The sequence below is a fragment of the Sus scrofa genome, chromosome 8, assembly GCF_000003025.6.
Source record: "Sus scrofa isolate TJ Tabasco breed Duroc chromosome 8, Sscrofa11.1, whole genome shotgun sequence".
In the NCBI taxonomy this organism is placed as follows: Eukaryota; Metazoa; Chordata; class Mammalia; order Artiodactyla; family Suidae; genus Sus; species Sus scrofa.
The window spans coordinates 51,957,913-52,030,001 of NC_010450.4; the positions used below are offsets into that span (position 1 = coordinate 51,957,913).

General features: G+C 39.5%; 1 protein-coding gene across 2 annotated transcripts; it reads right to left on the reverse strand.

Annotated features, from left to right (window-relative positions):
• On the reverse strand, positions 14,376–54,906 carry NAF1 (nuclear assembly factor 1 ribonucleoprotein). 2 transcript variants are annotated; one of them, XM_003129014.6, is made up of 8 exons: positions 54,518–54,906; positions 51,922–52,093; positions 40,190–40,283; positions 36,974–37,056; positions 23,192–23,352; positions 20,347–20,398; positions 16,930–17,032; positions 14,376–15,290 (listed from the first exon to the last, which is right to left on the reverse strand). In XM_003129014.6, the coding sequence occupies exons 1-8, from the start codon at positions 54,889–54,891 to the stop codon at positions 14,827–14,829; spliced, it is 1,503 nt and encodes a 500-aa protein (XP_003129062.3). In that variant the 5' UTR covers positions 54,892–54,906; the 3' UTR covers positions 14,376–14,826. The 2 variants fall into 2 exon arrangements, with proteins under 2 accessions (XP_003129062.3, XP_020956970.1); XM_021101311.1 differs by lacking the exon at positions 16,930–17,032.

Genomic DNA, 72,089 nt, shown 5'->3' on the forward strand with positions numbered 1-72,089 from the left:
ACATAATTCCATTTGCAGCAACATGGATGGAACTAGAGACTCTCATGCTGAGTGAAGTAAGTCAGGAAGAGAAAGACAAATACCTTATGATATCACTTATATCTGCAATCTAATATATGGCACAAATGAACCTTTCCACAGAAATTAAAATCATGGAATGGAAAATAGACTTGTGGTTGCCAAGTGGGAGGGGGAGGGAGTGGGGTGGTAGGGGAGCTTGGGGTTAATAGATATGAACTAAAGCCTTTGGAAAGGATTAGCAATGAGATCCTCCTGTATAGCACTGGCAACCATGTCCAGTCACTTATGATGGAGCATGATATTATGAGAAAAAAGAATGTATACTTGTATGTGTAACTGAGTCACCATGCTGTACAGGAGAAAATTGACAGAACCCTGTAAACCAGGTATAATTAAAAAAATAAAAGTATTTTATGTAAAAAAAGAGAATATGGAAAATTATAACCAACAAGATGCCAAATTACACTTGAAGTGTTTATTTGTCAACATTTGTTCTAAATTGCATATTTCATTTCAACCTAATGCCAACAGAAAAATTTTTAATACTAAGCTTAACCACTTAAAGGATTTCAATTTTTTTTTTTAAGAAACTCACAGTAAGTCACTGCTTTCCCATCATCCAATCCACCCCTGTAGGAAGCTGCTCCTTTGATCTGTGAACCAGGGCTTTACTATTGACAGTTATCCTAGAAGACAGTATTAGCCTGGAAGCTCAAATCACCTTAGGGAGGAAAACTCACAGTGATTTGCCAGTGCTTTTATCATGGTACTTCCAGCTAAGCAGTTTGTGTAAAGTTAAATAAATATACCAAACAGACTCATATTCCCGGTGGGACATTGACAAATACAGTAAGCACTAGCCCTAAGCAGATATGTAAATGTAAACAGTAATTAATTAAAATTAAATTTAAATAATTTAAATAAAGTTAAGTTGAATTAAATAAGTTTAAGTTAATATTAAACTAATTTAAGCAGACATACACATTTAAATGTAAATCAAATTAAATTAATTTAAAGCTTAAATCAATTTTAAATGAAGTCGACATATAAATTTTAATGTAAATTACAATTTAAATAAATTTAAATGTAGTTCCTCAGTCCCACCAGCCACACCTCAGGGGCTCCACATCCACATGAGCCCTCATCACATCAGAAAGTACCAATACAGGCCATTCCCATCACAGCAAAAAGCTCCACTGGGCAGTTTCCCTTTTCTATAGTCATACACACTAATATGAAAAAGAATTACTGAAATACCATGAATAATAAACATTCATTTTTTCTCTCCTTTTCATTCTTGTAATTTCCCCCCTTTTTTTTCTGCCTATTTGTTCCTCATCTCAAAACAGAATCAACCAGTATGATTCCAGTTGCAAAATGGGATAAAATAATTTAAGTAAAACCAATATAGAAAAATAACTTAAAAAGTGTTTCCTGATAAGTTTAGAGAACAGTATAGAAAAGGATATTTTATGTTAAATGATATCTAGTTATATCTATAATTCCAAAATAAAAATCTACTCATCCATGGTGACTTAATAAAAATGAGCAGACAAAATTCACTTTGATTTTTAGCACTATGAGAATTCTCTATACTTCTCTGATGTTTTCAAAGAGAGGTAGAATTCAGAATGATTTTGCCACAACTACCTTTCTTAGCAAGAGTGGCCAATGGCCACTCTTGATCTCTCTGAGAGTGGTAGAGACCCCGCCCCCGCGCCTGGCCTCCCACGCTCCGCCCCCTCCAACCCAGGTACGTCCTGCTCCCACTTCAGGATAGGCCTTGCTCTCCTTCTCTTTCAAGTTTAGACCGTTTTGCAGGAGTGAACTGACTTCAATTCAGACAAGAGGGACCTCACTTTGGTCCCAGATATAGGCATATTCTAAAAATAAGCTTGTACCTGAAAGCCCTGCATTGACTCAACTATTTAAAAAAATGGGCTTCCGTAGTAGTTCTCTACCATTTCCTCTATTAGCCAAAACTGAGAAAAGGATAAAGAAAGACCTCTAGTCAACAAAACCCATGGAGCACAACAGTGTTTCTTAACTTTTTTTGTTGTTGTTGTTACTATTCACAACAACCTGGGAGCCTTTTTAGACATTTTCCCTCCAATCTTCCCATTATGATATTTTAATACTGAACATACTCTATATCTAATTATAATTTTACATATATAAAATACATCATTATTGTGTCTGCATCTTCTCTGCACATAAAGAAAGAATTTTTCTTTCCAAGAATGAAGTTTTATCTCCTTGGGAACCCTATCACTCCCTTTGATAAAGCCTGATCAACAGGAATAGTATCAGAAATAAGTACTATTTTCAAGATCCTTTGTCTATGTTACAGTATGCTGTGCCCTGTATTTCAAAGATTGTAGCTCACATGAGCATCAGGATTCAGAAAATCTTTCCTTCTTGCCACACACATAACATTTGCACAGGTCAGCGAGGAAATAACCTTTCTGAAGAGTCAATTTCTGAAGTCACTGGACATTGACTTTTGAGATTGGAAGTCATTCTGCGGATGAATGAAGTTTTCAGTGTAACTGCTCACAGTGTAACTGTTCATAGGAGGGATGGACTCGGAAAGGATCTGGAAGGAGGGGAGGAAATAGATGAAGATAATTTGATAAAGTAAATTTTTCACCTCCCAGTAGCTGTTTATTCAAACTCATTAACCAACAGCTTACCTGTGTCTCTTCCGAAACCTCCTAAATTAATAGCTTAGCTCTTGGAAAGCATCTCTTATTTCCTCATTCTCAGTTAATAAAATCCCCCCATTTCCTAAAAAAGAGATAATATTCAAATTTGAGTACTGAATTCTATATGAGAAGACCAGTCATACTTTAATATAATGATTGCTAAAATATTACATTAATCTGCATTTTTTCATTTAGACAAATCTTTCTTCATATTTGTTGTGTATCAACAAATTTTTAAAATTTTATTTTGGCTGTGCCATGGTACACAGAAATTCCCAGGCCAGGGATTGAACCTGCACCAAAGCACTGATAACGCTGGATCCTTAACCCACTGAGCCACCAGGGAACTCTGAATCGACAAATCTTTACAATTAAGAAAATAAATATGGTGTTTCATTTATTTTCTTTTATTCCCCTTGACAGTAGTAACACTGAAGAATATGAGATTTTAAAGGGTAATGGGCTATTGTTCTTAAAACATATTCAATTAAAGTAACAGGCAAAAAATATCCTTTGAATTATTCTATCATGCATTCATTCAACAAACATTCCTAGTGGGCATTTTGCGGGGAGAGAAGTTAGAAGAATTCACTCTGAATTCATTAAAATCCCTCTATTTTTGTCTAAGAAGAAAAAAAATCTTAAAATTGTGAAGGTAAGATTTATGTATTTTCCCACAGGTGGGTAAGGGAAGTAACATTTAGGGACCTATAGAAAGAACACAGTGTAAGAGGAGATTTGGAGTGATAGCAGACCTCACAGAGATAAGAAAATCAAGTCACAATCTTCTGGGTGACAACAGCTAGAGTCATTGTCAGGAGGAGGGCTCTCCATGGGTGTGGGAACCTGGCCTCAGTTGACACAGAAAGGTGTTTGTCAAGATCACTCACACTCTTATTTGCTTAGAGGTCATTGCCAGTCTCAGTGAGTGGGAGGCTCTTGACATTAAATGGACCCTGCATGGTAAGTGGGTTTTGTCTCTTCTTTCTCTGCTCTGAAAAGTTGAGGTCAAGTAAGTGATGCAAATGCCTTTCAATGTCTTTCTGCAGATTTTCAGCTGAATTTTTGTTTTGCTATTGGTTCTTTTCCTTCTGTTTCCATCCAGCTAAATTCTACTTTGTTTTTTTTTTTTTTTTTTTTTTTGATCCCACAATTGATGTGTTCTAACCACTTTCTGACTCAAATACTTGTATTTGTGGTAACAGGGATCAGGAATCACAATTCCTAGGGATTCATTTGTATCTAGAAAATGGATTAAAGGCCTACATAAAAACAGATAGAGCTGTCTGAATTGGTTTCTCCCTCTACAATAACTAGAATAACTAGTTAAGCCCAGAAGTTACTCTTTGAAGGCTCCTCAGAAAACTCCTTAACCAAGTGGCTCCTGCAAAAACCTCTCTTTTTTGGTTGATTTCTGGATGTAACTCTGACTCTGTCTATAGGTCCCTAAATGTTTCTCCCTTACTCACTCACTCCAGGAAAAACTTTAAACAAATGCTAGCCTCACAATAAGAGGATTTGTTTTCTTCCTAAACAAACTGAAATGTTTTAGACATTAGAAAAGAATTTTAATGAATTCAGAGTGAATACTCCCAAGTCCTCCTCCCCCCTACACACACTCACCATTTGTTGTTGTTGTTGTTTTTTCAGTGACAGGGGTTGAATAAATTCTTCCAGCTGTGAAGCTTAAAGTTTGATTTGATGGTAAACAGATAAGAGTTCCCATTGTGGCTCAGTGGTAATGAACCCAACTAGTATCCATGAGGATGTGGGTTCGATCCCTGGCCTCACTCAGTGGATTAAGGATCTGGCATTGCTGTGAGCTATAGTGTAGATCACAAACATGGCTCAGATCCTGCGTTGATGTGGCTGTGGTGTAGGCCAGCAGCTGCGGCTCCGATTGGATCCCTAGCCCGGGAACTTCCATATGGCTCAGCTTTGGCCCTAAAAAACTATATCTATATATCTATCTATAGATAAAGATATACAATAAAATAAAAAACAAATAGGTGAATATCCTAGTCAAAGGAAGGAGCAATGTTTTCTGGTGCCAGGAGAGTAAGAAAGGTTATTTCCTCTGCTCTTGTCAAGTCTTCACTCCTTTGGAAGTGTTTAAGTCCTGAGAGCTACTCCCAGAAAATTGGAAAGTAGCTTCCTTCTCTACTTCCCCACCATTATCCCTTCCCCATCTCTGAGCAGAAAGTGTAAGTCATATGCAGTCCTCATTGATTTTTCTGTTTTTTTTTTAATAGAAGCACATATTTAATTTTTTTTATTTTTTAATTAAAGTTATTTACAATGTTGTGCCAATTTCTGCTGTACTGCAAAGTGACCCAGTCATGCATATATATACATTCCCTTTCTCATACTATCTTCCATCGTGTTCTATCCTGAGAGATTGGATACAGTTCCCTGTGCTGTACAGAAGGACCTCATTGCTTATCCATTCTAAATGTAACGGTTTGCATCTACCAACCCCAAACTCCCCATCCATCCCACTCCTTCCTCCTTACTCCTTGGTGACCACAGATCTGTTCTCCATGTCTGTGAGCCTGTTTCTGTTTTGTAGGTAGGTTCATCTTTGCCATATTTTAGAAGCCACATATAAGTGACATCATATGGTATCTGTTTTTTTCTTTCTGACTTGTTTTGTTTTGACTCAGGTTCTGAGGCTGAAGCTACTGGAATGAGGGAGTTGTCCCCACTGACAGCCAGTGTGGGGTGAAGGTCTGGACTCCATGGTGTACACATTAAGGTATGGATGAGTCATGTAAGCGAAAATGCCAGGGGTCTGTGGGTCCACCTCTGAAGTCTGGGATCAAGAGGAGCGCCCTTGGAAACCGGACAGGACCTTATGGCTCTGCTCCCTGAAGGTCAGGACGAAGAGCAAACCAAGAAAGGGGCCAAAGGCCGCAGCCTCTCTGCACAACGCCAGGGACATGCACGTCTCTGGGGACAGAGGCATCTCTTTGCCTAGGTACATGGTATCGCTTGGAATTGTGCAGCAGGTGACCCTACTGAGAAAGCGTGACCATGAGGCAGAATAAATAAGCAAGACTGACATCTTAGGAGCCAAGCGGGAAAAGTTTGAGAGTGGAAAACTATCAATCATGAAAAGAAGTGAAGTATGTAGTAAAGGCTGAGTTCAGATCATCATAGTGTCCATTGCGGGAGGCACGGAAAGACTTTGACAAGAGTGGTTTTCACCCACCAGTTTGGGCAAAACCCTGATTCAAATAAAGAGAAGATGGGAGAAGAGGAATTGGGGACTGGGGTTATGCTTTTTTTTTTTTTTTTGGCCGCCCTGGCATAGAGAGTTCCTGAGTCAGCGATCAGATCCCAGCCACACTTGTGGCAATGCTGGATCCCCAACACACAGTGCTGGCCAGGAGCTGAACCTGTGTCCTGCTGCTTGCCACAGATCTCGTTGTGCCACAGAGGGAACTCCTGGATCATTTCTAAAGTTTTTTTTTCCAAAAAGAAGCAGAGAAATAGGGCAGGAACTGGTGAAGTGGGCCAAAAGAATGATTTCCTACCAATTATAGGATGGGACAAATAAGAAATAATTTTTCCTGGAAGGGAAGATTGGTGATGTAGGAGGGAGATGGGGGCACTGGGAGTGCACAGATGAAGTGATTGGCTTTAAACAAAGCACCATCTAAGTAGATGCCAACTGTTACATTTAGAACAGATGAGCAATGAGATCCTACTGTATAGCAAAGGGAACTTATATGCAGTCTCTTGGGATAGAGCATGATGGAATATGAGAAAAAGAATGTGTATATATACACACACATACATATATATATATATATATATATATATACATGTATAACTAGGTCACTTTGCTGTACTGTAGAAATTGACACAACATTGTAAATTAACTATACTTTAATTTAAAAAAAAAGGAAAAAAAAAAAGTTAAAGCCCCAGGACTTAGGAGCAGAAGCAGGACCTAGGAGGAGAACCAGGCTGGGAGACAGACGTGGTGACAGGTCTGGCTGCTGCAGAAAGCATAGCAGGTTGAATTTCTGGGAAGCAAAGTTAAGTGGGAGTCTGGGATGATGACCGTGTACTGGGGGTCACATCTGTGGAAGTAAGCGGGCAGAAACAGGATCAGTGGAAAGAAAAATTCAAACTACAGTGCATGCCTGGCAAAGCCTTAACTAACTGCAAAGGCAGCTCTGGATTTGTCCCTTGATACCCCTAAACAGGTGCAGGATGTGGGTCCCCCTGGAAGTTGTCCTCCTGGGCTCTTGCTCCTTCAGTGGCACCTGGAGCTGATTTCAGGAGGATACCAGCTGGCAGCTCTCCCAGCAGCTGGAGAATCAGCCACTTCCATAACAGACCTCCACGTCCACCTTTGCATTTCCCAGCACACAGAGGTGAACAAAACCGATACCTGGAAAAGGAAGGACAGTGAGATGGGGGCAGGGGAGTAGAGGGCTTGCAGAGGGGGTGGGGAGGAGGGCGTGAAACCATCACCTCCCCCCTTAGTGACGACAGAAGGGTCTGGAGGCGGGGGAAAGGGTGCCTTTTAGAGGTGGTAGTGAGGAGTTTCAGGTGACAGCACTGGTGGTCTGGTTTTCTCCAGCCACATTCAAGTGTCTGCGCAGCTGCAGGAACAGAATGAGAAAGAGAAGAATTGAGAAATCAGTGAAGATGGGGCTAGACTGTGGAGGGACTTGCAGGCCATTTAAGGACGTTGTCTTTTTTCCCTGAATGGAATGGGAAGCCATCCCAGGGTTGTTTATTTTAACCTTTTTAGACTATGAAAAATAATATACATATATGGAATTGCATAGAACGTGCATGTTCAACCAAATAAATTCTCCCAAAGCCATAACACAGATAACTGTCCAGATTAAACAGGGCATGGCCACCAGCACCACAGAAAGCAACCCTCTTGTCCTCCCTCAATTTACTCCTTTTCTCTCTGTTCCTGGCTTTGACTCTCTTGACAATTACAGTGATTCTTCTCTTGCTATTTTTTTTTTCATTTTTTCATAGTTGTGCCATCAAAGCTTGTTATCTCTAAAAACTAGAGATTAGGTTGCTGTTTTTGTGTGCGTGTGTGTTTTTATTTTTATTTTTTTTAGGGCAGTACCCTCGGCCTCTGAAAGTTCCCAGGTCAAATCAGAACTACAGCTGTCAGCTGATACCACAGCCACAGCAATGTGGGTTCCAAGCCACATCTACAACCTGCACCACAGCTCACCTCAACAACGGATCCTTAACCTACTGAGGGAGGCCAGGAATTGAACCCGCATCCTCATGGATACTAGTCGGATTCCTTTCCACTGCACCATAATGGGAACTCTGGCTAGCTGTTTTTATGGAATCAAACAATATATTCTTTGTGTCTGGCATTTTTGCTCTACACTGTGTTTTTGAGGTTCATTCAGTGCTGCATTTTTCAGTTCAGACAGCTACAGGATCAGACCTAGGTTTGGATTTTTGAAAAATTCTAACACCAGATAAGAGGAGCTGGTTTGTGAACAAAGCTGGTTTTGTCTACATTTCAGGACAATATAGCTTTCTGGGTCCTTACCCAGGCTGTAGGATTATAATTTAAAGTTCTGAGTTTATCTCTTTTTTCTCTAAACTCTCCAGTCAACTTGGAAGAATCAATCACCCAATGCTAAGTCCTTATTATTTGTTCCCATGGTAATGTTTTCTGTCAGCAGCTACTTGCTCAATTAAACTTTGTCTTCTCTAGACACTAGTTGTTGGGCTACTGCATGTCATGGACTACTGTTTTGTTGCTTATCTGTATTTTCAGTAATGTAGGATGTCCTTAACTCTGCAAAAGTTCTCAATTTTCAATCTTCATCAGTTTGCCTAGAAGGAGCTTTGTAAAACACAGATTGAACAACTAAATTTGTTAAGCCGAAGATAGTGCCTCTTTTAGTGTAAGAGTGATTTCCTGTTCATAGTCTAAATTATCTAAACTCCCTACTGAGCAGACACATTGGGAAGATGTTTTCTTCATTAAATACTTTCTCCCCTTCTGGCAAAAACTAGTTGGAAGTTTTGCCTATAGTCATTTGAAATGGAACATTGCTTAGGCCAAAGTTTCTTTAAATGGAATGTATGCACATATACAATGTTGCAGATATAAAAATTCTGTAAGAAATCAAAGAAGCATTTTCAGTGAAGGCAATTTTAGTTTCTTTCCTTTTTGCTTTTTAAGGCATATGGAAGTTACCAGGCTAGGGGTCTAATCAGAGCTGCAGTAGCTGGCCTACACCACAGCCACAACACAGGAGCCTGGTTGCATTTGCGACCTATGATGCAGCTCATGCCAACGCTGGCTATTTAACCCCAACCTCCCCCCCCGCCCCGATCCAGGCCAGGGATCAAACCTGCATCCTCATGGATACCAGTTGGGTTTGTAACCCGCTGAGCCACAAGAGGAACTCCAAAATTTTAGTTTAATTCAGTGTCTTCCAATGCAGTGTGTTCTTTGCCTTCACAACAGTTTTTTAAAGGATTTGTGCATTATCAAATTTGAAAAACCTTTGTGTTCTACCCACTCCAAAAGCGGAATACCTTGAGAGCTTCTCTCCAGCCTCTCCCTTTCTCTCTCTTTAAAAACAAAGAGGAAAGCCAGGAATCCTGTCCTAGAAAAATGCACCTCTCACAGTCTTTTAGTATGTTCTAGAACACTGGGGAACCAAAAAATCCCACATTAAAAAACTAAAGAACAGTAGACTCCTAACCTAATACAGTACATTAAATATTACTTCCAGGCCCCATGGTCTTCTTAGCAAGCCCAGACACCTCTGAGAAATGTGCCCCACCATGAATTTCTTCCAGCTCTTCTATGACAGTATTTCCAAAGTGTGTCCTGCAGAATGGGGCAGGGAGATGTTCACTGAAGAAAAATAAACATGGGGAGTAATATATTCTTTCATCTATATATGAGATTGAACCATATGAAATGGCCATTTCACAGACAACTTCATACAGTTCATAAACAGTATTTGAACACACTAATAAAGTTAACACCTACAGTTATTTCCCTCTGCCCTTAAATATTTTTCCACCCACAATTCACCTGTGGCATATGGAAGTTTCCAGGCTGGGGGTCGAATTGGCACTGTAACTGCCAGTCTACACCACAGGCACAGCAATTCAGGATCCAAGTCCACGACTGCAGCCTACACCACAGCTCACTGCAATGCAGATCCTTAATCCACTAAGCGAGGTTAGGGATCAAACCTGCATCCTCATGGATAATAGTTGGATTTGTTACCACTGAGCTACAATGGGAACTCCCAGCCCACAATTTTGCTAACAGAATTAATTTGAACTTATGTTTCTGCCAGTAAGTTTAGCGTGACCACAGTCAGGCCAACATTTATGAGGGCAATGGTTCTACACATGGCACTAGCCATGGGTACTAAGCACCTTTATTTCCAAGACATCCATCTATCACAATTTAATAGGACTCCATGCTAACAGGTTTTGTTCTTTTGTATTCTTTCTTGTTAGAGCTGAACCTGTGGAAGTTCTGGGCTAGGGATCAAATTGGAGACATATCTGCAACCTACACCATAGCTGCTATGTCAAGTCCTTAACCTGCTGAGCCACACAACTCCTGTTCCTTTGTATTATTTTATTACTATTCAGGTCAAATCTCTTGTTTAATCAATGTTTAGCCCCTCCATCCTCAATACAGATAAAAAACTTTTACCACTTAAGTCTCTTCTCTTCAGGGGCTGGTGCAATACAACCAGCTATGAAATAAGCCAATGTAATATTTATTCCCATTTCATCAACCTTATGAGTAGAAATAAAAGATACTGAGCAACTAAAATATGCACAATAGACTTTTTGTACTAATCTTCAAATTTATATATACATAAGCATTCATATTTTATATATACATTTTTAACTGCACATGCAGAATAAATTTTTGATATTTTTCTTAATTGGCATTTTCATTATTTTACCATCTGATACACAAACATGTACCTTGTTTCCAGGACAGTAACTGTACATGTCTAACCCATCAATGTAACAATTTTGGTACAGGGCACAGAGTCAGAAATGTAATTTCATTGCTACTAGTAGCTCAAACAAGTACTTTGTCCTCATAGATGGTATTAAGGTATTTCTCAACTTTAATTTGAGGCACAAGAGAGTCACCATTTCCCTGGTTTTCTGGAAAGTAATTGCTAAATAAATTTAGGTTCTGAATAGGTCAGGATGACAAGCAGAGAAAGGCTTTTGGAATATTGGCAATTTATCTGCAGAAAAGGACACAAATGTGTATTGCTGTTTTTATTCTGAATGTATTAAATCATACAATGTAAAATGTATTAAATCATAGTGCACCTGCAACATTACAATGACTTCTAATTATTTTACTTTCCAGATTGCATTCTACTGCAAGTATTTATTTTTTAAGTTAGAACTGAGAGCTTATTATCCTTGGAATCAAACATGCAACGTCAGAAGAGAGATGCTGTGACCACATATTATGTGAACACAACAAATTCACTCTACAAAACTTTAGTTTCTAACTCTTCTTCCATGTACTGAGATGAGCACCTAAGGACAGTGTCCTGGCTATTTCTCAAGCAACAGAAAAGAACTCAACTATGGGATAGCATGGAAAATAATTACCAGTAAGCTTTAAGCCAGTTAATTGTATTGTCTTAAAATGTTTAAATTCATAAAACTGAAAGCAAATGCTAATTACTGTTGAAAGAGAATATAAATGAAACATTAGATCTGAGATTTTTCTCTCCCCAAAGTAATGTCTTAAGAAAACTTGTCCTTAAAAAACACACTAAGATTTCTAACACTTGGGGACTTTAAATACTGCTTCTTTTTTATTAAAGTGATTGAAACTCAGATCCTATCTATTCATCAACCATGTTGTAAAAAAACTTCTTTTAATTTTTGGGGCCATACCCATGGCTTATGGAAGTTTCCAGGCTGGGGGTCAAATCGGAGCTACAGCTGCCAGCCTACGCTACCACAGTGAAGTGGGATCCGAGCTGCGTCTGTGACCTACACCACAGCTCATAGCAATACCAGATCCTTAACCCACTGAGCAAATCCAGGGATTGAACCTGCGTCCTCATGAATACTAGTCAGGTTTTATCTCTGAGCCACCATGGGAACTCCAAACGTATTGAAATTTTTTTATGGACTTAGTTTTATCAACTACAGCACAAAAGGAATGGGGTGGGGGTGGGGAGAAACAGATCAAAGATGAAGCTTCTCAAAGTCTCCAGAGTCCCCAGGGGTGGGGAGCCCTGCACCACACTCACTGCTATGGGGTAGGATCTATAGTCGTCCAACTTCACAGAAGAGACGGGTGTGTTTCAGGATTCAACTTTATGACTTCACTGCTGTCTCAGAAATGTGTTTTGTTAAGTTCTGAAACTATACCTCCTCTAGGTCTCCACTTGGTTCTTTCAGTGTTTATTCTAATATGTGGACAAGTCATCCAATTACCATGAACCACATTCACTGTTCTGTTTAAAGGAGAGTTACTCATCTTATAAAACAAATACATTAGCTTGGGCAGTAATTCTTATTTCATTTTACCATATTTACAATGGCAGATGTGCAAAAAGCATCTATATTCAATCACGTGAAAGTCAATACACTTGATTATAGGTTTATATAAAGAATTCTCTGTTTGAGAAAAGAAACACTATGTGGAGAACATTTAAGTATTTACCTTGGAGTTCCCATCACAGCTGTGGAAACGAATCTGACTAGCATCCATGAAGCCACAGGTTTGATCCCTGGCCTCACTCAGTGGGTTAAGGATCCAGTGTTGCCATGAGCTGCAGTGTAGGTAGCAGATGTGGCTTGGATCTGGAGCTGCCATGGCTGCAGCAGCTGTAGCTTCCATTCGACTCCTAGCCTGGAAACCTCCGTATGCCACAGGTGCAGCCCTGAAAAACCAAAAAAAAAAAAGCATTTAACTTTATACTGGCTAGTAGTCGAGAGATCCACAGGATTTTAAAGGCAGCACTGTTAATTAAGATTGAGATTGAGATGGGGATGATGAAAGTTGTACTTTTCTCTCTTCTAATAAGAGACAACTTGGTTCCTCCTCTTAAACTCCAAACATCACACAGCTGAAGATACAGCTGAGAACCAAGTGAGGTACCACATATACAACTGAACCACAATCTTCTCTCTTCTCCCGTCAACCCCCACCTTACCACCACCCCAGCAGAAACCTCTTCAGTCCGAGAGAGAAGGGCCAACAAACTGAGGTAGATAAATCTACCCTGAAATCTCCATAGACTGAGAATAAACCCTTAAATTCATCACCTGGGGGGACCTGTTCAAAGGGGTTTCCTGGGTCTTCTCTCAGAATACACTGAATTTTAAGATAAATCCAAGAATGTGCATTTTTAACAAACTATCCAAAGCTTCAGTGATTTCTGAAAAGCCCTGAATTAAGTACCGGGAGGAAGGCAAATTAGACCTAAGTGTTTAAGTAGCAGCTTCATTGAAAGCAGAGACCGAACTGCATCATTCATCTCCAAGTGTCTTCAGGTATATTAAACAGCTACTCTCTACTTTCACAGAGGTGAGATTTCCTACATGCCATAGGGATTGTAACCACTACTGACTTACTGCTAACTAGACAGCAACATCTCATGCTCCCCACCCTCATGAAAGAGCTTTAGTTTCCTTAGTCCCATAATCTACGAAGCAAGTCCTAAAGAGAAGGTGCAATAATACTACAGGAAAGAATCACAAAGCACAACACACAGAAGGTCCATGTACACCACGGCAGGAACCTTTCCACGAGTGCCCAGGAACCCCAAAGAGGCTCCTCAGCCCGTGGGGAGGTGAGTCCACAGGCCTGAGGTGAATCACAGGTGACCCTAACAGGCACACATATATTTCCATAATATATAATTAAGGAACGAAGGGTGGAGAACACTGAGTACGAAGTGCTGGTCTGAGAATGAGAACTAGGTCTAACCCCTGCAGCTCGCTGAGCAATCTTAGTGACTTGACTTCTCAGGGTCCACAGTCAGGCTGCTCCATGGTTAAGTGAGGGCTCGTTCAGCCTACTTTCCAAGGCCTCTTCTACTTCTGATATTCTGGGCTTTCCTTACATTTATGTTTCATGAATACAGGAAACGTGAAAGAATACCCACTGGTCATTTAATTCAAAGCTCTAAATTCAATCAGTCATTCAATAAATATTTACTAAGCACCTAACCCCTGCCAGGCATCCAAGGGTCTGAGAAATGGATGTGGAAGACACAGTCTCCCAGTATTCACATGTTACCGTGAATGTGTAACATACTTTACTGAGAATAACCCTTGTGTCTAAGTGATTAAATAGTAAAGCCTACTGGATCTTGCCCAAATATTGGAAAAAATCTGCACAGATAATGGAAAGCTCATTTATATAAAACAAATATTAACTCTACATATAGATAATGCTTCTAATATGTAAGGCTTTCTTCTCTGTATGCTTCACTGCTTAAAAAAATAACAATAGTACAGGAATTATCTTGCACAGTGGGTAAAGGTTCTAGCACTGTCAATGCAGCAGCCTGAGTCACTGAGGCAACACAAGTTTGATCCCTGGCTACAAACTTTCACATGCATGGAACAGCCAAAAAAAAAAAAAAAAATACTACATTTAAATTTATTGGTAAATCATATTTATAATCAAAATTAACTTTCAAAGTACAAGTTTATAAAAATAGTTTAAAGGCTTTTAATAAGACTTACCTTATTTTCAGACACACCAAGAAGACAATTATTTTCAGCATAGTTTAATACATGATGGAACTTGCTCCAAGTCTATTATTAGATCTTTACATAATCTTTAATTGGGCAGGGTTTAGTTTTAATTAAATATTACATAATTGGACTTTCACCCCATCAATTTAAAGTTAAATTCTCATGAATACAATTTCACAAAGGTTATAATATACATATATCAACTGAATATATACCTCAACTACTTACAAGTGAAGGAAGCATTTAGTAATTTACAGTGTTTTAAAAATCTAGCTCCATAATCTCTTTAGAAAAAAAATCCTTTCCATATAATATACAAAGTCCACATTTCTCAGGAAATGCATACATCCACCTAATAGTAAGGTCCAAAATGAGAAGAATTACTATCTTCAGAAGAGGAGGGAGGAGGCAGTGGTGGGGGTGGTGGGGGTGGAGGGAGGGCGTATGGTAAGGGAAGTAATTGGTGAGGGGCCACCGCAGGTGTAGCCCAACCCATGTTTGCAGATACAGGCGGTGGCGGCGGGGGTGGGGGAGGGGGAGGAAGGGAGAAATTGTGTATGTCGAACACGGGAGGAGGGAAAGGGTACTGTGGCATCACGAGACTATCCTGTCTCTGAGGTGGAAATCCTGGGGTCTCCTGAGGCGCCATGGGTCCTGAGTGGTAAAACTGTGGCAGTGGGGGCTGGCCAGGGCAAGGCCGAGGGTGTCTACCCCGAGAAAATCCCCGCGTGAATTCTCTGTTGCAATAGCCTGCTGAAGGCTCCGAGGCAGAGCTGTGAACATTCCAATTCTGGTGTACTTCTGCAAAATCTTCACCTTTAGGGAAAAAAGGATAACAAAATTCAAATTAATTTTAATACATCAAAAATACAGTTTAGGTGGCCAAGGGGCACATGAAAAGATGCTCAATATCAATAAATTATGAGAGAAATGCAAGTCAAAACTACAATGAGGTATCAGTTCAACCCAGTCAGAATGGCCATCAATAAAAAAAATCTACAAAAATAACAAATGCTGGAGGGGATGTGAAGAAAAGGACACCTTCTTACACTGTTGGTGGAAATGTAAATTGGTACAACCACTGTGGAGAATGGCATGGAGGTTCCTCAGAAAACTAATATAGAACTACCATAGCACCTAGCAATCCCACTCCTGGACCTATATCCGGATAAAACTGTAATTCAAAAAGATCCATGCACCCCTATGTTCACAGCAGCACTATTCACAATAGCTAAGACATAGAAATAACCTAAATGTCCACTGACAGAAGAATGGATAAAGTTATGGTACATATGTACAATGGGATACTACTCAGCCATGAAAAAGAAAATAATGCCATTTGCAATGACAGGGATGACCTAAAGATTATCATACTAAGTGAAGTCAAAAAAAGACAAACATCATATGATATCACTTATATGTGGAGTCTAAAATGACACAAATAATGAACATATCCACTAAACAGAAACAGATTCGTGGACACAGAAAAGAGACTTGTGGTTGCCAAGGGAAGGGAGTGGGTGAGGGGAAGGACTCGGAGTTTGGGACTGGAAGATGCAAACTATTATATACAGAATAGATAAATAACAAGGTCCTACTGTATAGCACAAGGAACTATATTCACTATTATGTGATAAACCATAATGGAAAAAAAAATCATGAAAAAGATATGACAACGAAAAAGAACATACATGTATAACTGAACCACTCTGTTGTACAGCAAATACTAACACATTACAAATCAACTATGACTCTAAATTAAAATTCTTAATTGTAAAAAATTACTGTTTAAAACTTTAGTAATACCTTTTCTTTAACTTCCAGTGTATCTTAATAATTATACATTTATAAGGCTTAAAATTATCAATTTTAAATGAATCCAAAAGGTCAGAGGATCAGGAAAAGAAGTATGTTTCTTAAGAAAAAAGTACTGATGGGGAGTTCCCATCGTGGTGCAGTGGTTAACAAATCCAACTAGGAACCGTGAGGTTTCGGGTTTGGTCCCTGGCCTAGCTCAGTGGATTAAGGATCCGGCATTGCCGTGAGCTGTGGTGTAGGTTGCAGACGCAGCTCGGATTCCACATTGCTGCGGCTCTGGCGCAGGCCGGCAGCTACAGCTCTGATTAGACCCCTAGCCTGGGAACCTCCATATGCTGCGAGAGTGGCCCAAGAAATGGCAAAAAGAAAAAAAAAAAGAGAAAAGTACTGATGGGCACAAATGATTCTACCAGGCCCAGTTTGCCTTTTAGCCCTGGGAGCTCTTTTTACATCCATAAGCTTGAAAAGCACCCCTGAACAACACATGACTCCGACTTCCCCTGATCAAGGCTACCTCAAAAGCTAGCCAGATGACAGAAAGCAAAGAGAAATCTAGATGTTTCTCTCAGGTTTATTACTGAGGAACTTACATAGATGTAAATGAAGATTGAAAATGACTATTATTACATTTACTCACCTGGTTCATTAAATTCAGATCTGAACTTTTTCCGCCCTTGAATCTGAGATTTTTTCCTCTGTTTGGCTTCTTTTTCCTTTTCATCATCACTGAAATCTAAGGCCTTGCACAGAAAAATATACAGACTAGGTCACATGCATTCACAGATTCAGTGGTACATACTTGGAGGTGAGGAGAAAAATTATATTATTTAACAATGACCCTGAAAGAAAGTTACCCTTTTCAATTCTTAATATTTACTAGTAATATTCAAATAAATTAGATGATAGAAAAAGCAAGTAGTTTTTGAGAAATGCCTAAGAACTCTAACACAGGTTAGCAATCAGGATGAGTGCTTAAGATGTTTTTAAGTTCCCAGACAGTTTCAGATAGCTAACTATAAAATGCTGATCTTTCAGATATGGGTATTCCCTGGCTAAAAACATCTGGCTTTCAGCACAGAGTCAAGATTCTTCATGGTGCCAGCTGCCAAACAATGCTAAAGAAAGTAGTTAGGAATAAACAAATACAAGAATTATCAAATCTAATATAAAAATGAAAGATAATATTTTACCTTTCATTCATTCAAAAATTTAAACATACCAATTATATGCCAGGCAATGTTCTAAATACTTTTATAGGTATTAATTTTTTAAATAATATAGTGGCAAGCAATGATAAGGCAAAGTATGGAGAAAATCACCAGGATGTTATTTAGATAGGACTGGAGGAAAAGACTTTTGATAAGCAGATCCATGCATCATCCAACTTTCAAAAGGAAATCATTTCAAAATACAAGGTAGAAAATTTAGATATTCCTAAGAACTGGGATCCACTGTTAGAAGCCTACAAAAAAAACCAAACCTAGAAGCTATGTAACATTTCTATAATTTCTTGGAATTCGATATTAATTATTATATTAATTTCAGAAAACATCATTTCAGTAAAAATATGAAAGCAATAGTTCTTCTGTGGCACAGCAGTTAAGGATCAGACATTACCACTGCAGCAGCGTGGGCCACCGCTGCTACAGTGAGGATGCTATGGCGAGAATTTGATCCCTGGCCTGGGAACTTCTATGTGCTGGGGTGTGGCCATTTTTAAAAAAATATCAAAACAGGCTGTGAATATATGCGTTCGTATTTAAAAGGAAGAAACAAAATATATGTGAAAATTCTTTTATGGGATTCTCAGTATGGTTTTGCTGAAATATATTCTAGGTTGAATCTTCCATGAACTAGGAGTTCACATACCTCAGAATCCATAATCAAATTCAAAAATATAAGCTAATTTTAGTACCTTCAAATACATGATCTTTTATTACTGATCTTAATGTGCTAGCATTTTTAAGCTCATATTAAATTTGACATCTGCCAGATACTAGAAAGTACTGAGATCAGATGGAAGACCTTCCTTTCTGAAACTGTGCAGTCAAATAAAAGAATAGATTAATAGGCCAATAAACAAGTGCTTATGACTTAGTGCTCTGGGAGCATGGGGCTAAAGGGAAAAGGGCCAGGAAGATTTGATACTGGTGACGCAGTGAGGAATCAGCAATGATCAAGGGAAGGGACACTTTTGGTGTCTGGGAGTAAGACATGCATAGCAACGGTGTATTAAGAGAAATAAAAGTGGTCCAAAAGACAAAGTGAAAACTTCTTATAGAGCAAAATGACATGATGAAACTGGAGAAGTTAGTGAAGACCCTTACTGGACCATTTTCAAGAACTGTGCATTATCCTAAGAGCAGGAGGGATATATCAAAGAATCTTAATTGGCAATATTTTAGAGAGACTACTTTTCTGATATTTTATTATCTCTCAAAATCAGAGAAAAATTTACATTTCTTGTATACAAACTGATTCAAACTTAGTCTCTAAACATTTATTCAACTCAAATTATGTATTCATATGTTACAGATGGATGCAGAGATAAATAAGATGTATTCCCTATTATGCTTCTTTATGCAAGTTCAATATTTCCTATTTTCATGGCATGATTTTTTCTTTAAGTTTAGATCCCACAAATTCCAAATTCTAATACACAATTAAGACCAGGCAATACTATATTACAAAATCTGATCATAAAATAAACTTTACAATCTCAGAGATATTCATATTATGGAAAGAGACATTTAATCAATACTTGGAAAAAACAACCACCTTCAAATGAAGTATGCTGGGATTTAATTTTACTATTAATTTAAGCCAATTTTATAAACTATTAATGATTCTATAATTAGCGACCTCAATGCTTAGATCTGAAACAATAGGGATATATTATTATATTATTTGGTTGCACAAGGATTTCAAGACCCTTGTGAGTCCCTGAGTGCTTTAAGTGAATCTTGACGGTCTTAGTGGAAATTACAAGTACACATGACACAAACCAGAAAACATAATCCTGTGGCAATGCGGATGCTAAGCCAGGAAGGTTGGATGCCTAGGTGACCTCTAAGTGGGCATCCCCTGACTCAGGCCTCAGCAAAATCAGAGATAAGCACAGAACATGAACCTTCAGCACTGCTTGAGAACATCAAAAATAAGCAAAGTCAAATCTGTAAATACCAAGAATTTACAACACTGAGAAACCTCATCAGAACTACTGAGCACATTTAAGAACTCTGACTTACAAGAATTACATAAGTTTATACAGTATTTAAGAATGTACACCCTCACTGTTGTAAAGTTTATATTTTAAAAACTTAAAGACCTTATGCATCAAGCTACTTTATAAGACATACTGAAGCGGATTCATGAAGAATAAGAGCACTCTTTTAGGAAGGTAATTACACTGTAAAAAAGAAGAGGTAGGTAGACTCTAATCACTTTGCACCACCCAAAAAAAGGCTGCTTATTCAAAGCACCATCAATAGTCTTGTGTTCCACATGGTGGATTTACTAAAGAAAAACTTGTTTTAAATTTTTCTTTTTATAGCTGCACCTATGGCACATGGAAGTTCTTTGGCTAGGGATCAAATCAGAACTGCAGTTGAGGCCTAAACCACTGTCACTGCAATGCCCGATCCAAGCTGTAGCTGTGATCTATGCTGCAGTTTATGGCAACACCAACCAGATCCTTAACCCACTGAGTGAGACCAGGGATTGAACCTACATCCTCAGAGACAGATCCTTAACCTGTTGAGCCACAACAGGAACATCAAAAAAAATTTTTTTTAATAATGACAACTTTGCCTTCACCATGTATCAACAAAATTGATAAAAACAGGACATTATGAAAAAAATAAGGGGATAATTACTAAAATGTGAGCAAAAAACATTTATTTTTCCTGAAATGATCAACACCTCTTATTGAAAGATGACCTGGGAGAGGGAGGGTCACAGGCTCCAGAAGAGAGTGACTAGGGAGAAGCAGAGGGGCCTCCTCCAGGTCAAAAAGGACAGTTTACAGGACTCAGTCCGACCCTCTTATACTTACTTCTGGTGGTGGTTCTTGATCATTTTTCCACGAGGCATCTGACCCCCTATCCCTAGGGGAAAAAACAAAGGTCAAAGGATCAAAGTCTCCGTTAGTGCTTATAACGTAATAATGTGGAAGATGATAAAGTAGAAGAGCTAAGCGCAATGCTTAATTTGCAATAAATATGAAAACGGGGCAAAGAATAATGACCTATTTATGTGGTCTACCCCTTGTTTAGAAACTGTGGGAAGGGCACACATAACACTAGGACGGAGAATGGGAATGAGACGCCAAGGCCGAGAGGTGCAGGGCAAAGTCGTCCTGGGAGCCTCAGGTGCTCTGCTTCTGACGCCCTTACGCACCTGCACTCAGCTCATAAAGTGCCCACAATAAATGCTTGTTCAGCACCAGCTCTCGGTCATTTGCTGCTGTTCCAGGTGCCAAGTACACAACAATGAATACAGGCAACCCCTCAGCTAATAAGCATTACAGTAAGCATGACACTCACTTTTAATTTTATCTTTCAAATCTTGCCCGATTTTGGAGTTCAACAACATCTTGTTATTCAATTACATTAAAATATTGCAAAGTATTAGCAGTAGATGTCGTCCTCACTGCTTGAAATCGAATCTCAAAATTATGAGATTCTCAGGAATTCATTAAAATTATCAACCCATTAATTTTTTAAAACCAATTTACAGATATCAGTGGGCTGGCACAACATGAAAATCATTAAGTCTGCTCAAAAATTTTAATTTGGAACTTCGACATTACAAACAAGGCATCATTATTAATGACTTTTCTGCAACTTAAAAAAAAAAAAAAAAGAATTTTAAGCATCCTTTTACACCCTCTCATTTAATACAGCTCCAGGACCCCTCTTTATACCATCTCATGCCCTGCAGTGCCCTTAGCCTGGAGCCTTTAAAAGTCATAAACAAGAAAAGTTCTCCAACTAACACATCACCACAGAAAATCAAAATTAACTAAAGATCAAGCAACATTTAAAATAGCATCTTTAACAAGAGAGTAAGTTCATGGGATGCTAAGATTAAAAAGGCTAGGAAAAGAAAAGGCTAAGATTGGCCTTTCCAGAGGCCAGTAAAACTGAAGAGAAGCTTCTCCACCTCAAAGGTAAAGGAGTCCCCGTGATGGAAACAAAAAATAGACCCAAACAGTCTTCTTTAGGTGGGCTTCTGCACCCACAAGCCAACTTTTTATTTTCTTGTTTTTTTCTTGTCGGACAAAATTCTTGTTCTTGAAAATCAAGAACAAAGACTACTTCTATTATTTAAAATCTTCTAAAAACATCTTCAGAAAATCTGTTTGATTTATTCAGTTTAAGCTAAAATACTTTATCTGTTAAAAGCTAAACATATGGTACATCCAGAGCGACATCCTAATATTCAAAACAGAATGAAATGTAATTACTTAATGCATGATTTTGTAACATACTAAAATCATTATGACTTGTCTATTTGATTCACATTTCTTGTCAACAGTTACACAAAAACGTTAACCTTCCACAGGCTGACGAGCACCTCAAGTTCCTTCAGATAAGTATGAGGATTCTTAAACATAAGTTTGATCAACTACCAGGAGCAGAATGTTCATCTCATTTCAGAGTTATTCCCCATAACTGAAGCTCAAACTGAATTCAGTCTGAAAGTGATGGAGGGCTTCCTTGCGCCTTGTGCCCTGCATCTGGGGCTGCTTTGTTAGACAAGCCACTAGGGCTACCTCCCCCCAACTGGGATTCCTCTGAATCTCCTGCAGACCCAAAGCTTCAGGCTTCACCTGTATTTCAGGTTTCCAACAGGAATAGAGCTGGACTTCAAAAGGCTTTGGGCGTCCAATCAAGTACCATGTCTTTTGGGATTTGAGACTCTCCCACCCTCCCTCAATCCTTTGGGGTCTTTGCCTCCACCCCTAATTGGACAATATTTTTATTGGTTCATATTCACTACATCCTTCCAAAGCATTCAACTTACGGTTATAGAAAAAGCTATTCTACTTGAATCCATTTGACACTGGTTGGTACAATAATTAATTATGCAATTATAAAAACAAATTCAACTGATATAAATAGCTCTACAGCTAACACCTGACAACACAATTTACACCTGGCAAATATACAACTAACCAGTGGGAGCATAAATATGCAGAAATATTACCAGCCACATGCCACAGGCATCTACAGGTAGAATGGAGAGCACTGGTCTACTGTTAAGTCAACTCTGTTAATCTCAATTTGATACACAACTCTCCAGGAACACTACAGTTTTCTTCTTTAAGTTTACAATTTATAAACAACTTGAAATTCACTCATTTTCTTTTTTCCTCTTGAGAATTGTAAAGTTTTATTAAATAGTTAAACCTATGAATATAACCCAAAGAAATAAAAGTTTTTTTAAAAACGTTATAATATTAATACTAAAGTAGCATGTATATAAAAGAAAGTACAATGGAAAAATTAATGAATTAAAATTCAGAAAATGGGGAGTTCCCACTGTGGTTCAGTGGGTTAAGAATCCGACTGCAGCAGCTCATGTCTCCACAAAGGTGCAGGTTTGAACTCTGGCCCACCACAGTGGGTTAAAGGATCCAGCATGACTGCAGCTGCAGCTCAGATTCAATCACACAAGAAAATGCGCATGGCCCACGTGTACTGTCATTTTGGGCAAGAGATATAAATGATCTCTACCTGTAAAATCTGATAACTGTAGTTCTCAGAGGTGCTACCAGGAAGATAAATGCACTCTTTGGAAGACAAATAGCTTTTATTTACAAGAAACCACATCACTAAGAATTATTCCTAAAACAAACATTAGAAAAGAGTTAACATGCCAAAAAAAGTACTTACTGTTTAAGTTTTTCTGTGAATATATACTGGGTAAAGTCTTTCATTGATGGAGCAAAATACATAGTGTCCTTTATTTTAATACCTTTACTCTCAATGTGCTCTGAAGAATTAAACCGTAATACGTAAAATGGATGCGCAACAGGTCCAAATATCTCAAATATCTATAAGATAGATGAAATAGAAAGATCTCCATCATCGTGTAAAGTAATGACTTCAACAGTTAGCAATACTTTTAAAAAAACATTTATGAATGTTTTAAAAAGTTAATTTTGTCAACATATTAGGAAATAAATGTCATTCCTGCAAAATCATGCCCCGAAATTTTGATCATAAATGCACTAGCTTATTCCAGATTTCCTTTCCATGAATCTAAAATAACTGTAAAGAGTTTGTTTCTTGCTAAATTTAAATCATTTTGTGCTATCAACTACATGCAAATAATACATTGTTTTTTATTACTGCTCATTTAAGTTGTAAGGTACAAACAAAATTACAACTTTGGCAACTTTTGAGAAAAAAAAAAATGCTGTCATTTTAAATCTTATGAAACTTTTAGCTTCTGCTTTTAGCTTCTGCTGTTTCCAAAGAGCAGTTAACATTTTAACAGTATTAAACCACAACTTTCTCTAATTCAAAAAGTACTAACTAGATTTAGACTTGAAGTTGTATATTTCTCAAAACCAAAGATGTTATGCAGCCTTTAATTCTGAAGGAAAGGAATGCTTTTAGCACAGATTTGTACTTTTCTTTAATGTTTTATAAATGAAAGGAAGCCTCCTGATTTCGAACTTTTCTCCATATAAATGTCTGAGTTTTTAAATATGTTTCTGATAATAAATGTTCATGTATTATAGAAACTAAACCATGAAAATCAGTGGATTTTCCCAGTCTTTTTTTTTATTAGTAAATTTTTTTCTGGAGTTCCTGTCGTGGCTCAGTGGAAAGGAATCTGACTAGACTCCATGAGGATACAGGTTGATCCTTGGCCTCCCCAGTGGGTTAAGGATCCAGTGTCGCCGTGAGCTGTGGTATAGGTCACGGATGCGGCTCAGATGTGTTGTTGCTGTGGCTGTGGCTTAGGTGGCAGCTACAATTCCAATTTGACCCTAGCCTGGGAACCTCCATATGCCACATATGTGGCCCCGAAAAAATATATATATTTTTTTTTTCGTGAAACTGTATCATAGTTTTGTGTGTTGCTCCCTTTTATTTTATTTTTTTAACCATTTTTAAAAATTGAAGTATGTAGTTAATTCACAATGTGTTAGTTTCAGGTGTATTAACAAAATGATTGTTATACATATATATTTCTATTTTCTTTCACATTCTTTTCCATTACAGGTTATTACAAGATACTGATTATAGTTCCATGTGCTATACAGTAGGTCCTTGCTGTTTATCTCTTTTACATGTAGTAGTGTGTATCTGTTAATCCCAAACTCCTAATTTATCTCTGTCCCTCTCCCTGCTATCCCCTTTGGTAACCAAAAATTTGTTTTATATATTTGTGAGTACATTTCCATTTTGTAAACAAGTTCATTTCTATCATTTTTTTTAATCCACTTAAAAGTGGTATCCTATGATGTTTGTCTCAGACTTACTTCGCTTGGTATCATAACCTCTAGGTCCGTCCATATCACTGCAAATGGCATTATTTCATTCTTTTTATGGCTGAGTAATATCCCACTCTATGTATGTACCAATTCTTCTTTATCCATTCCTCTATCAATGGACATTTAAGCTGCTTCCAGGTCTTGCCTAGTGTAAACAGTGCTGTAGTGAACACTGGTGTGCACATTCCTTTTCAAATTAGAAGTTTCTCCAGATAAATGTCCAGCAGTGGGATCACTGGACGGCCATACTACTCCTCACAGTGATTGCACCAATTTCCATTCCCACCAAGGGTGTAGAAGGATTCCCATTTCTCCACACCCTCTCTAGCATATACTTTCTTTTTTTTTTTTTCTCCCACTGTACAGCAAGGCGGTCAGTTTATCCTTACATGTATACATTACATTTACATTTTTTTCCCCCACGCTTTGTTCTGTTGCAACATGAGTATCTAGACATAGTTCTCAATGCTATTCAGCAGGATCTCCTTGTAAATCTATTCTAAGTTGTGTCTGATAAGCCCAAGCTCCCGATCCCTCCCACTCCCTCCCCCTCCCATCAGGCAGCCACAAGTCTTTTCTCCAAGTCCATGATTTTCTTTTCTGAGGAGATGTTCATTTGTGCTGGATATTAGATTCCAGTTATAAGTGATATCATATGGTATTTGTCTTTGTCTTTCTGGCTCATTTCACTCAGTATGAGATTCTCTAGTTCCATCCATGTTGCTGCAAATGGCAATATGTCATTCTTTTTTATGGCTGAGTAGTATTCCATTGTGTATATATACACCACATCTTCCGAATCCAATCATCTGTTGATGGACATTTGGGTTGTTTCCACGTCCTGGCTATTGTGAATAGTGCTGCAATGAACATGCGGGTGCATGTGTCTCTTTTAAGCAGAGTTTTGTCTGGATATATGGCATATATTTCTTGATGATGGCCATTCTGACTGGTGTGAGGTGATTCCTCACTTTAGTTTTGATATGCATTTCTCTGTTAACTAGCAATGTTGAGTATCTTTTCATATGTCTACTGACCATCTGCACATCTTCTTTGGAGAAATGTATATATATATATGTATATATACAATCTTTTATATATACATATTTTTTTCTACTGTACAACATAGTGACCCAGTTACACTTACATGTATACATTCTTTTTTCTCACATTACCTGTTCCATCATAAGTGAAGAGACAGAACTCCCAGTGCTACACAGCAGGATCCCACTGCTAATCCACCCCAAAGGCAACATTCTACATCTATGTACCCCAAGCTCCCAGTCTCTCCCACTCCTTCCCCTTCCCCCTTGGCAATCCACAAGTCTATTCTCCAAGTCCATGATTTTCATTTATGTGGAAAGGTTCCTTTGTGCTGTATATTATATTCCAGATATTAAGTGCTATCATGTGGTATTTGTCTTTCTCTTCCTGACTTCACTCAGTATGAGTCTCTAGTTCCTTCCATGTTGCTGCAAATGGCATTGTGACTTTTGATGGCTGAGGAGTATTCCATTGTGTATACATACCACATCTTCCTAATCTCATCATCTGTCAATGGACATATGTGTTGATTCCATGTCTTGGCTACTATAAATAGTGCTGCAATGAACATATGGATGCATGTGTCTTTTTTAAGCAAAGTTTTGTCCAGATATATGCCCAAGAGTGGGACTGCTGGGTCACATGGTAGTTCTATGTAGTTTGCGAAGGTACCTCCATACTGTTCTCCAGAAGGGTTGTACCAATTTACATTCCCACCAACAGTGCAGGAGGGTTCCCTTTTCTCCACACCCTCTCCAGCATTTGCTATTTGTGGACTTATTAATGATGGCCATTCTGACTGGTGGGAGGTGGTACCCCATGGTAGTTTTGATTTGCATTTCTCTAATAATCAGGGATGTTGAGCGTTTTTTCATGTGCTTGTTGGCCATCTGTATATCTTCCTTAGAGAAATGTCTACTCAGGTCTTTTGCCCATTTCTCCATTGGTTGTTGGTTTTTTACTGTTGAGTTGTATAAGCTGTTTGTATATTTTAGACATTAGGCCCTTGTCAGATTCATCATTTGAAACTATTTTTTCCCATTCTGTAAGCTGCCTTTGTGGTTTCTTTTTGGTTTCCTTTGCTGTGCAAAAGCTTGTCAGTTTGATTAGGTCCCATTAGTTTATTTTTGCTTTTATTTCTGTTGCTTTGGGAGACTGACCCAAGAAACAGTCATAAGGTTGATGTCAGAGAATGTTTTGCCTGTGTTCTCCAGGAGCTGGATGGTGTCTTGCCTTATATTTAAGTCTCTAAGTCATTTTCAGTTTATTTTGGTGCATGGTGTGAGGGTATGTTCTAGTTTCACTGATTTGCATGCAGCTGTCCAGGCTTCCCAGCAATTTCTGCTGAAAAGACTTTCTTTTTCCCATTTTATGTTCTTGCCTCCTTTGTCAAAGATTAATTGACCATAGGTGTCTGGGTTTATTTATGGGTTCTCTATTCTGTTCCATTAGTCTGTCTGTTTTGGTACCAATACCACACTGTCTTGATGACTGTGGCTTTGTAACAGTGCCTGAAGTCTGGGAGAGTTATGCCTCCTGCTTGGTTTTTGTTCCTCAGGATTGCTTTGGCAATCTGGGTCTTTTGTGGTTCCATATGAATTTTTGAATTGTTTGTTCCAGTTCTCTGAAAAATGTCATGGGTAATTTGATAGGGATTGCACTGAATCTGTATATTACTTTGGGTAGTATGGCCATTTTTACAATATTAATTTTTCCAACCCAGGATCATGGAATATCTTTCCATTTCTTTACATCTTCTTTAATTTCCTTGAGGAATGTTGTATTGTTCTCAGCATAAAAGTCCTTTACCTCCTTGGTCAGGTGTATTCTGAGGTATGTGACATTTTGGGGTGCAATTTTAAAAGGTATTCTATTTTCGTATTTCTTTTCTAATATTTAATTGCTAGTATAAAGAAATGTGACTGATTTCTGAATGTTAACCCTTTTTTTTTTTCTTTTTGCCTTTTCTAGGGCCGCACCCATGACATATGGAGGTTCCCAGGCTAGGGGTCTAATGAGAGCTGCAGGTGCCAGCCTACACCAGAGCCACAGCAATGGCTGATCCGAGCTGTGCCTGTGACCTACACCACAGCTCATGGCAATGCCGGATCCTTAACCCACTGAGCAAGGGCAGAGACTGAACCGGCAACCTCATGGTTCCTATTTGGATTCATTAACCACTAAGCCACGAAAGGAACTCCTGAATGTTCTTATATCCTGCTACTTTGCTAAATTTGTTGATCAGTTCAAGTAGTTTTGGGGTTGAGTCCTTAGGGTTTTCTAATAGTATCATGTCATCTGCATACAGTGACAGTTTTGCCTCTTCTCTTCCTATTTGGATGCCTTTAATTTCTTTTGTTTTTCTGATTGCTGTGACTAGGACTTCAATATTATGTTGAGTAAAAGTGGTGAGAGTGGGCATCCCTGTCCTCTTCCAGATTTTAGTGGGAAGGCTTTCAGCTTTTCTCCAAGGTGTATTATATTTGCTGTTGGTTTGTCATAAATGGCTTTAATTATGTTGAGGTATGTTCCCTCTCTATACCCTTTTGGTGAGAGTTTTGATCATGAATGGATGTTGGACTTTGTTGAATGCTCTTTCTGCATCTATTGAGATGATCATATGGTTTTTGACTTTTCTTTTGTTAATGTGGTATATAATGTTGATTGATTTGCATATGTTCAACCATCCTTGTGCACTCGGGATGAATCCCACCTGGTCACGGTGTACGATCTTTTTGATGTTGCTGGATTCGGTTGGCTAAAACTGTTGAGGATTTTGTGTCTATATTTTGGCCTACAGTTTTCTCTTTCAGTGGTATCTTTGTCTGGTTTTGGAATTAGGGTGATGGTGGCATCATAGAATGTCCTTGGGAATTTTCCTTCTCCTTCTACCTTTTGAAAAAGTTTAAGGAGGATGGGCATAAGATCCTCTTTGTATGTCTGGTAGAATTCGCCTGTGAAGCCATCTGGTCCTGGACTTTTATTTATAGGGAGTGTTTTTATGACATACTCAATTTCATTTCTAGTGATCGGTCTGTTCAGTTGATTTCTTCTTGATTCAGTTTTGACAGGTTGTAAGACTCTAGAAAGTTGTCCATTTCTTCTAGATTGTCAAATTTGTTGGCTTATAGTTGTTCATGGTATTCTTGTACGGTTTTTTGTATTTCTGCAGTATCCATTGTGATTCCTCCTTTCTCACTTATTTTATTTGGGTTTTTTCTCTCCTCTTCTTGGTGAGTCTAGCCAGAGGTTTGTCAATTTTGTTTACCTTTTCAAAGAACCAGCTCTTGGTTTTATTGATTTCTTCTATTGTTTTTTGAATCTCTATTTCATTGATTTCCTCTTTGATCTTTAGGATTTCCTTCCTTCTACTGACTTTAGGTGTTGTTTATTCTTCTTTTCCTAATTAATTTATGTGGTGTGTTGTCAGTTTGAGACTTTTCTTTTTTGAGGAAAGCTTGTATTGGTATGAATTTCCCTCTGAGCACTGCTTTTGCGGCATCCCACAGATTTTGAGTGGTCGTGTCTTCATTATCATTTGTCTCGAGGTATTTTTTAATTTCCTTCTTGATTTCCTCATTGACCCATTGGTTTTTAGTAGCATGTTGTTTAGTCTCCATGTAGCGGATTTTTTCTCATTTCTTTTCCTATGGTTAATTTCTAGTTTCATGCCATTGTGGTCAGAGAATATACTTGAAATAATTTCTATACTCTTCAACCTGTTGAGGTTAGCTTTGTGCCCCAGGATGTGATCAATTCTTGAGAATGTTCCATGTGTACTTGAGAAGAATGTATATTCTGATTTTTTTGGATGTAATGTTCTGAAAATGTCAATTAGAAAAGTCTAACTTTTCTATTGTTTCCTTTAGGATCTGTGTTGCTTTAATTGTTTCCTGTCTCGAGGATTCATCCATTGATGTGAGTGGGGTGTTAAAGTCTCCTGCTATGATTGTATTCTCATCAATTTCTCCTTTTATGTCTGTTACCATTTGTTGTAGTTATCTGAGGGCTCCTATATTAGGGGCATATATATTGACAATTGTAATATCTTCTTTAATGGATCCTTTAACCATTAAATAGTGTCCTTTGTCTTTCTTTACAGCTTTCACATTAAAGTCTATTTTATCTGATGTGAGTATTGCAACTCCTGCCTTCCTGTCTTGTCCAGTGGAATGAAATATCTTTTCCCATTTCCTCACTTTCAATCTATATGTGTCTTCTGCGCTCAGGTGAGTTTCTTGTAGACAGCAGATTGTAGGTTTTTGCTTTTTTATCCAATCAGCCACTCTGTGTCTTTTGATTGGACTATTCAGTCCATTGACATTTAAGGTGATAATTGAGAAGACGTTTATTCACTGCCATTTTAAACCTTTTTTTCCAGTTGATTCTATGTTTCTCCAGTCTTCCTTTCTTTTTAGTTGGATGCTTTCCATTTATTTTATGCTTCAGTACTTTTCATGTTTTGTGAATGTAATGTTTGGTTTTGATTTTTGATTGCCCTGTTTTTCAAGTATGTTAAACCCTTCCTATAACTGTTTGCTTTGGCCTCATTGTCCTATAGGCTCAAACACTTAATTAAAATTAAAAAAAAAAAAAAGTGGAGTTCCCGTCGTGGTGCAGTGGTTAACGAATCCGACTAGGAACCATGAGGTTGCGGGTTCGGTCCCTGCCCTTGCTCAGTGGGTTAACGATCTGGCGTTGCCGTGAGCTGTGGTGTAGGTTGCAGACGCGGCTCGGATCCCGCGTTGCTGTGGCTCTGGCGTGGGCCGGTGGCTACAGCTCCGATTCGACCCCTAGCCTGGGAACCTCCATATGCCGAGGGAGCGGCCCGGGAAATAGCAACAACAACAACAACAAAAGACAAAAGACAAAAAGACAAAAAAAAAAAAAAAAAAAAAAAAAGTTATTTATTTCCTTATTTCCCTTGTCCACATTGTATGATTTTGATGTCTTTTTTTTTAAAAAAAAAAAAAAAAAAAAAAACATCTTCATGATTAGATCTGTATGTGGCTCATTTAAGTGACTGCTTTCTAATTGTGGTTTCCTCCATCCTAGTTCTTCTTTTTATTTATTTATTTTTTTAATTTAGAGAAGCCCTTTCGGTATTTTAGAATGGGTTTAGTATTGCTGTACTCTTTCAGCTTTTGTTGCAGAAATTCTTTATTTCTCCTTCTATTTTAAATGATATTCTTGCTGGATAGATGTTTTCCTTTCAGCACTTTAAATGTATCTTAATACTCCCTCCTGGCCTGTAGAGTTTCTGTAGAGAAATCAGCTGATAGCCTTATGGGGGTTCCCTTATAATTAATTAATAATCCGCTATCATTAACTTTTGCCATTTTTATTATAAAATGTCTTGGTGTGTGTCTATTTGGGTTCAACTTGTTTGGGGCCCTCTGTGCTTCCTGTATCTTGAAATCAGTATCCTTTAGATTTGGAAAGTTTTCAGCCATAATTTCTTCAAACGTACTTCCAATCTCCTTTTCTTTTTCTTCTCCTTCTGGAATTTCCTATTATACATAGATTGGCCTACTTTATATTATCCCATAGGTCTCTTATATTGCTTTCATGTTTTTTCATTTGGTTTTCTGTATGCTGTCCTGTTTGGGTGATTTCCATTATTCTATCTTCCACATCACTAATTCCTTCCTCTGCATTATTCATTCTGGTCTTCATTGCCTTTAGCTCAGTTTATCTCTACAAATGAATTTTCTAGTTTTTCTTGGCTCCTCCTTATATTTTCTAGTTCCTTTCTGAGGGAATTACTGTTTACATCTTCTCTTAATTCCTTCAGTATTTTCACTATCTCCCTTTTGAACTCAAACTCTGTCAGACTACAGAGACCTGTTTCACTGTTGACTGCTTTAGCTGAATTCTCCTGTTGCTTTAACTGGGAAGGGTTTCTGAGCTTCTTTATCTTGCTTGCATTTTTTTTTTTTTCCTGTGAATTTGGGGAGGCCAAATTGTAGTCTGCACACTTTGGTGCACGCTGCGGCAGTGGGGCACTTCCCGCAGCCAGGCTGGGCTGGTCAGGGCGTGCCTCGGCAGCGGGGCCAGTCCACCCAGTCCACCGCAGATGGCAGGCAGCTCCTAGCTGCCACAGTGGGGTTGGAGGGAATGTGCTGTGAACACTCTGCTCTCTGCTAGTTGGCAGGTAAGCACACATGCTAAAGCACATGGAGTTTTCTATGGCAACCCGCCCCTCCTCCTCTCCCCTCTCCAACAATGGCTCCTTGTCTCTCCTGAGGGTCTGGACCTTCTCCCAAGTTCCCTCTGTCTTGGCTTTCCACTTCCCAGTCCTTAGCATATCACTCCTTCTGCCTGCGGCGCACCAGTCCTTAGTCCCTCAGGCTGTCTCCACACCACCAACCCCAGCCTGCTCACAGGGACTGACCTCTGAAGCCTAGGTCTCCGTGCCCAGCCACTACCTGAGCATCTCAGTCTGTGGCGTCCGTGCCAGTGGTTCAGACGATCTGTGCCTCTCTCACTCCGCTTTTCAGGTCTCAGACCTGCTGCTGCGCTTTTCTCAACATCTCAGAGATCCCTCCGACTTGGCTGATCTTTCTATCAGTTAGGTGAATTCCCAGGGTGTAGGTTCCCTTTGTCCTTCACAGCTCCCTCTCGGGAGTGCTAGTTCTGTCCTTATTCCCCTTCTCTCTCTCTCCCCTTTTCTGTTGTTTTAACCAGTTATGTCAAGAGATTCTTGCCGTTTTTGGAGGTTTAAGTTCTTTTGCCAGCATTCAGTTGATGTTCTGTGCAAGTCATTTTACATGTAGATGTGTTTTTTTGTGTGTGTTTGTGGGAGAGGGCGAGTGTGTCCCCCTACTCTTCCACCTTCTTGCCTCTCTGGTGAGAAATGTATATTTAGATCTTCTGTTCATTTTTTGGTTGGGATAGGTTTTGTTTTTGATTTTTTTTTTTTTTTTTTTTTTTTTTAATGGCCGCACCAATGGCATTTGGAAGTTCCCAGGCCAGGTATTAAACCCAAGCCACAGCTGTGACCTATGCCACAGCTGCAGCAATGCCAGATCCTTTAACCAACTGTGCCAGACCAGGGCTCAAACCCACACCTCCACAGCAAACTGAGCCACTGAAGCTGGATTCTTAACCCACTGTGCCACAGTGAAAACTCCAATTAGGTTTTGTTGTTGTTGTTATTGAACTATGTCAGCTGTTTGTGTATTTTGGAAATTAACCCACTGTTGGTTGCATCATTTGCAAGTATCTTCTCCTACTCTATGGGTTGTCTTTTCATTTTATCTATGCTTTCCTTTGCTGTGCAAAAGCTTTTAGGTTTAAGTCCCATTTGTTTATTTTTGTCTTTATTTCCATTACTGTAGGAAACATCCAAAAAAAAAAAAAAAAAAAACCTGCTGTGATGCATGTTAAAGAGTGTTCTGCCTGATTTTCTCCAGGGGTGGATAGTATCCAGTCTTACAACTTTTTTTTTTTTTTTTGTTAGGCCCACACCTGTGGCATATGGAAGTTCCCAGGCTAGGGGTTGAATCAGAGCTGCAGCTGCCGGCCAAAGCCACAGCTAAGCAGAATCTGAGCCACATCTGCAAGCTACACCACAGCTCAAGGCAATGCCAGATCCTTAACCCAGTGAACGAGGCCAGGGATCAAACCCGCATTCTCATGTATACCAGTCAGGTTCATTACCACCTGAGCCACAAAAGGAACTAACTCCCAGGTCTTTAATCCATTATGAGTTCATTTGTGTACGTGGTGTTACAGAATGGTCTAATATCATTATTTTACATGTAGCTGTCCAGGTTTCCCAGCACCACTTACTGAAAAGACTGTCTTTTCTCCATTATATATTCCTTGGTAGAATGTAATTGGCCATAAATGCATAAGTTTATTTTTGGTTTTTTATCTTATTTCACCGATCTACTACTCCAAAGTTTATGTTTTGCAATGTTAAACATATTCTTCATAAGCATCATGTCCATGGCTATCTAATACCTCTTTATAGATCTAGCACAATTTATTTAACTTGTCATATACTGTAGAACATTTAGGCAGATTACAATTTATTCAATGTAAGAACTGATGTTATGATGAACACTTTTATATGTCATCTGTACTTCAGACCTCCTGAAAATTTATTTTTAAAGGATGGAATTATTGAAGCCAAAAGTATGATTATTATTTAAATTCTTGACGTAAATTACCGACTCTCTAAACTCAGACAAATTTAAATCAACTGCAATGAAAGTGCCTATTTATTATATCCTCAGTTGCTTGCTTTTGATAATAAAGATTCTCATCTGTTAGAAATTAAAACAGATAAGGAAAAAAATTTGCTTGAATACTCAAAACTAAATGCAAAGAAAATGACCAAGAAATTCATGTTATAAAGATATAATAGGTGGCATAGGTTAGTCACTTTTTAAAAATCCCATATTAAATAAATCAACATTAAAAGCAGAAATTGATTCACTACCATCAAAAGGAACTAATCATTATTAAGATTAAAGTGCAAAAGGTAGAAATTCGAATATGAGGTTGCCCTCCTTAAATCAGCAGGAAAGGGAGAGGGAGGTGGAAAGGAAAAAGAATCAGATCAGACCACTCCATTTAAGTTCTTTTTCAGCTTTGTAATTTTTGAGTAAATGAGGACAATTCTACTTCCTTACAGAATTTCAGTGAATTTTAAAAGATACACAAAACATTTATCACTGTGGCTGATTACTATTGTTATTGGAGAGGAGAGGGAAAAGGATGAATATTCAAAGGTTTAACACTGAAGGCAAAACTAATTTAGGGTCTAGATAGAATATGCTAAATAGCTAAGAGATTTGATTTCATTTTTGATCACTAGTTTAGTTGATACTCTCAACCCTCCACACCCCCATCATTATCTTGGGGATTATTTCAAGGTGCTTAGATTTACAGTCGAGTATTTTTGAAAGACCTGTCACTTGCTGAATTTACAAAGCCTTCTATGTAGTATTCAGAGAGAGACTGAATTTTTCCCTCTAGACTTATACCATATAGCTAAAGGTATACATAAGTGTCATGTTTTTATATAACACCTTCCAAAGTCAAATGACAGAAAGGCTGAGTAATAATATTAGTCAGGACTGTAAGTTCAAATGTACTGGAGGATATAAGAAATATGAGTTTAGATGGTTTTAAAATTGGGAAAGTGTAAGAGTTCCCTAGTAGCCTAGTGGGCTTGGCATTATCACTGCTGTGGCTCAAGTTCAATCCTTGGCTCAGGAACTTCTGCTTAGCATGGGCATGGCCAAAAAAATTAGCAAAATGTTGAGTATTTTGAAATTAAAATTGCCTAGGTTAGAATTACAGAAAAAGGAATCATGGAAACAATTAATTTTAAGTCCCAGGAAATGTGTTTCCCTTGCCCATCTCCCTCTTCCACTCAGGGCACAGGGTTTCTTCTCCTCGTCCCTTCCCACAACCTGCCCACTCACTTCCCTCCCTCCCTCTTTCCAACCCAAGGTTAAGCCTCTAGAATCTCTCTGACCCCTGAGAGTTTTAGCACTTCTTCCTCTGAATCAAAAGAACTAAGATTCACACTTGAAACAAAAGGACTGAGCCTAGGTACCTGAAAGGGAGATTAGCCCAGAGCCATCCTCCAGGCATGAAAAAGTCCTTTCTCGTCACAAACTTTCTCAAGAATTGTCAAAAAACCTTAGCTCTGGACACCAATTAATTCTGCCACTGACGCTTGCAATCCTGCTGACTGCTTTGCAATCCTGAGATTCATTTCTCTTTGGTAAATTAGTCTATCCACCTAAAAAATAGGCAGTGCCAAGGTGGCAGGACCCTAATAAAAAACCTGATCCTGGAGTTCCCATCGTGGCTCAGTGGTTAATGAATCCAACTAGGAACGTGAGGTTGCAGGTTCAATCCCCGGCCTTGCTCAGTGGGTTAAGGATCTGGTATTGCTATGAGCTGTGATAGGTCACAGACACAGCTCGGAGCTGGCATTGCTGTGGCTCTGGTGCAGGCCAGCGGCTACAGCTCCGATTAGACCCCTAGCCTGGGAACCTCCATATGCCACAGGAGTGGCCCTAGAAAAGGCAAAAAGACAAAACAAACAAACAAACAAACAAACAAAACCTAATCCCTTTCTAATTTGTGTTAGAATGGAACGGTAGGAAAAGGCATAGAAAAGAGAAAAGTTATGTGAGCTAATCCAGTAACACAGTTCAAAATACATGCTTTTTTCTGATTAAACACAAACTATATTTCTTAAAACAAAAACAACAACAAAAAGAAGCCAACTGTTGCTTACTTAGGAAAAATCAAACCGCAAAAAGCTGTTTCTCCTAAGATAGTGGCTGGTTCCTTATCTATTTCCAATTCAATACATATTTCTTAGTACACATAATTTACAAAGAACTGTACTACATACAGTGGGGAATCCTGGGGTGAATAAAAGATTACCTGGTTGGTATTTATATTTGTCCTCTTGGAAGGCTTAATGTCCTCTCCTTACCACTCAGAACCATGTGTGTGCTGGTACAATGTGGGTCTGTCTTTCCCATTAAGGATGGACATGCACTGTGCAGGCTGTGCCATCAGTAAGATGCTAGAAGGGACTGCCCAACTTATAGCTGGTATTAAAGTACACATATTCATAACTCCCCAGGAAACGCTTACAGTGACACTTTACTGTTACCACTGAAACCTTTTTCCACTTGAAAAAGATTCCACTCTCAGCACTACCTGAGGAAGACAAAGTCTGAAAAGTTTTGAGATCCAACTAGGTAAAGGGACTCAAAAACCAAAAAGTGTATGAACTACTATGTAGTGAAAGTCCCTCACACTCAGCTGAGTACCTGGAGGGTAGAGAACTATGTCTTATTCAATACACAGTCCCACTGATGGCAAAAAGCACCTGACAAGCATCAGGAAAAATTCTACACATGGGTATCTGATGACTCAAGCAGCAAAGACTAATAAGCAGTATTAAATGAATTTATAGACAGGCATAAAGTACTGAAGAAAATCAGGAATGTACTTAAACTCAAGAGCTCTAGATTGCTCATATACTAAAATAAGTAATTTTTTAAAGACAGATAGTGAAAGTCAGAAGAACCAATAAACAAAGAAACAGGCTAATTAGTAGGATTTGAATTTTTAAACAAACCTTTCCTGCTGCCTGTCGGTCGCTTTTAAAAATTACAGTCTCCTCATTAACTGGAGGTATGTTAGTCATAGATTCAATTATTACTGAAAAATGAAACAGAAGATATTAATTAGCAGGTAATGTAGACTTTAAATGAGAATATAGGATTTAATTCCAACATAATTTAAAATGAAATTTAAGGTGGGATAATATACTTCAGTTAAGTACTCCTCTCGAATAAACAAAGTCTATATGTTATCAAGTAGCACAGGGAAATAAATTCTACATATTTATATTTAATACAAAAGCTACAACTCTAAGAAAAAAAATTAAAGTGCAAAATCTCACAGAAAAAAACTGTAATCACCCAATAAGGATTCAACAAATTCAAGCTATGTAGTACTTTTTATCAAGCAATTTTAACCCAGAAAAGAATAATCACATTTAGTCACATAACTTCTGTTTTAAAAAAATTAGTCTTTCTCACTAGAAATTCTTTTCTGCAAAGCACTGACTACTTACCGATGTACAAAAAGGTTAAAGACTTTACATAAGCATTTTTCTCTGAACAGACGAAGTAAGAACGATACAGCTCCCAGTAATTCTTACCATTTCTCTTCTCAAAAGGCAAAAGCATTACCCCACTGGTCTAGCATAACCTTCAATTCTTGTAAGTCCCACAAATGGTAAATAACCAATCTATCACAGCAAAGAAACACACACACAATAGAGTCTCAGGAAATTAAAACAACAAGAAAACTCTATCTCATTACACACACTTGGAAAATAAAATAATATTAGTTATTATTTTATTAGTTGAATTCACTCAAAAAATTTTCACGTATATCCCAATTAATTTTGAGAGAGTTAATGCTAAGTTCTGAACATGCACAAAAGTAACAGATCATGTAAGTGACAGATTCTAGTAACAGGTCAACAATTTTTGAGTTAGAGCTACTTCTGAAAAAAGGACGATGGTAAGAACTGATGATGACAGGGAGCACTAACAGAATCCATCCTCAGTCTCCTCTCTCTCCCAATCCCCTTCCCAAGGAGCCAAATGGACATGAAAATTTAAAATCACCTAATCCTAAACCCTCAATTTATACAAAGATTAGAAAACAGGACTCAAGAGATTAACATCATCACATGGCCAAATCCAGACAGCACCACCACCACAATTCAGTGAGCTACCTTCTGTTTTGTAATTTGGTCCAAATAACAGTGGACACTTTAAGTTCTTAAAACAGGGTGTGAAATAAAAATGCACAAGACAGCATTTCCTCAGTCTGACTCATTAACCTTTCTTCCCACTAGGTTGAGAACTTTGTTAGTTTATTAAGGTATCTTAAACACAACAGTATCCTTGGAAAGCATTATTCCATGTGTTTCATATAGTTTACATTTATTTCCCTTGGGAATAAACATTCTGACCTAATTTTTTTCTATATACCTCAAGTCCAATAAATGCTTGACGCATACTATGTAATCAAGGATTACCTGTCTGACATGCATATTATTAAACGTCAGAATTCAAAAACTAGTAAGTGTAATGACTCAAGAATCATGAAGTTTTAATAATTACGACTTTGTAATTATTTTTAATCAGAATTTTCATTAATAAATTATAAAATTATTTAAGAATCAGGTTTTTAAATATTGCTAGGGACACTTACAAAAAGGTCAAAAGATAGTTACTCTTCTAGCACTGACTCAATATGCAACTGATCACAAGAGCAAGGGACTTGAATTTTTCTACACCCATAAGTCATAAACTAAGGAAAGCGGTAGACAATTTAGTCTTTTTCCCAGTTCAAAAATTCTATGATTTTGCCAACTCTTGAGTCCTATTTTCGGATGCATCTTACTAGAGGGTTAATGGTAGCAACATTAATTTCAAGGTCTCTCATTTAACTTCCTCATATGTTGGGGCTAAAAGAAGTCTGTAATATTTTTTCTCATATATTCCAATGGGTTCTTATTTCATATTATTATCAACCTTAAACCACAGAACTTGCTAACTGATACGTTTATAAGATAAAAATCAAAGGCAGCAGCAGATTCACTCCTCTCTACCACCCACCCCCCAAAAAAACAACACCCTAATCCCTGAACCTGTAAATGTTTCTTTACATTAAGAAGAGACTTTAAGGCACTCCCTTCATGACGCAGTGGAAACTAATCCAACTAGGAACCATGAGGTTGTAGGGTTTGATCTCTGGCCTTGCTCAGTGGGTTAAGGATGTGGAGTTGCCATGGTATATGTCGCAGACACAGCTCAGATCCTGAATTGCTGTGGCTGTGGTGTAGGCTGGCAGCTGTAGCTCTGATTTGACCCCTAGCTTGGGAACCTCCGTATGCCGTATGCCGCAAAAAGCATAAAAGAAAAGTGAGAGAGACTTTAAAATGTAATTAAGGTTAAGGACCCTGAATGGATTAACTGGATTACAAGTCTAAAGAGTCTTTAAAAGCAGAAAACTTTACAGGCTATGCTCAGAGAGAAGCTCCATTACGGGCTTTGAGAATGAAGATGGCCAAGGAGGTGTGCACCTCTGAAAGATGCAAAGGCAGAAAATGAACTGGCCTCTAGTGCCTTCAGAAAGGGGTTCAGTCTGATGGACCCCTGACTTGAGCCAATGGGACCAGATCACACTTTAGTCCAGAGAACTGTAAAATAGTTTGTGTTGTTTTATACCAATAAATCTGTAGCAATTTAACAGCAACAGAAAACAAATACACCAAACCAAAGAAATTCTGGAGAAATATGTCAATAAAAGCACACTTTAATCTTTATAAAGACAACATATTTATGTGTTACTTGTACAAGTAAAAACTGAGTTTATCTGCTCAAACTTAATGACCATAAAATGATCTGTTATTACGTATTTGGAGAAAGTTTTCACTAGTCATAAAGTCTTTGATTTCATTATTAATATATGCTTGGATATACATGGTAATTTTTATTAATAAAAATATTCAAATGAGAGTTTGGGGTTTGTAGGTGTAAGCTACTGCATTTAGAATGGATAATGTACAACACAGGGAACTATACCCAGACTCTAGGGACAGAACATGATGGAAGACAGTATAAGATAGGGAATGTATGTGTATACATATATATGTATGGATGGATGGCCAGATCACTTAGTTGTACAGCAGAAATTGGCACAATATTGTAAATCAACTATATTTTAATAAACAAAGACAAAAAGAAGTTATTAAAAAAATTTCACTTACCTAACTGTTCAATAACACTTGAAACCATTCCAAGAGGCTTTAATTCAATATCTTCAGGCAGAATAATAGTGAGTTCTTCAACAGAAGGAAGTTCCTAAAATATAAAAAGGCATTAATATTCCTCCAGCTTCAGCAACTTAGCTTTTTAAAAAAGGCCAGTTTCCATTTAGAGAGCTATACCCGTCTCTGAAGATGTAACATTAAGTACTAACACCACCTCTTTGATGTTGTCCTTTCTGGTGTCTGCATATTTCTTCCCACCTTCATGATCTCCCACCTAAGTAATTCAAAAGACTTAGTGACTATATCCTAATCCATGAGAACATGGAACTAAATACCACTCTAGATGTTTTCTTCCAATCATACTTGAACAAGAGACCTCTGTCCCCTAAGAAAGCTACTGTTAAGGAATCCAAGGTAAAGAAAAGAGACAATTCACTTAGTAACTCCCAAAAAATGTTCCATCTGAAGAGAAGTAATTTTATTGGTCACTGCACTATCTCCACAGGTGCCTTCATGTAGTTAATTAATATTACTGTTATTAAATAGCTGAACAGAGAAGCAAGTAACTTTGGGGCTGTGTGAAAAAGATGATTTTCCTGGCCCCTTAAGAAAAAAATACCAAATTCCTGGAAACACTATGTAAGCTTCAGTCTGGAAAAGTGTGAAGGTGTTGTCTGATTACCTTCCCTCTCCAGGTTAAACATCAAATTTCTTTGCATCTAAAGATTTCTCTTTTCTGACCCAGCTGCTAAATGTATCTCAGTTGCTATAGAAACTAGATATTAAAATAGAGATGAAGTTGAAGAAAAATCCAAGAATAAAACAGACCTCAGGCTTTAAATTAAATAAACAGAGCTTTTTCTTTTCACTTCTGCCAAAACATCACAATCGACCCTGTGAAGGAAGTTTTTCCTTCAGAAGGGCTTGAAAGTACTAAGATCCTATTAGTGGCATGTTAGGGTTAGTTTGGGAAAAAAAAAAGATAACTTTTGAAGAAATGCTTGACAAGACAGGAAAACCTAAATTATACCATGCATTGCAGGTGAGAGTATATTTAGTAATCATTTTCCTCTACTGGAGCTGAAACCAAGGTTTTTAACAAAGCACTTAACCAGAGTTAAAGCATAACTTTCTTCTGGGGATGCTGCTTTCTGATCCAGAACTAGTTATAAAGTGCCATGGTAAGGGGCTCAACAAACTCAGTGAAAAAGACTCACCCTGCATGGTCAAGTGTGGCCTGTGATGAAGGAAATGATTATATTTTCACATCAGAATTTTACTGAGTCTTTGAAGGAGAGGAAAACCCCTGTCCATTTTACCATATTAACTATAGAAGGAAAGCCTTTTCCAGGCAAGACCCTGGTCTGAAAGTGCTCCGTTCATCTCAGAATAGGGAAGCAAGTTGAGTTGTTAGAACAACTGGGAAATGTGACATGGAAAGGCCTGGTTTAAGAAGTTCTTAACTAAACAGAAACCCCACACCCTGTTAAATAAGACTGGAGAACTGCACGCTGGAGGACTGTAGACAGGAGGCTTTAATGGGATATAGTGGGCAATTGAAAGGCCGGTGTTATGGGGCTGGGCTCTGGGCCTGGCACCCCTAACTCAGCAGGGGGTGACGAAACCACACTATTCCTTGCCACCTGCCAATCCCTCTTCAGACAGCTCTTAACAAACTTTACATTTCTAACTCTAAAATGTTTTACTTAATAAAATATCCACATTGCAATGTAAGGTATCCTTCTACCTATATTTTGCACATGTTTCCATACCAAAACTAAGTCTCTAATTTCATTTAAACACTCTATGGTGTCCACTGTAGAGATGTACTATAATTTAGGATACCTGTCACCTGATAAAAATTAAAAAGGTACAGATGAATGTTTTATCATTAAATGAAATGATACAATGAACATTCTTTACCATATATCCTTTGTTTAACTCCTCTGAGAAATTCTCCTTAAGTGAAGCTGCTAGATACAGAGCATAATTTTTTTTTTTTTTTTTGCTATTTTAGGGCCACACCCCGTGGTATATGGAGGTTCCCAGGCTAAAGGTTGAATCTGAGCTGTAGCCCCCAGCCTATGCCACAGCCACAGCAATGCCAGATCCGATCCATGTCTGCAACCTACACCACAGCTCATGGCACGGCAGATCCTTAACCCACGAAGCGAGGCCAGGGATCAAACCTGCATCCTCATGGATGCTAGTCAGGTTCATTAACCACTGAGCCACGAAGGGAACTCCCAGAGTATAAACATTTTTAATTTTGACTGATACTGTTAAATCCCTTTTCAGAAAGGTTACATCAGTTTACACATCCAAGAATGATGTACGAAAGATTTTCCTACATCCTTTGCAGCACTGAGAAGCAAACTTCAACTCCCATCCGTCTGATAGGTCTAAAATAATATCTTGCTCTAGTTTGAATTTCTTCAAATAAATCAGGAAGACACATGTCCTTGCTATCTGAATGTGTCTGTGAACTGTATGCACACTTTATACACTTTTCTTCTGGAGGGTTTATCTTTTTACCAATTTACAAGAAAACTGTGGGTTTTTCAGAATACTTTCCCTTTATCAAATACATAGCAAACATATACTCCCTTACCTCCCACCATGTTTTTAGCATTTAAGTTGTTTAATGAACTCTGGCATTTGACTAGACCAAATACACTAATTTTTTCCTTTCTTTCAATTTTGAGACTTGTGTCATATTTACAAAGACCTTCCCTATACCAGGATAACTCAAACTTATCAGAGTTTATTTGAGCAAAAATCAATTCCAATCAAGAAGCACTGAACTGGAACTGGTTGGGGGTTCCCAGGATCACTCAGAAAATTCACTGATTTTATTGCTCCTCGTTTCATTTTTTAAATTTGGATATTTGTTCCATATGCAACTTTTAATTATATATAAACAAGGTACAGACTGGCTTTATCTGTATGCCAATTACTAGCCAGTTCTGCCTACATGCTGTAGAATAATCTTTTTCCTACTGATCTGAAAAACAAACTTTAACATATATCGGGCGTTTTACTAAAATTTCCACTTGGTTCCACTGATCTCTTTCAGTATTTGGTACTAAATGTTGCCTTTCATAATACATTTTAATTTAACATCTGGGAATAAGGGCTAGTGCCCCTAGCCCCTCCATCAGTACTTTCTCCCTACATGATTTTCTTACAAAATCAACTTTAAACCACTCAGTCCTACTAGTGTAGCTAGGGCTGTTTAAATCACATGGAATTATGACTGTCCTCTTACAGGTCCTACATAGTCCATACAGGCTTACTGAGGCCACTTTACACCTTTGTGTTCTTGTGAATGCCAAGGTATTTAACATGTTCTATTGCTACTATAAACAGATTCTGTTGTAGGGTATTATTTGAACACAAGAAAGCACCAGGCTGAAATTTACATTTAGTGATTTTCCTCTGTATTACCACATTTTCAAGAAAATAAGTGCTTCTCCTCCTTTTCAATATCAGTATGTTATGTATCACTCTTGGAATGACATTGGCTGGAAGACCAGAATATCAAGTGTGAAGCACTGGTGGCAACCATGGGTATGTCTGACTCTATGAGGACAATTTCACATGTTAAGCATAATGATGCATTCTGACTGGGTCTGTTTAATAAGGTGAATAAGAAAAGTATCCTTCTATTCATATCCGTGTCTTTTTTCAATCAGAAATTACTGCTGAACTTCAACAAATGCCTTCTCAATGTCTTCCAAGATTACTACAACATAACTGACTGTGAGTCTCCAGGGCCTGATGGAGTCCTGATGTCCTGCTGTGAGGACATCTAAGAGAAAGACAAGGAAAGGTAACAAAGCCAGAATATCCATGCACAGGGAGGCAGGGACGCACACCCACAAAGCATAGCTGACAGGCTCCCTTAACTCCTGTTACTACCCTGTTTCCAACTTATGGACGAATACAGTGAAAAGCTTTGCCAACCAATGGCGAAGATCTCTGATGTCATGTAGAACCAAACTTAGAAGAGACACCACACTTCTAATTTTCAGTGACTCCAGTACTTTATAACATGGCAATGTATGTACATTTCCTGCGATTCCTAAAAAAGGCAATGAAGGCATTAAATTGACTCTACCTATAGAAGTCGTAACAGACCCTACCTATAAAAGTCATATGCCTGAAGTCTCTACCTCCAATACTCTGTAGAACAGAAAGGGTATATATAAAAAACTAAATATTGTACATAATACTTAAGGAGATAAGTGAAATCAGCCTAGTACAATTCCAGGTTGAGATCAATAAGAAAAACCAGCCTCACATAGTTTCAGGTTAAAAAGCCTGTTTGGGAGTTTGCCTTTGAAAGTCCAGTTAGGTCAAGCAGTATATTTGCTGTGGAAAAGGCAGATATTTGAGGGACTGAATCAAGGGAGAAAAGACATACTTGTTCCTTTTAAATGAGCATGTTAAGACATACAGGGGGGGGGGGGGCATCTACCCTACTCCCTCAGCAACTCACCCAAAGGCGTGCTTTCCATGAATATTTTTGGCAGATTGAGGGCTGAACTTTGGAAATTGAAAGGGGAACTCCCTGGACTATAACATCAGACCATCAGTCTAAGATCTTGTCTTGATATGCAGATGTCACAAGTTACCTTCCCTTCCCTAGTGAGGATCTAAAGAACTACACCATCTCCAAGCTTAGTCACTCTTTATCAAATCATCCCACAGCTTTGCTTCCTCAATACATTCCTGTCTAAGGCACTGTTTACCTGCTTTTATTTCCCTGACTAGACAGGGAAATAGGACCTGGTCTGCCCTGCTCACTGCTATACTATCACTGGAGCATAGTAGGTGCTTAGTATAAACTTATTCTTTGGTCATCAGTCTAAACTAAACAAAAAGCTCAGAAAAGGTCACAGCATTTTTCAGTCAGAGCAGAAATGAAAAAATAATTCTTACAATTTAAGAGAATCCTCAAAGAATAAAAAAGCTCTCAACCCAACCCTCTCAAAAGCAAAATAGAAAACACAGGCTTTTGCTTCAGCGTCACTGCCCAGGACAGATGCACAGACACCTCGGGTGTGCAACAGCAAACATGACTCCAACTATTAGATTAACACCTGGCCCCTGACATCACTGCAGCTGCCCCGGGAAGATAAGGACTAAATCTGCTCAGTCTCAAAATCCCTTTCAAGGAAAAAAAAAAATCAATCATTCTGCTTTTCCATCATTGGAGAAAGTGTGAGTGTGTGTGTGTGTGTGTGTGTGTGTGTGTGACAGAAACAAGTAGCAGAACACAGACACGCCCCAATAATGAAAAAAAGGGCCAGAACACACCCTCAAGGATGCCACTGCCCTTCCAGTGCACACAGGATGTAAAGAGTCAGAGGTAAAAGCCACAATGATAACACTGAGGTAGGGGTGATGAAGGAGGTCCAGGCGCTTCCCTCCATATCAACACACCAATGTAAACAGGTTAGGAAGACTGAATATATGAGCCTGGTGAACCTACTACCCGCAGGCAAAGATGAATGAGAGAGTATCTGCCTATCAAGACACTAATTACATTTGGTTATTTCAATTTCATAAAAGTTAAGATTCACAATGCACTCTTTAGGAGCAGGAGCCACACTCAAGTGCTGAGAAGCTGCAGTTGAAGGACAGCACAGATACAGACCAAAGTTTTCTTCGCTTCAGGAAAGCCCACTGGGCAGCAGTGTTCACACTGTCACACCCAAACACTAGCTATGCACACAGGCCTAAGGGGACCAATACATTTTCAGCCATTAATACAGGTATAATTTTAAGACCACATTACAAGAGTATGTTACTATTAGGTCTCAAAGCCAATCTGCATACTCCACCTGGAAAACAAAGGTACATGATAAATCTCTACCATCATCATTGTTACTTGTTATTTTCCAAAACTATAAAGAAATTAAAAATCTGTTCTGGATGTATAGTACCTACAACTAGACATAAATAGCTACACTCTCGTTTAAATAAAATTAACATTATGTTTACTGACCCAAATCAAAGAGGAGCAAAAATATTTTTCTGGCCATATCATAGTTATTCAAAATGTCAATATGTAATAACAAAGAAAAGACAGGGAAAAGAAAAAAATATTTCATTCATATCAGCCAAAAGGGAAAATAAAAATCACAGCATTTGGCAAATGAAGAGATGAAATTCAACATACTAAAGAAATCCAATCATTTCTTTCTGACACTCTCTATAGTTCCAAGTCAAAAGCTTTATTAAACGGCAATGTAGGGTTTCTTACAATAATGTAAGAATGCCTGCAGCATATGATACAGTCATCCTTTACCAGGACAAAACATGCTACTTATTCAGAAAGCAAACAATTAAGAAGTTTGGGAGTTCCCGTCGTGGCGCAGTGGTTAATGAATCCAACTAGGAACCATGAGGTTGTGGGTTCAGTCCCTGCCCTTGCTCAGTGGGCTAATGATCTGGCGTTGCCGTGAGCTGTGGTGTAGATTGCAGACGCGGCTCGGATCTCGCGTTGCTGTGGCTCTGGTGTAGGCTGGCAGCTACAGCTCTGATTCGACCCCTAGCCTGGGAACCTCCATATGCCACGGGAGGAGCCCAAAGAAATAGCAAAAAGACAAAAAAAACAAACAAACAAAAAAAAAGAAGTTTGAATGATCCAATTCCAGCTCTGCTAAGCAGGTACCAGAGAAACTAAATACAGAGCTGCCTGGAATCCACCTGATGTGAATTCTGAATCTATAAGCACTGAGGAATCTGGCAAAAAAAGTTCTGAGTAACGCATACATGTGATTAACAACGTAATTTTTAAAATGTTCAATAAAATACAAACCCAAAAGACAGCGCATTAACACAGCAACTACACAGCGGATCCCCACAAAGCTAGACTGAGTCTGGAGAACAGAGGCTCAAAGCTATGGCACTGACGAAAGGCAGGTCTGAAGCACTCTTCAGAAGCAGCCAGGAAAGATCAACCACTGTGCTACAAGAATATGGTTACATCCTGATTCTTGAACAGAATCCTCAGCTCAACAAAATATTCAAAATGAGTCACATTCAACATTAAAAATTCAACTGCAAACACACCAGTCACAAAATGGTGTCTAAGGCTTGGCAGCACAAAAGTGGGAGGGGTTCATGGGTCAAAAGGGCCCTTGAAATGGACATTCACACCTTCCCTGGCCTTGACTGACAGCCCAATGGGGCTTATCACAGGGAAAGGAAAAAAAAATCAGAAATTTATGACCATCTGAGGCAACATCATCTAAAGAACCTTTGATTTGGGTTTTCATGGACAAATACAGGAAAAGGGCAGCACAGAGTAGGAAAGCCCCTTCACAATACCTGGTGGAGCTCAGCTATTGCAGGCAAGCACTAATCACCCTCATTAACTCCCCTATTACACATGACACTAAACTTAGATTCACACCAGACCATTAAATATTTTCACCTAAAAAATGAAAACGAGGAGTTCTTGCTGTGGTGCAACAGAGATGAGTGCTAGGGCACAGGTTTGATCCCCACCCAGCACAGTGGGTTAAGGATGCGGTGTTACCACAGTTGCCACAGCTGATCTGAATCAGATTCCTGGCCCAGGAACTCCTTATGCCACTGGGCAGCCAAAAAAAGAAAAAGAAAAAAAAAAACCCCACAAGAGTGAATAATACTTAAGTGTCTTTATATTTTCCTTTTAAAACAGAATACAATGTCATCATTCCATTTTTCTTTAAAATTACTGTCACCAAAAAAACAGTTCCTAAGAATACCTTTAAAAGCTAACTGGCATAAATATAAAATTAAAATAAAATCATAATCATCTCAATAAGAAAAAAACCTCCACTGATAGGTAAAACCCTAAGCAGTGTGTCTTTATGTTATCGAGGAGTCCATATTCCACCAAATCTAAGATACTGACTTTACGCTCCACAAAGATAGAAGCTCACCATCGCCATCAGTTTTCAGTCCCTACTTCACAAACGTGTTAACCACACTGCAGAATACAATTCTTCTGCAACAGACCTGGCTCTTTCCCTCCAAGTCCCTATTCTGCCCGCCTGCCCCTTTCCACCCTTCAATCTCCAGTCAGGCCCTGACAGCTCCTGACCACTGCAGCGTATGTCAACTCCTTATCCACTCCATCCTCCAGCTCCAATATCTGGTCCCACTCATTTGGCACTCAGTCCAACTCCCTGGGGTTACTCTGCCTTCAGAAGGTGTGAAGGCTCCCCCTCTAGCTGGATTCCTCATCACACATCTGTCTTTATGCCCTAAAGCAATCACCATTTCCTGATTAAAATCTACTGGCGACCAGGGGAATCTAGTCCATGGACTGTTTCTGTGTAAGACAGATCATATTCAAGTGCATGCAGAGGATACTCTGCTGAATAAACCATACAAGCCTTACTGAAATAACTGTATCATGAAGCATGAATTTCAGGGTTTAAAAAAAAATCTGAACACTGTTTCAAAAAAACACCAAGTATTAATGAAAACCTATCTCTTTTCAAGTATGTAAGCCATTTCTTAAGTATCAGGCATTTTGACAATAATGTTAATAACTGCCATCAGTATTCTAAAATATGATACAGTTAATTTCAAATACTAGAGCTAGAAAAAGCTGAAGTTGAACAAAGCCTACATTTAGGACAAAACTTATAAACCAAGTTAGGCCCTGAAAACACCACATGCAGTCAATGATTATCAAGTGCAGAACAAAGTACAACACAATTTCAAGAGGGTGGAAAGTCAAAAAGCTGTGAAAGAATCTACTGCAATTTCTGAGCACTTGAGGTGGTCCAGGTATTTCCACATCCTCATCTTAGGGTGTTTCATGACATAGGTCTGTGCTGCCCGGAAGAGAAAAAGTGTATTCAACCTAAAAATCACAAAGTTCAACCTAATACACTGCATGCATCTTATAATATAGGCAGTCTCTAAACAATAAACATAAATTTACCAAGAACTGCCCTACAAACATTACATTTTTTCTTGATCATGCTATATTACCTGTATAAATATACATCTCAATGACAATATTATCTATGTATTTTCCTCATAAGCATTGTAATCATAATTTTTAAATATTATGTAAAAACTTCAGGTTTTCAGGAAAGAAAACAATAGGCACTAATTTATATAATTCGTTTTTTGGTTTTTTTTTCTTTTTTCTTTTTTTATGGCAACACATGTAGCATATGAAGTTCCCAGGCCAGGAACTGAATCTGTGCCACAGCTGCAGCAACACTGGACCATCTTCAAAATTTACCTACTTTCACAATCCCTTTGTCACCTGGCTCTCTACATACTAGCCCTCGCATTTGCCCATGTGCTTTCTGACAAGCACACTTTTCTACACACTCTCTGGATGTCCAGGCAATCTGGGTACCATTTCACTAGCCTCAACTATTTGCTCAGGCCTATACACCAGGCCCCAGAAAACCACCGAATCTCTCCATGGCTTTCACACAGGAGTACCAGTGACCAAGCCTCCAGCCCATGGAGAAACACCTACCAAGCATCAAAGAATGAGGCGAGTCCTAAAGAAGCTGAGTCCCTGCAGCCACACCACCCATAGCAAGGGGCCAAGGCATTCTCTCCCCTGGGATTTCAGGGCTGAAGCCCTGAGGGAATCATCACATAAGAGTGAGATCCTAAATCAGAGATTTGGGGCAGACCAGGGACCTCATTCCTCACTCTAAAGACTAGGAACACCTAGTACATTTACTTCCTAACTATGGAAATACAAAGTAAATAGCTAGGGAAGAATCCACAATTTAAAAATAAAGACTATAGGAGTTCCCCTCGTGGTGCAGTGGAAACAAATCTGACTAGGAACTATGAGGTTGCAGGTTCGATCCCTGGCCTCACTCAGTGGGTTAAGGATCCAGCATTGCCATGAGCTGTTGTGTAGGTCACAGATGCGGCTCGGATCTCGTGTGGCTGTGGCTGTGGCACAGGCCAGCAGCTGTAGCTCCAATTAGACCCCTAGCCTGGAAACCTCCATATGCCGCAGGTGTGGCCCTAAAAAGCAATAGATAAATAAATAAATAACAAAATAATAAATAAATAAAGACTATGACTGCCTCTTCCATCCTCCCCAAAGATCCTACAGAACTGGCACAAAAACAGACCAGTCCACTATTCCAAGTTTTAAGAGCTCATATAGTTGCCCCACAAAGTGTCATTTTGTGCCAGAAGCCAAGCACATACTCGCGTTAACTCAACAGCACCTCCAGCAATTAACTGTGTCAGCTTCATATACTGTCTCTCTCCAGTGGGGACTAAGGGCAGGAGGGGATGGGTCTTGTTTACAGGAGCCTGCACTCTCTCTTAAAGTGAGTGACTGCGGAATGCCTGCTCACCCCCACCCACATCCTACAATCAATCAGGTGTCACTGAGAACCCAGGTCCTAGAGCATCCCTAAAGGAACCACAGACCCACCAATGTTGGGTCTGAATGCAGTCCTCAATAACATGGCTCCTGGCCACTTTTTGGACACAGACCCTTTCTAACTTTCTGATGAAAACATGGGTACTCTAGCCACAAAAATACCTAAATAAATTGACTAAGATTTTTCATTAAATTTGAAGGGATTCCTAAGGGAAAAATTCCTGATTTCGTAAGATAAATCCAAAAATGAAGCACATACCTATACAAAAGTGCCATGACCATTTATTTGTGATTCTTACTCCCTAAGAAATAACTTAAGTAGAAAGGTGATCAAGATATATAGGGCAAAGACCAAACAAATCTCCCAATACTTTCAGGAAACAGTCCTAAGTCAGGAGAGGCCTTTGGGAAAAAAGACCACTGAGAGAGATCAATGTCTACAATAGGAAAACAAATCACTGGTGAAGCTGCATATAAACTCAAGGGCTCTGAACATGTGAGGCATAAGTGAGACAGGAAATTTCTTATTAAGAGTAGAGAAAAAGAAACAATACTGATCAAACACAGTCTTGAAAAGGTGCCTGAATGCCTCTTAGCCAAGAGGCATTTATAAAACTTTTTTCAAATCTTGCTTTACTACTTCATCAATTTGAGTGTTATATATTTATAATTAGGGGTCACTAAATTTTTCAAAGTTTTTTCAAATTTACTTATGTGCGGCAATACAGCGGTATATTGTGAAATTCTGAGACTTTCCTCTTGGATCGTATGATTTCAACAGTACCATCAACCTTCTAGGAAGAGCTTACAGCTTAGGAGGAATAACCACACAGGAGTGAACTTTATAAACCAAATCCATCAAATGCTAATAACATTTTGCAATAAACAAGCTTTTTCCAACTGCAATAATGAAAATAATCCAAAAACTTCAATAGAAATCCTCAAAAGTACAACCAATCTAATTTCACTTTTTATTTCTCTAAATGTAATCAACTAAAAACAATAATTTCACTTGCTACTGAGAAAATTTTCTGACTTATAGAACAAAAAAGAGTTGTACATCTTTCCAATCTTTAGAGAAGACTGAAATGGAAAACAGCAAGTTAAACTGGACTCCCAGCACAACTATCAAATCTTAGCATTAGAAGCCACCTAAGAAATTACTCAGATCAATCCTCTCTTTGAGTTAAGAAACCCAAAGCATGGCAAAAGTACGACCAATAAAAGTAGAGAATGGTCTTCAAATATATGGAGCAGATACAAGCCAAGTGAGATCAATATTAGTGCCATAATATATTGTAGAACATGCAAATTAGGTTTAGTAACAAATCTAAGTACTTACACTAAGAAGTAACTCATCTTTTGTTTTAAGAGGAAAATTCTTATTTTCTTTCTCAACTTGTGAATCATCTTCTCCATCTGACAGCACTGGAGGAAGCGATACACCAGAGGAGGATGATGAGGATGATGAGGTGGAAGAGGAGGAGCTTGAACTATCGGAGGAATCTGTTTCACTGCCGAGAAGAAAAAGTTGTAAACAGTACAAAAGTACTATTATGATGGTATCAAATTAAGAATATTCAGCTAGGAAATATCTACTTTACCAGATGTTGACATTGCTGGTATAATTCAAAAGCTCACATTTCAAAAGTAACTACAAGGTATTTGGAAAGCAGTCTAATCCATAGATCCCATGTTCACATCCTTCCTATAACCCCAAACCTTCTTATCACTCTTGCCTCACATTTGATGACATATGCATCTAACCTAAATATAAGTAAGATGACAGAAGAGAATTCTGGGCATGGCAGCTCTCTTATTAGTCACCAAGGACCATATCACAATTAAGCCAAGAGGACTTCTCAGTCCTCAATCTGCAAAATCCTCCAAGTTACTAACCATGCGGAACACTCTCTCCTCTCCGCACACTCCTTGAGCCCTGGACTTCGACAGCAATTCTCCTCTTAGTTTACATTTTGGTTGCTGGTACTCCTTCAGCTACTCCTAGGTGTTGTTTGAGTCCCATCCTTACTTTTCCTTCTCTCTGTACTATTTTCATGAATAACCTCATCCACTCCAGTGAGTTCAATCATTACTGATGTTCAAATAATGCCTAAATCTTCAGCCTTGATATGGCTTAGCTCCACCCCAATCTCTGGTTGTTTACCACAACCACTGTATCAAAGACCTACAGGGATCTCACACTCACAACAAGTTCAAAGAAAAGAAGTGCTTTCTCTTTACTAAATCTACGTTTCTTTTTGAGCTTCTAATTTACTTCACTGTTTTGGCTTCAGTCCAGTCACCAGAGGTAGAAACCCTGGAAACACCTTAAGCTACTACTGCATTCTCAGAGTCAGTGATAACTGCTAAACATGACTCCTATTCCACTGGTAACATCTGAATACAGAGTGGGTATCAGGTGACATTAAGGAATTAGGGTTAACTTTACTATGACTGAAAACAGCATGATGATTATGTAAAAAGTATTTTACTAGTTAGAGATGCATAATAAAGAATTTGCAGATAAGCTGAGATTTGTTTTAAAGCTATCAGGTTAAAAAAAAGCTAAAAACGTTTGACAGAACAAAATTATCAAAATATTGCAAAGTGTCAAGTTTGGTGATGAGTGTATGTGCATTGCTTTCTATACTTTTACATTATACTATTACATTACTCTCTATACTTTTTAGGAGTCTGAAAACACCCATAATGAAAAGTTAAAGTAAGTTTTAAATTTATACCCCCATATCAGAATCGTCCCCTGAAGTCTAAACTCCTATAGCCTCTCTGCCACCTCAAATGTCCCATAAGAGAAGTCTCAAATTAGCTGTCCAAATTAAACATTTCTATTAGTCAACATGACGGTCCCAGACAGGTTCTTCCCAGCTCAGTAAACACACCACCATCCATCCATTTGGTGCTTTTCGTTTAGGCCACGACCACATCTATTGGCAAGCCTAACCAGGGGGTTTTTCAAAGTATTCAACCCAAATACGGTCACGTGGACTGATGCAGCATCTTTCCATCTGCCTCCATCCGCTTCTCTCTGCTTTCACTCTCGAACACAGTTCAATTCCTTCCATATCGGGCGAATTCTATTAGAATGTTAACCTGAGTAAAACTCTTAAAACAGTTTCTGCAGCACTGACAATTAAACATTAACACGGTGTTGGGCTCTCCGATTATTTTCTCAGTGCCGTGCTTGTTCCCTCGTGGTAATTTCACCAACTAGTGGACGTGCCTACTATTCAAATACAGGGCAGGGGTCTGTTTTGTTCGCTGGTGCGGCACCGCACAGGACATACTCAAACACTCGCAGACGACGTTCTGTGTGGTTTAGTAACGTCACGCTGACTCTCCTACCGCCGCAGAAGTTTCACACACAAGACTGGGGGGGGGGGGTCCTACTAAAACCTATGCAGAACGACAAGTAATAGTAAAGTAACATCCTTTCCCTAGCCTCATGAACACCTGCCCACCACAGGGACTCTAAGAATGAGCAAAATTGTCAGGAGCCTTTTGGAAACGCACAAAGTTCCCTAACTGGTGCTCCATCCACGTGGTTCAAAGAGCTAGAGCGCGCGCCGAACAGAACAGAGACGGACCTGTCCCGCTCTGGCTCTAAGTCACTTAGCGAGGGACTGCCCTGGTCCCCCAGCCCCGGGCCTTCCAGGTGTCGAGCCATGTCCGACCCCCGCGCCTCAGGATCTCAGCCCTCTCATGGAAGGGACACGAGGCCCGGGAGAGAGGAAATAGCTCGGACTCCCGCCCCCATTCTGCCCCGCGTCTCCTTACTAAAGGGACACAACACCCTGGAACCACTCCGACCCCCGCCCAGGCCCAGGCTTCACGTCCTCTTAGGAAGAAACACAAACTCAAGAAACGGCTTTCAGACCCCTCTCCCTCCAGACCCTCGTCCCCATTCTCACGCCCACCTGTCCGTGTCCGAGTCCGAATCCGAGTCCGAGTCAGACGTCTCCGGGCAGCTTCCTCGGTGAGGCGGCTGCAGGCCTGCTGGCGGCAACCGCATAAGCTGCTGCTCCTCCGCGCGGTCCAGGGACCCCCCGTCCGGGTGCTGCGCAGAGAGCGCAGCGGGGCCCAGCGCCGGAACCGCCAGTCCTTCGCCCGCCTCCACGCCGACGCCCCCGAACTTCAGCGTCTGCAGCTGAGCGGCGGCTTCCACCACCTCCATGGCTCTCCCGGCGAGAAGAGAAGGAACTCCGCGGCCACGGCCGGGTTCCCGCGCGGCCCCTGGCGACGCGCCTCCACCGCGCACACAGCGCCGCTTCCGGGCAGCGCGTGACGTCATGCGGCGCGCGGACGTTCCAGGAGCGGAGCGAGAGTAGGCCTTGGGCTCCAGGATTGCGTGGTCCTAAGCCCGCCGGTTTGGCTGCGCTCAAACGGAGTTACAGCCATGGGTATACTGCTCGCACGGTGACAGTTCGTCTCAAAAACTCCTGCAGTGCTCCCTCTTTTTATCCAAGGCACTTTATGAGAAAGCACAAATAGTGGGGAACTGCCGCTGGTGGTTGCTGTCACAGTTGACTCTGCTTCACAGAAAGGGTGGGACGAAGATAAAAACACTAAGGATCTGAGAAGTCATGACTCTAGGTCATAAAGAAGGCAAGAAAAAGTTCTTAGGAGTGAAGAAGAGACCAGAATGACCTGGTTTAGCACTTCGATTTCATGCATCAACCCCTCGAATAAGTAGTAAATTGTAATCGTTGTGACTATGTATTAGCATTCATATGTGCCAAAGACTGTGCTAAAGATGTTATCGGTTATTCACCAAATTTGACTAGCCCTTGACTAGACCACGGTACTAGCCCTTCCTAGAAATTAAGGCAAGAATAATACACACTCTCTGGTTTTAAGGAGCTTACAGTTTAATGAAAAACGTCAAAGCACAAGAGATAACTAGAAAGATGTGTTTGAAATGTGGAATAGAAGATGCTATTTCAGCAGCGGTGGGAACTTAAGACTGGTGGGCTGGATCATGGGGATCTTCAAGGAGAAGCAGGAATTTAAATTCCAGATACTGTTCGCTAATGCAGTGATTAGGGAGAGCTCACTGTTACCAGCTAAACAGACCTATGTTCAAATCTCAGCTCTACCGTTTCCTTGTTGGTGTAACTGCGACTTTGGCCAGATACCCTGACATACTTAAATTTCATTTTCCTTATCTATAAAATGGATATAAAAACACTATCTCATTTAGTTCATGTGAACATGAATTAAGGTTTTATACAAGAGAATGGCATGTGCCAAAGCACATAGTAAGTGTACAAAATTACTTGATAAATCAAAAAATGCATGGAGGTAAATAAAATGATACTTCAGTGACAGTAATCTTGCAGAGATATACAGTATTAATTTAAGAGAAGAATTTTGAGTCAGAATGACTCAAGCAAAGCAAAAACATCTTGTATTTTTCTACGAATTGAGTGATCAAAGTCTTAACTGAGGCTAGAGTCCAGGAACGGATTAAAAGAACTCCCCAGCATCAGAAGAGGAATCAAAGTACTCTAAAATATCTAACTGAAGAAACTTGGAAAGAAATTGGTATTACCAATAAATATAGAGACGTTGGAAGAAGATAATGAGTTTGTGATACTGTTTGAGGAAAAAAAAAAAAAAAAAAAAAAAAAAAAAAAAAACCTCAACAGTTAATTAAAAGCCAGTGGTCCTTTGAAAATATGAAAATGCTATCACATAGAAAGGCTAAGACCAGAAACCTAGGTTTTGGAACAATTCAAATACCAATTCATTCATTCAGTAATTTACTTATCACTGTGTCTATGCACTGCATCATGAACTGGGCATATAGGAAGCAGAGTAAACAACAGTCCCTGCCTTTTAAATAGCTAACAGTTTAGTAGAAAAGACAAGTCAGAAACAAGTGATTCATATTTTAGTTGAGAAGTATATTAATAGTATAAGCATTAACTACAGAAGTGGGAGGGTGGGTAGCAGGAGAGAGAAAGTGATGGGAGAGTAAAGGAAGTCTTTACAATGACTATGACATTTGAGCTGGGCTTTTACAGAGAACTATGAATCTAGGAATCCAAGAAAGTAAAAGAACTTCATAAGGGATGTTGACCTGAAATAAATAGACTGACTGGTATTTCTCCAGCAAAGATGGGTTTATTCAGGATCAGCAGAGAATTGCAATTCTGGGCCTATGATCAAGGCAAGCCACAGACAAGTCCCAGCATGGCAAGGGAAGGAAAGCTCTTTTTATAGAGGGGAGAAGGAAGTTAGGAGAGATGTAATAAACAGAGTCCATGGCTTTCCATGGTGAGTCCTTGCCAGGAAAGAAGCATCTTTCTTCTTCCTCTTGGGCTCTGCTATTATCACAGGGTGTGAGAGCTCTTCTTTCTGGTCGCCTAACTCTATTTAATTGATGTTTCTGGTTATTAATTTTTTTACATTTTCCCTTCTTTATCAAGATCTTTCTCTGAAAGCATCATTGATCAAGAGTTAGTTTTTCTCGTTTCGGTGGCTTTTTGTACTTCAGTGTCAGGAATGACTATTCTTGGGGGTGTAATCTTACATTACAGAAAAAATGCACAGTTTGGAAACCTAGTAAGGTCACATTGGAGTAACAGAGGGGTGGGAGGGAGAACCCACAGGCACCTTTTATCTAAAGTCCATATGTTACCAAAATCCTAAACATTGGGGATTATCTGAAGCATTATGTCATCATCAAAGGTTTGACAATAAACTTCCAACTGATCTGGTCTGCATATCTTGGGAAAGCTGTCTCATCAGAGTTGTCTGCTTCCATTGCAGGAAATCTTTATTGTCAAGTCATGAGATGATGGGCAGCTCCAGTCAAAGTTTGGTGTTTTCCTTAGGTGTGTCATGTCACATAACTCCAAGAGTCTGTTCCCTGGAGTTTGGCAGCACAAGTGTTGGTTAGCAGGACCTGATAGGACTTTTCCAGAGACATTGAAGAGAATCCTTCTGCAAGTGTTCTTTTTTTTTTTTTTTTTTTGCCATTTTCTTGGGCCACTCCCACGGCATATGGAGGTTCCCAAGCTAGGGGTCTAATCAGAGCTGTAGCCAACAGCCTACACCACAGTCATAGCAACGCAAGATCTGAGCCATGTCTGCAACCTACACCACAGCTCATGGCAACGCCGGATCCTTAACCCACTGAGCAAGGCCAGAAATCGAACCCGCAACCTCATGGTTCCTAGTCAGATTCGCTAACCACTGCGCCACGACGGGAACTCCTGCAAGTGTTATTTCTAATGGACAAAATTCCAAATTGCAAAGTGTAATGCTTAAGGTCTTTGTCTCCAAGGGCACACTGTGGAAAGATTCCTCTACCAAAACATGTTTTTGTTTTTGTTTTTTATAGAAGCAATTAGGCCTTTGTAATATTGGAATATCTCTCCATTTATCAATTGAGTCAAAGGAGGCAGGAGTTAAGGGTATTGAGCATCTCGTGACTCTCAAAGACTGAGAGAGTTTATGAGCTACTAAAAGGGTGAATCCAATCTTAGGGGCACCAACGGCAATGCCTTTGGCCAAGGTATTTGGAGGGTCTTTACAAATTTTGCCCATTGAGTCTTAGTAATGCTTTAATGTGTTAAGCCAGGGGCTTGAGAGTAGTAAGTGCAGTGAAAGTGTGTGAAACCCATCAAACAGCACAGACTTGTCAAAGCACCTGAGGAGTACAATGGGTTCCTCCATCACTATAAAGTTCAAGAGGAGTTTGTCAGGCAGGGATCATCCTTTTCCAAAAGGCTCAGCCACAGAAGAGACAGTAACCTGTCTTCAAGGAAAAGCTTCAATTCGTGATCATGACTAAAACGTATTTATAAATATGAGATGGAAGAAGTTGTATGAAATCCATTTTACAGACTTTGAATTGGTCCATCAGGCAGTTTAAAATGTCCAAGAACAGTATGAACAGACTTCCCTGGGTTGTACTTTGGACAAACTGGACAAGTGAGGTAGGCACTTTTTGCGGCCTTGTTAATGTTTCCCTGCCAATACTGACTTATGAAGGCTATCATTAGACCAACGGTTTAATGCATTTACAGTAGTGAAAAGTAGGAATTTTAGAATGTCTGGTAGAACTGGGTTATTATTTGGTATGAACCAGAGATTTCTCTTTTTATCAAAACAATAATTGTTAAATTTTCAGTCTTGTTTTTCATTTTCTGAAGTCAATTTTTGGGTTTCTCTAGCTAATTTTTCTCAGTTACCATTTAAGGAAACATCCCTTTGGGCCATGATAGAAGTTTGGCTATGTTGGTCCCTATAACATCAGCATTCCTTGAGGAAAGGTCAGCAAGGTAATTTCTCTTAAATACTGGAGAGTCAGGTTTAGAATGCCCTGGACCTTAATAATAGCTCAGGTGGTAGGTTAAAATATTGCATCCCATGATTCCTGAACATTGGGGCCATATTAAATATTATTTCCAGAGTTCCTGTTATGGCTCAGTGGTTAACGAATCTGACTAGGAACCATGAGGTTGCAGGTTCAATCCCTGGCCTTGCTCAGTGGGTTAAGGATCCGTTGTTGCTGTGAGCTGTGGTGTGGGTTGTGGGTGCGGCTTGGATCTGCTGTGGCTGTGGTGTAGGCCGGTGGCCACAGCTCCAATTAGACCCCTAGCCTGGGAACCTCCATACACCACGGGTGTGGCCCTAGAAAAGACAAAAAAAGAAAAAAAATTATTTCCACTGGAAGCAAGGAAGTTGTGTTGCTTCTACAGCACCCTCAAATCATGAGCTACTCCAAAAATATATCTGCTGTCTATATAAATATTGGCCATTTTTGTCCTTGGCTAAAGTACAAACACCTGAAGGAGCGTATAATTCAGCCTATTGGGTTGAACTAGCCATAGGTAAAGATGGTGCCTCAATAACATTAAGAGGATTTGTAATAGCACACACAACAGAGTATTTGCCATTGTCACCTTTTAAACAAGAACCATCAGTGAACCATGAGAAGTCAGACTTACCCAAAGGAATTTACTCTAGGTCACTATGAGGAGTCAGAGGTGTTCTGTTAGCATTAAGCAGTTGAGAGAGATTTTTGTCAGTGACAGTGGAGAGAAGAGTAGCTGGGTTAAGATTATTACAATATAAGAGTTACGTGAGAGGCAGTTAACCAAAGGAATTCATAGGAGGTGAAATGGCTGGTTGAGAAATGTTGGGTATAATGAGAATGCAGGAGAGATTATACTGCATGAGGTAGCAAAATGGTTAAAGAGGATCCTAGGATTTTCTTGTGGTCCTAACCAAAAGGGCAGTGGCTGTCATGGCTCCATAGCAGGCAGGGGTGGGGGAGGGTATTCCCATGTCAGGGGACCAGTTGTAGGTTATTGTACCCTATGGGTCAAGAGTGATCCCATGTTTTGGTTGAGTACCTCAAGGATATTCCCTGCCTTTCCATACGTTAAAAAGGAAAGAGGAAATCTAATCACTGGGATGCCCAAAGGCAGGTGGGTTCACCAAACATTCATTTGAAGTCTTGAAGTCTACGTTGTCAAGTTCTTCCCATAAAATTGGGTCAGCGTTGTTATTTTTGAGTAAAGCATAAAAAGATTTGGCCTTAAGAGAGAAATCTGGAATCCAGTTTCAGCAATAACCAACTAGCCCAAGAAAACCTAGCAATTGATTGATGCTTGGTTTTGAGTTTTTGGAAACTTAGGACACTATGATGTCATCTGGATCTAGGGGTTTCCTTTGTTCTGATATCAGATGTCCTAAGTATCAGATCTGGGTGTAGGAAAACTGCAGTTTTTCTTTGGTGGTCATGTCCCTTTAAGGCTAGACGCTGTAATAAGAGAATGCTGTCTTCCTGTGAAGAAGCTTCAGAAGGAGAGCAAAGAAGCAAATCATCGATGTATTGCAATAAATAGAACCCCTAGGAAACTTTATGTCACCCAGATCAGCCTTCAAGATTTGTAAGAAATAAGGATTGTCAGAATTCCCTTATGACTCAGTGGGTTAAGGACCAGCATAGTTTCCATGAGGATGCGGGTTCAATCCCTGGTCTTGCTCAGTGTGTTAAGGACCCAGTGTTGCTGAAAGCAGATGCAGCTCAGATCTGGTGTTGCAATGGCTGTGGTATAGATCACAGCTGCAGCTCTGATTCAGCCCTTAGCCCAGGAACTTCCATATGCTGCAGGTGTGGCAAGAAAGAGAGGAAGGAAGGAAGAAAAAACTATTGTCAGTAAACCTTAAGGCATTTATGTGCAGGGGAATTGTTTTTGTTTTCTGTTTGTCTTTTTGTTTTTGTTTTCCTGTAGAGCTGTGTCAGTCACCACATGGATTAGCTTTTTATATTATTAAGCATAATAATTAACATCCATACCTAAATATCTTCATCACACACAGGGGGTGAAATTGTTCACATTGCCAGAAATTATTGGATTATATAAAAGGGTCACAACATCTTAACCTCATTCTTAACATAGAAAAAAAATAAGAGTTCCTGTTGTGGCACAGTGGTTAACGAATCCGACTAGGAACCATGAGGTTGCGGGTTTGATCCCTGGCCTTGCTCAATGGGTTGGGGATCCAGCATTGCCTTGAGCTGTGGTGTAGGTTGCAGATGTGGCTCGGATCACGCGTTGCTGTGGCTCTGGCGTAGGCCGGCGGCTGCAGCTCCAATTGGACCCCTAGCCTGGGAACCAACATATGCTGCGGGAGCAGCCATAGAAAAGGCAAAAAGACAAAAATAAAAAAAAAATTAAAAAAAATAAACATTCAATTATTTCAAGTATTGTGGATTAAGTATCAATCACAAATTAAGATGAAGCAAATCTGAGTCATTAAATTATAAAAAAATTATTTCCTTCTCTTCCTTTTTTTTCCCCCACTTGCTTTTGAATAGAAGGATAAAACCACAGGTTTTATTTATCAGTATTGCAACCTGATACTTTTCAGGTACCAATCACTATGCTAATCTGTTTATAAACATCACATTTAATCCTTGCGTAGTATTATTATCCTTTTTTCACGCACAAGGAAACAGGCTTAGATAGGTTGATAAACATACTCAAGATAACAGATCTCGTTGGCATGTCACCACAGGAAGGCCTGATTCTACACCAGGACCCTGCTCTTTTTCTTCTTTTTTTTAAAAAAATTGATGTTGTGGACAAGGAATATTGTGGCCATTAAAGCTTCAGCCACTGCAGCAAACCCAGTCGGTGCACTCTGAAGGGACTTGGGTTCTGCCTTCCGAATCAGAACCTACATTTTAACAAGATTCCCCACGTGGTTTGCATGCATATTAAAGTTTAAGAAACTCATCCTCACGGCCATGTGAGGGCTGGAAACACCATAGTACTACTGTAGTGCTTGAAAAATAAAGGAAATAAAGCCTTTTCCAAGAGGAGTTGAAATGCTAGACCATTGAGTATAGGCTGAGCAGACGAAACAGCTCATGGTTTGTTTACATGTCTACATGGACACCCCACAAGTACTCAGACTCTCATGCCCAAAACTGACCTCAACTTCCTTTCCTTATAATTCTCCCCTTCATCTCTTATCCTGGTAATGCCACCAACATCCACCCAGTCACTCACAATATACTAAGAATCAGTCTTACCAGTTTGCTGTGTGACTTAATCCAAGTCACTTAATATCTCGGTCTGATATTCATTTATTCACTCATTCAACAAATATTCATCAGGCCCCAACTTGGGTTCAGGTGCTGTACTAGGTATTGAGAATGAAGTTGAAAATAAAAGAGAAAAGGCCCTAGAGCTCATGGAAGTCACAATGTGTTAGCAGTTTGGGATGCTGACTCTTCATAGATCCTCCAGAGCACATCAGTGGTCAGTCAGGGTGGGGGGAGAGGGCAGGGAGACTGGCATTCCATATCTCCTAAACATGCTGGATTGCAGGTACAATTACATTTTAGTGATAAAAATAAATGGGAATACCAATAAGTTCAAACCTAAGACCTTCTCTAGAAATGTCATTCCACATAGTTTCTGGGTTTTGTTTCCAAGTTTCTTAGAGTTTGAGAATTTTTATAGATGACACACTGATTGATCCTAGTTTATTCATTGTTGAAAAGACATGGGTTAAGGATCTGGCATTGCCATGAGCTGTGGTGTAGATCACAGATGTGGTTTGGATCTGGCTTTGCTATGGCTATGGCTCAGGCTGGCAGCTGCAGCTCCAATTCAGCCCCTAGCCTGGGAACTTCCATTTGCTGTGGGTGCAGCCCTAAAAAGCAACAAAAACAAATAAGCAAATAAAAATAAAAATAAAAATTTTTTATTTAAAAAATAAAAAGGCATGATTAGGAATTCTCATTTGGGCTCAATGGGTTAGGGACTTGATGCTGTCTCCTTGAGGATGTGGCCTCACTCAGTGGGTTAAGAATCTGGTGTTGCCATAAGCTGTGGCGTAGGTCGAAAATCCGGTGTTGCTGTGTCTGAGGCGAAGGCCTCAGCTGCAGCTCCAATTTGACCCCTAGCCTAGGAACTTTCATATGCCATAGGTGCGCCACAAAAAAAAATAAAAGAAAAAAAGAAAGACATGCACAGTTCAGTTAGAATCTATAAAGCCCTTGTTAAATGGAAATGAAAATATCTTTAACATTTGTTACATAAGGATTAGAAGCACTGTTTATTAATTCCTTCAGTTGGTGGTATCATTTGTATATTTCTCTCCTTTCTTTATTTTTATCTAGTTAGTTTAACTTTTGACTCTTTCTCCATTTTCTCTTTACTGGTGGGGTACTGATCAGTTTCACTTGTCTCTAATCCGTCTTCTACTCTTGCCAGAATAAGATTTCTGAAATGCAAATGTGATCATATAATTGTTCTGGTTTAAAACCTTCCAATAACTCACCATCATCTTAAGATGAAAGAAAACTCCTAAATAAAGCATGAAAACATGGCATTATAAGTCAGCCACACTAGTGGTCATGGAATGAAGATGATGTTATCAGATGTGATTTTAACGAAAGCATGGAGACAGGGAGATGTTGGGCTGGTTTCCCTTGTCTTGGGCTGGAAGTGTTGCGATTTCTCCTTTCACCATGCTGTTCTCAGATATGGTAAACTATATAGGATATTCTCTTCTAATACTTGAGTGCTCTTTTTTTTCCCTCCATGGAGTCATTTTATTTGCATGTATGCATTACATCCCTAGAGAAAGAATCCAAGGATTTTTCCCTCCTGTGTTTCCTCGCTTCTTCATTGTCCATGGTGCCAGCACAAGCTACAGGGTCATAGCCCCAAGACTTTCAGCCATCTTTCCCCCCAAACCTGGATGAACCCCTCACTCCTTTATAGCCAAGGCCACACACTCCTCACAGCCTCCCCGAAAGCAGGGTTTTCTGAAAGCCCAGACTGTTTCAAACACACACAAACTGCCATGAAGTGGAAGGCTGAGTTCCTAATCTAAACCAGAGCCCTGGTTTTGCGGGAAGGGGGACCCCTTCCAAGGCCCAAGCATGGATTCTTGTCTAACGTTCTGAAATTAATTGTCCAAGGTGACACACTTGCTGACAAAGCAAAAGACTTTATTGGGAAGGGGCACCCAGGTGGCAGGGTGTGGGGACCCAGAAGAACTGCTCTGACAAGTGGCTAGCAGTCTTTGGTTTTATGGGAATGGGGTTAGTTTCCAGGTTGTCTCTGGCCAGTTGTCTTGCTCCGCCCATACTTGATCTGACTCAGGGCCCTTTTTGGTGGCAGTTGTGGCTCTCAGCCAAGATGGTTTCCAGTGCCAAGGACCCTGGGAAATTGATCATCTCTTCTCTCCTATTGGTCCCTCCCGAATCCTCCCACTTAGTCTTCATGGAAGCACCATGTTCCTTATCAGGGCCTCCCACTGTGAGACAACTCATGCAAAACACTATTGTCCTGCCTGGACAAGATGGACAGTTTCGCTCAATGGTTCCCTAACACTGGTCAATCTCCCCACTAGACTTTTTCACCTTGCATGTTAATCTCATTCTTCTTCACTCCTAATTATGCCTAACATTTGGAAACTACCTCATCCCTCTGTCCCAATCCAGTCCTGAGGCAGGTGCAGTGCTTGGCTAGATGAGGGGTCTGAGGCATGGCCGGGCTTCAGGCCCCCTCACAGGCCCTCTGTAGTCAGGATCAGGGGAGGAGGCAGCCACTGTACCTTCCTGGTAGCTGGCTTCCTCCCAGGCCTCAACTCCAAGTTCAAAAGGGTCCCTGAGACATACATGGTCCCTAAACCATGTTTGACATCTATCTCTGTTTAACTCTTCTGAAATTTGTCATTTCTTTTCAGTTTCATTGAATAAGACTTTGTATCCATTTTTATATATCTACTCACACCTTTGACCCTGTTAAATGCTGTCACTCCATCCCAGTGACAGCTCAGAATCACCTGGGCTCATGCTGCTTCAGAATCTGTACTTGACCTCAAATCAACTCTATCCCAGGGTACATGGCTGTGAGAAAGGCTGCCCCCATGGACTCACCTATGCATCTATCTGAAGGAGGTAGGCAGGAAGTGTAGGTGCATAAGAAAGGATGGTGCCCTGAAACATCAAAACGTTTTTATATGTCAATTGTTGTGGTCCATGCACATGGGACAGAAAAAGAATTTTACAGACTCATAGCAAGGTGAAGAGAAAGAAGAGCTTATTGAGATAAGAGACATTGCTAGTACAATAGAATGACCCCCTGATAACCAGGGAGAGCTGACACCAAGTGCACAGTCGTGTCTGTTTTTATAGCCCAGGGAGAGAGGAGAGGTCTCAGGATACACCTGCTGACCTGCTAATTGGTTGGGAAAAGAGGGGTCTTATGATACACTTGCTGGTTGGTTGGGAGCATGTAAGGCCCCAGTAGGGGTAGGGAGAGGAGTAGACCACATACCTTTCCTAGTAGGGGTAGAAAGCAGTAGGTCAGGTTGCTCAAGGTGGGGGAGGGAGCATTACTATGAGATGAGTAGAGTAATAATAAGGGTCTGGTAATTCTTGTCTTGGCCAGAGGCTTTGAGTTCTATCTCCTTGAAGAGGCCTTGAAGTCCAACATCAATTATACTTCAATAAAGCCGAAATTTTAAAAAGAAAGAAAGAAGATAAAAAATAAATTTTGAGTATTTTTGGAACTGCTATAACTCAGGTGGGTGTAAAATATATTCAACAAATTTCTTACACTTCGTTTTTATTTATTCTCAGTTCTGTCTGAAGCCAAGGTTTACATTACCCTTTTTCTAAATTTTGGTTTACTCTACTTGTTGCCTCTAATTCAGTCTTGAAATTACTGAAAATAATTTTATTCTTCCAAGAAAAATATTTTCTTCTCAATAAAGCAATGTGAAAGTTAAACAGAGGTCAGTCCATAGTTGAATGGTTTTATGAACCAGCCAATTAGAATTCAACAGCTGTCACCATTTCCAATTTGGGGAAGAAGCAGTAAAAACAGATGTTTTGCAGTTGGTTTTGTTTGCTGGGTCAGAGAAAATTATTTTTACACTGCCTTGTTGGGATTTACTAGTGATGGAGGGAAAATTCTTATAGGAGATAATTCATTCTCCTCTAGATTCCAAATTCAAATATGCTCGTTCAATTCTCTGAATTAAGTGATGATGGCGGTCTGTGGGCTTTTTACTCTATGTGTCATGGGAAGGTGCTGTGGGAGTGAGGGAGTGAGGAAAAGGGGCTTTGGCCTAACTGGCCTGGATTCTTTTCGTCTCAGACACTCTGGTGGCCTCGTGAAGGACAGACCACGATGGAAGATAATATAAGGAAGAATGTATATGTATGTATGAGTGGGTCAATTTGCTGTACATCAGAAAGTGGCGTAACATTATAACTCAACTGTACTTTAATAAAATATATATTATAACAATATAACATTCTTATTAATGCATATGATATATTATAATAAATATATTCATATAATATATATATTCATATATATATAAAGAAAATAGCATTTTATTTATTTATTTATTTGTTGTCTTTTAAGGGCCGAACCTGCGGTGTATGGAGGTTTCCAGGCCAGGGGTCAAATTGGAGCTGTAGCCACTGGCCTACACCAGAGCCACAGCAATGCAGGATCTGGGCCATGTCTGTGACCTACACCACAGCTCATGGTACCACCAGATCCTTAACCCACTGAGCAAGGCAAGAGATCTAACCTGCGTCCTCATGGACGCTAATCAGATTCATTTCTGCTGAGCCATGACGGGAACTCCCAATAAGGGCATTTTATTGTTGTTCAGGGACCAGGTGATTAACTCACTTCTCAGCACTTCTGAATCATACATTAAGATAAAATAGCAGCCCTACTATCCCAATGTAGTCTCTCCTCTCACCTGGCAAAGGCCAGATTAAGGACCACTGATGTGTTTCTCCAGCAGCCTCCCAACAGTGCAGCCAGCTGCTTCAGGAGATGGTGCCTTTAAAAGCATGCTGAAGAAAGTCTCAGGCTGTACTTGGAGGGGACTGGATAACTTCTAGGGTAGTCATCACCAACCTTTTGTTGGTGTCTGTACCTGTTTTGTATTCTCTTGAGATGGCCAGGCAGGTGGGCTACAGAAAGACACTGAGGAGAGGCTAAGAAAACAACAAGGTTTTTATCCTCACAGGTTCTGGAGGCCGAGGTGGGAGGCACATCACACCACGCAGAGCCATGCGGGAAAGCCTAGGGTGGGATGTATCAGGAGGCAAAGGACAGGAGCCTGGAGGATGCAGGCCACCGTCTTTGTGGGCTCTCTGTGGAAGGCCAGGCAGGGATGAGCCAGCAGTTTTGTTTGCTTCTTGAGTAATTGGGCAGGGGTATGTGGTAGGGGTGGTCCCTGGCAGGAGTGAGCTGGGAGAATATTGCCACCTGGGTCTGGACCCAAACCAGGAGGTCTGGGCTGGGCTGGGGAGTTTGCACATCAAAGACCAGCTCCTGGCAGGGGTTTCTCTCTAAGATCAAGCTCTCCCTTGGGGGCAGGCTCTCCCCAGCCAGAAAAGGTGTTTGTTTTTTAAGATGTCAAAACATCGTAATAGACAGAAAATTTGCAATATTTACAACACAGAAGTTCATCAGAAAATAATTTGGGGTCCCCTAAAATCTGCATATTCTTTTATTTATAAATTGTATGAGTACCTTACATTAATAGTATGTTAAGTGCATTCAAATAGAAATTAGAAAATGGTGAATTTGAGATACTTTAGATAAAATAAAGCACACTGTGAAATAATTCAAATTTAAAAGCAATGCAAGTTTTAAAAATTGCCAAAAGTTTTGCTTCTGTTGAATACATGTCAAATTTAATAATAATTTGGTGAGAGCAATGTTATTGAATATGCTTTATTATTTGAAGGTATTGTGTCAAGGAGTTCTCTTGTGGCACATGGGGTTAAGGATCCACCATTGTCACTGCAGCAGCTCCAGTTGCTGCTCTGGTATAGTTTTGATCCCTGACCGGGAAAATTTCCAAATGCTGTGGGTGTGGCCAAAAAAAAAAAAAAGTATTGTATCAGCATTGTGTAATGTGTGTAATACAACCAATTGATTCTAAATTAAGATTTTTAAACCTTTTAAATATGGAAATGTTTAATGGTTAGAAAAATAAGATGAATATCAAAACAAACCCCTCTGTATTTTTCATCCATTTCAATCTTTATCAGTTCATAGCAATCTTCATTTATCTATACACTCCCACTGACCACTGCCTTGGATCATTTTAATCCCAGATGCCATATATTCATATATAAATATTTCAATATATATATTTTAAAGATATGTATTTTTAAAATAATCACATCATTAACACAGAAAAAAATTGACAAAAATTCCTTGAATTGTCAAATATCCAGGCAATCTTCATATTTCTTATTTTCTTTCGTTTTTTTTTTTTTTTTGGCTGCCCTTCGGCATATGGAGTTCCCAGGGACAGGGATCAAATCTGAGCCCCAGTTTCGACCTATGCTGCCCGATGGGGCAATGCTGGATCCTTAACTCTCTGCGTCAGGCCAGAGATGGAACCTGCATCCTAAGTGCTCCAGAGATGCAGCGGATCCCATTGCACCACAGGGGAAACTCCACTATTCATATTTCTGCACTGTTTTGTACAGCCATTTGGGATCACATTGGTACTTGATTTCATTACAGTGATAGTTGAAAAAGAGGCATTGGAAAAGCATAATATAAACAATGCACATTACACATTTAGATGAAGTTAAATTATGAATGATAGTGGATGTGGAAGCATATTTCAGAGTCTCCTAATACTTTTGAACATTTTTGCCCAACTTTACATTGCTTTCACCTTATAAAACATTGGACAAAAGAATTCTTTTATAAAGATTATTGAGATATAATTGACATGGGACATTGTGCAACGTTAAGATGTACAATTTGTTGATTTTTATAAGCAGCTTTAGGCAGGAAAGAGCTCTCTGCCGAAGGCCCTTTTATCTTGTTGCTAACCCTAAACCAGGTGCCCCCAGTGTCTACTCATCTCTGGCCTAAGCACACCTTTTAAAGCTTTACATCGCACAATACTTTGCCTAACCTGTGGGTTCTTTCCATAGATCAAAGAAGTAGAAATGAAGAATAAGTCACTAACAGATGACCAGATCTCTTCCCTGGCTTCCCCTTTAGTAATCTTCCAAACAAACTGTGTGAAAAAACCAGCGTCTAAAGAAAGATCATGAAGAGTCCATCAGACTGCACACAAGCCTGCATGCAGTCGGGGGCAGCAAGGATTCTGACAGCACCCCCCATCCCAGGGATTAACAGAGGTCACTTTCCTTTCCCCTTTAAAAATTTTCATGGTTTTGGGGGAGGGATGCTGTATCCACCCTCTCCCCAGATTGCCAGCAATCTGATTAAAACAACTTTCCTGTCTACCAACATTTGTCTCTCTCTGGAGTATTGGTTAATGAGTGGGGAGCAGCTGGACCTGATTCGGTAACAATTTGATACATTTATATATTAATAATATATGATGAACAACCCAGAGTTGGCTAAAGCCTTCATCATGATAGAATTTGTTCCAGAATGAGAGAATTTGCAGTTTGTTTGGTCCTTGCCCTGCTGTAGCAAAGCACTGAAACGGTGGGCATTTTACAAATTTATTAAAGCAAAAAGTACATTTTCAGAGAGAGAGAGTGTATGCTCACGCGTGGAAAGAGGGTCTGTCTCACTTTACAATTGTTTTTAAATCCACAGGGTGTGGACCTGAGTGGGGACCTGATTTCTTCCATCCTAGATCCACTAATTTCTCTCCCCCCAGCCTCCTATGAGTGTTGATTGGTCTCTGTATGGGGCACATTTGACCTTCTGATTGGTCTTGGGCAGAATAACTTATTTGCATGCAGAACAGGTTATATAGGGGCAAGGTGAGGAATGGGCAATATTCCTTCTTTAGCAGGGAGGGAGCAGCCCAGGCTGGTCAAAGCAGGGGCAGGGGCATTATGATGAGATATGGCCAGAGGCTTTTGGGTTTAATATTACTGAAGGAGACATGAAGCCTATAACAATCACATCACCAAGTTATTTCTCTTTTGTGATGAGAACATTTAAGATCTGGTCTCTGATGCTTTGAGTTATTTGATACAGTTTTTTTTTTTTTTTTTTTTTTTTTCCTTTTAGGTCTGCACCCATGGCATATGAAAGTTCTCAGGCTAGGGGTCAAATCAGAGCTACAGCTGCAAGCCTACACCGCAGCCACAGCAACTTGGGATCCAAGCCATGTCTGTGACCTACAGCATAGCTTGTGGCAATGCCAGATCCTTAAGCCACTGAGCAGGGCCAGGGATGGAGCCCATGTCCTCATGGATACTAGTCATGTTTGTCACTGCTGAGCCATAACAGGAACTCCATAATACAGTTTTGTTTTTTTTTTTAACTATAAAAAGAGCTCTTATCAAGAAATTGTATGTTCAGCTCTGCTTATTTCCTTGCTCGCTTTTCTAGCACCACTATCGAGCCAGGTTTCTTAGAATTATCTTTTAAAGAATTATCTTGTACGTATTATGAGAGCTACTTTAGTTAAAACCATCCATCATATATCACACACCATAAAACTATATATAAACTATGAATCCACTAAGTCCCACTTAAAATTTGATGTGGTACTATAAACTTCAAGCAAAAGGACAGGGAAGGGTCTCCTGTGAATCCCTCTCTGTTGAGGAATGACCATCCTTCTCCCCCACATACCTCTTATTCCAGGAAACTTTGGACTAAAGTGAAGACTGAAGGAGAGCACCAGCATCAGTCCATATACTCAATAGTTGGAAAGTTAATTTCTCCAAAATTCTTGTAATTAAAAAATACATATAAATGGAAGCTCTAGAGTTTTATTTATTCTCAGTCAGTGCATTGTCGTATGTGCCCTCTTTGGGTGAATATACCCACTTGGGGTTCTCTGAGCTTTCTAGCTCTGAGACTTGCTATCTTAGTGCTTGTGGAGAGTTCTTAGCCATTATGACTTTAAATATTTATTCTGCTCCATTTTCTCTTTATTCACTATTTTGTGTTCCAATTACTCATCCATTATACCTCCTGAAACTGTCCCATAGTTATTGGATGTTGTCTGCTGTTCTTTTCATTCTTTTTTTGCATTCTGTCTGGAGAAGTTTTGTGAAGCTATGTGAAGTTCACTGACCCTCTGATGTCCGGTCTACTGATGAGCTCATCAAAGGCATTCTTCAAGTCTAAGTGTATTTTGTTTCTGGAATTTCCTTTTGATTCTTTCTTTGAATTTCCACCTCTCTGTTTACATTACCCATCTGTTCTTGCATGTTGTCTACTTTTTTTTTTTCTTTTTATGGCAGAACCTGCAGCATATGGAAGCTCCCATGCTAGACGTTGAATAGAAGCTGCAACTGCAGGCCTATACCACAGCCACAGTAACACCAGAACCAAGCCACATCTGTGACCTATGCAGCAACTTGCAACAACACCAGATCCTTAACCCACTTAGTGAGGCCAGGAATTGAAACTGCGTCCTCCTGGACACTATATTGGGTTCTTAACCTGGTGGGTCATGATGGGATCTCTGTTGTCTACTTTTCCATTAGAGCATTTAACATATCAATTATAGCCTTTCAAATTTCCTGCCTCATAATTTCAACATCTGTGTCATCTTTAAGTCTGCTTCTGATGCTTGCATTGCCTCTCTGTTTTTTCTGTTTTTTTAGCACACTTTGTAATTTTGTTGTTAAAAGCTGGGTGTGGAGTTCCCATCATGGCTCAGCAATAACGAATCCAACTAGTATGCATGAAGATGAGAGTTTGATCCCTGGCATCCCTCAGTGGGTTAAGGACCTGACATTGCCGTGAGCTCTGGTATAGGCTGGCAGCTGCAGCTCTCATTCAACCCCTAGCCAGGGAACTTCCATATGCTGCAGGTGTGGCCTTAAAAAGCAAAAAAATTAAAAAATTAAAAAAATAAAGCCTGGACGTGATACATCATGTAATAAGGTAGGTAAACAGTCTTCACTGTGAAGTTTTATATTCATCTGGCTAGAAACTCACTTGTTGCCATAAGTACAAGAAGTTGCAAATTTCTCTAAAATCTTTTTTTTTC

Excerpts from the sequence above, each read along its gene's own strand:
- NAF1 (XM_003129014.6), bottom strand. The coding sequence starts at position 54,891 with ATGACGTCACGCGCTGCCCGGAAGCGGCGCTGTGTGCGCGGTGGAGGC. Across the intron at positions 52,094-54,517 it reads TCGGACTCGGACACGGACAG|TGAAACAGATTCCTCCGATA; the intron begins GTGGGCGTGAGA and ends TCTTCTCGGCAG. Across the intron at positions 40,284-51,921 it reads AAGATGAGTTACTTCTTAGT|GAACTTCCTTCTGTTGAAGA; the intron begins GTAAGTACTTAG and ends TTTATATTTTAG.